Below are 69,686 nucleotides of genomic sequence, written 5' to 3'. Positions count from 1 at the left end.
ACCCCCCAGCTTACCTGCTTCCTGCTTCCCGCGAATCAAATGTTCGCGGGAAGCAGGGGAGGGGGCGGAGTTGGGGCGGGGACTTTGGGGAAGGGGCGGAGTTGAGGCGGGGGGTGTGGGCAGGGCTGGGGGCGGGGGCGGGGCCCCATGGAGTGTCCTCCTTTAGGAGGCTCCAAATATGGTAACCCTACACTTCACCCATCATTCCTCTTTGAACTACTCCATTAGATTTTAAGAGTACCTGTTTTAAACAGAAATATTACGTAACACCTGAGTGAAGGAGTGGTTTTAATGAGATCATCAACTCCTCACTTCAAATCAAATACACATAGAGATTTATGATAGACCGAGCCTGCATTTCCTTTGGGACCTTTCCCTTCTCCAGCAGCGATATGTTGTATTTATCAACATTAGAGAGTTGAAAACTTTGTGTGTTTTAGAAACTGGAGAGCCTTCAATATCTGCCTCTCTATGGCTGGGTGTTGACTGTTTCCTACAAGGCTGTCAGAAAGGGTGTCAGTGCTGGTGTCTAATAGTGTTCCTAGCATACGCTAAGGACTGGTGTGTTATCCCGATCCTTCTTGTGATTAGTAGTAGATTAGCAGATACCGGACCACACAAGATACAAATACGGAGTGCTTTCTTTCTACAGTGCACAAGGGATGGGTTGAGATGTGTCAATCACAGACCATGTGGGAGTAGGCCAGGCAGCTTGTGGGGATTCTCTCTCTCCCCCTCCTCTCCTACAAGGAGGTTCAGCTTGAATATAACTAAAGTCCTGTAAACAGGCTGTTACTTTTAGACGTGCTGCTTGGTAGCAGCTGTTTTGATTATCCGGGTTTATAGCTTACATATGCCTCTGGCAACAACCTCAACTAGGTCACTCCTGGAGCTCATAGTCTAGCCTAATTCGAAAGAAGTAAATAAGAGGGTAGAATTTGTGCATGTGCAATGATGAGATGTGCAATATTGCCTCTAGTCAGAAAGAGAACAGCTCAACAATACTGATAACAGCAATTTGGTTTACAATAGTGTAGTGTGAAACTCTTAGACAGGATAGTTAAAACAGAGCTTCTTGCAAAGAAAGGAATGCAAATAAAATGGGCCCTATTTAGGGGAGGCAAAAGTTTCCTTTCCACCAAAAGGAATATTATTTGTAAGCTGAGCCAGAGCCTTCCCTTTCCCTCCCCCAAGCATGCTTGGCTCCTGTACCCAGAAGCTGGCTTTGTCTCGCTCCCTGCCCTGCGCGGCTGCCAGGTAGAGTGGCCAAACGTGCCGGGGAGTGCAGGGAGCCGGCACACTGCGAGAAGGACAAAGCCACACCCCACACACACAGGTAACGTGTAGGGAGGGGAGAGCGCACTCCTGCTGGAGTGTCTGGGTTTTAAATATTACAAAGTTGGCAACCCTAGTTGAAGATGAAAGTCTCCTCTGGGAAGAGTGCTGAACTTGTAAGCCATTTCCAAAGCAGGGAACAGGGTAGGCCCCAACTGGCAACAAGTAGCTGGAACGCTCATTGTACTAAACATCTCAGGCCTGCTCTTGCACCACTGAAGCTAAGGGGAGTTTTGATATTGTCTTTGATGAGAATGGGATCAACTGAAAACTCACTGCAAGGAAAATTGCTAAATTTCTGGAAACATAGTTCGGAAAACAATCTGAATTCTCACCGTAATGCAGGAATTGCTTTGATAGAAACTAGTCACAGAAAATGTGCACCTTAAACTGAAAATTACAGGAACAGTAGTAGTCTGACCTTGGGCCCCCAGAACCCAAGAAAGGAGCCTATTAGTAACTAATAGACACTGTTAAGATAATTAACATTTGATCTACCTTGAGCTAACTATAATTTAGGCTTCAGTGGCTTCCAGATTCCTAATGTGTGAAGAAAAAATCCTTTTTGATTCCAAGCAATTAACAAAAATAAAACAAACAAATTAAAAGTGAGCCTTGAGGTAGGTTTTTATTTTTTTCTAAATTGGGCCCCATCTTCCCCACCCACATTGCTATCATATACACCCTGAAATAGTCAGGGCCTGTGCCCACGACTCCACAAGAGTTTATTTCACTCTCGTAGCCTCACACGGGCAGCCCAACCTTCCATGTTGCTTCCCTGACTTTGGGTTTGTCTTCACTGCAGAAAGTTGTGTGTGTTCTTAACTCAGGATAGCAGCTCGATTCAACCCCAGGCTCTCCTACAGGCTTTAACTCGAACGCTAACCCAAGTTGCCTTGTCCTCACTGCTATTTTAACCTGAGTTAGCTAATTGGGGTTAATAACCTGAGTTAAGTACATGCTTCCTCCCTCCCCTGGTGAAACACACTCTTTGCCACACAAGCTACTAGCAGCTGTTAGCTGCTCCACAGCACCGGTACCTGTAAAGCCATACTAGAGAGTTTGTTGTGTTATTGCCCAAAGGTCCCAACAATCTGAACTGGGTTGCTGGGTACAGTATAAACACAGATTTTATTCCTATCCCAAAGTTCTTACGATGCTGTAAGGAGCAATATTATCTTCCACACATTACCACGTGCTTGGAAATTTATTAAGTAAGCCTATTAGAGAAAGGAGCTGCTCCCTGGCTCTACCACTCGTCTCCCCACAAACCTGTAAAACCTTAACCATATAGTGTACATACAGGTTTTCATGGTTTCAGAACAAAACTACCACTGAAGGATCCTCAGCATCACACCTACACAGAGCAAAGGGTCAGACAGATTACCTGATCCAGTCATTTGTGCCTTTGTACTCTGGAGCACAATGAGGCAATTGCCATGAGGCTAGTGCATACAAGCAGAAAGTTATTTTAACTGAAAATGGACAGGGAAGGGAAATAGCAAATGGAAGAGGCCATTGCCAAAAAATGTTTTCAAGATGGGTACAACTGTAAAAAAAAACTAGTGTAATTATAAAGAACAGATAAACAGTGCATTCAAGTTAAAAGCTCTCTCACAAGAATAAGCACAGATGTCTTAAAAAATCTGACCTTAAAGAAATATAACAAAATTATATAATTTTCAGAATTAGGTGTAGAACATCCTTTCCCCCCCCCCCCAAAAAAAAAAAATCTAAGAGCATTCTTAGCCTGGCTCTCTTGCTATCTACTTACTGCAATAATTGACACATTAGAAGTATGATCCAATGCTCAATTACTTTAAAAGGAAGCTGGATCATAGCCTAAATAGATACATTTGATATGTTACCTTACTGTGTCTAACTCCCGCCTTTGTCTCTCATTCAGAGGCTCAGCATGCTGGCAACATCATAATCACCACAGAGATCAGATCAGTGAGATCTAAAAATCTCTTCAATATTCTTTAAAAAGAGGCAACTATATTATAGCCTTTAGCAGATACTGTTGGATATTTTTCAATAAAACACACTAGGTGCTTAGAACCCAGAGAGATATCCTCCATAGAATACCTTTAGAGTGCAAATTACACAAGCTGTCAAGCTAAACTACTTGACAATGTGTCTTAACTTTTATCAAGGCAATAAAGGAAGCAAAACAAATTGAACCATAACCAGAAGTGTCAGGCAGTAAGAAAGTAACAAATTTTTTGTATATGCACTAGAAATACATTAGCTCTACATGCACAGAGGTCCAGGATGCGAGCCACTGCAAGAATGTTTTAGTTATACTTCTTGGGCCTGATCCTCCCAGACATGCATCTGGAACTCTGATTTCTCAAATGATCTGGAAATAAAGGGCTTGCAGGACTGGGCCTCTACTGGTTTAAGACATTCACGTAATAGTTTTAAAATGTATTCAAACCCAAAGTCAGTCTAGTTTGGAATTTGGAAGATAGTTTTACTCCAAAACCAGTAGGATGCAGCCAACAAGCTCAACTCAACTGCCAAAAAAAGCATGTGAACAGTTCCACTTATTTTACACAAAAGCTATAGCATATGTATGTACATCAGGAAGCTGATTTTAAAAGAAGCACATATTATGTCCTCATAATGGTGAAGTCAATCAAGTCTGACAAGTAAACTAAAGGAGGATCTCACACCATACATATCTGCTCTGTATATCCTATATAGTCTTAGAAAGCAATATGACAATCTTCACATTATGGACCAAGCAAAATCATGCTGCTAGGTTTCTAAAAAAACTTTTTAAAGAGTCTACATTTAATGAGAAGTGTTCTGAATTTCATGAACTTGAGGCTCCTGGTTGACATACACTTACACACAAGTCAGTGCCCAAATTAGAAACTTTTGTGCAAAGTGTGTATGATAGACATCTAAATGAACTCAACTTCCCCTCCCACCCTCCATAAAGACACAGGCCTTTAAGAGAAGGCTTCAAAACATGTTCAGATGTTTTAACAGAAATCAGATTCAAAACACCTGCATTTTAAGTTAGCATATATTTTACTGTCTCAATCACAGCAACCTCATACAGTAAAATACACAAAAAATAGAGCATGGTATCACTTGCAATTCAACACAGTTTTGTACTACAGTATTCAATGACAGATATAAACACAGGACTTTTCCTTTTTAAAGCAAATATAGTAGTCCCTGCTATGTTCACTGTATAAGTTACGTGGCATCACAGTTTCAGTTAATTACTGTAGTGAAAGTAGCAATATGGAAGTTGAACTAGTAGGTACATTGTATAGCAGCCAAAACAGGCGTGACACTTCAGAAAGATGAACAGAAAAACTACCAAAATGAGAGCCACCCTTACAGACTGTATTTTAGTAGTAAAATTGTTTTAAATTCTGCATTATATACATACTGTATCTACATGTGTTCTTTTTATACATATATATATGTATTTATAAAAAGCCATTAAGATTTTGAAAACCTTAACATCATTCACCTAAGCAATACTGAGCCTAGCCCAATGGTTCCCAAACTGTGGGTCACAATGCACCATCAATACATGGGGTCACAGAGGATAGACACCATTTTGCTCCTGCAGCATGACCTTGCACATACAGTGCAGGCAAGGTCACAATGCATGGATGATGCCATGTTGTTCTACAAAATGGCATCCTCCATGCTATCTGGAGTCCTGGCAGGAAAGAATTCATTAAAATGGGGTCATGCCAACGAAAAGTTTGGGAACCCCTGCCGTAGCCTTCAGTCAGCAAGATAATACCTGCTTATAACCTTTTCAGTTGCAGTCACTTATCTTCTGATAGCTAACCACATGCCATTTACTTTATTTCTTAATGCAAGTCAGAGTAGCCTTTCTCAGCCATCTATAAAATCAAGTTTCGCCTTTTCTTTTGTATATCTGACACTCTTATGGCTAAAATATTTTAGTAAGTTTACAATATTAACCTATTTAATTCCACTCAACCCAAAACAGTAAGAAAAAATTGGTGACCAATCATTCATGCATGTTTTTCCACACAGTCAATGGACATTTGGGAAGGGGAAAAAAACAAAAAAAAAAAAAAACCCCTAGAATCAAAAACTGTTCAAAAATGTATTATTTAGGTGCAAAGTGGATGAATTTACACTTTAGATAATTTCTTTAGATATTTTAAATGTTTGATTCCAATACTCAGATTGAGTTTCCTAATATTTTGTCTGAATGTAAAAGAAAAAAAATAACAGGGGGCTCTTGCAGATTTTCTTTTCCCATAAGACTAAAGTCTGTCCATAGAAGATGTAGTTTAATTTATTACATGGTTTGACGGCCAAACTGTACAGCACCCTGCACAATGGAATCCTGGTCTAGGACTAGGGCTCCTAGGCACGATAGTCATACAAATAAATAATAAGTTTTATTGCCTGATTTACGTCTACAACTGATGGATTTACTCCAATGGGAGTCATACAAGCTCTGTGAATTTTAATCAGATCACTGCCTTGTCAGCTGAGCTACGCTATAGACTTTGGAGTGGATTTAGATGCAGGGTATCATCTATGCATACAAAGTTCCCATAAGCATAAGGGAAGAAAATGTGCTCTTAGGCCCAAAATCCTGCAGTCCTTACTCAGGTAAGACTCCAATTAATTTAGAAGAGGTGTCTCCTGTGTGAGAGCTTTGGGTGCTTTAAAGAAGGAAGCAAAGAAAACAAAAAAAAATTTCTGAGCCAATAATATCAGTCTGCCACAGTGACGGTAGTAAACCATGAAATACAGTACAAGTAAACAAAAAATTTAAAAAAAGGGAAGCCATCTGAACAAATAACCCAGAGAGGCTTCATAGTTACATAATGATTTTACCACTTTTAGAATTCAACATATTGAATCTATTTATTAAAAAATAAACTGTTTCCAAATCACCTATTTACAGTACAAAGAATGGGATTTAATACATGTGCAACAGAAAATGAATAAAATCAGTACTCAACTGGAAAGACAACACTCCAGGCATAATTTAAGTGACATGTATACAGATTCACCTTTTAAAAATACCACACAGTAAAAACCAGTAGGATGGTATTGGCAACACTAGAAAATAAAGCAGGAACTCTCTTCAAATTCAGATTGTATAAGCTTGAGATAAACATCTTGGGGGATGGAAGGGAGAAGGAAGAGACATGAAGAGATGTCCTGGTGTTTACATTTTAGAGCTCAGGAAATGCAGCCAAACTCTTCAAAAATTAGTCCTTTTTGGCAACCAAGCAATTTGCAAATACTTCCTCAAGTATTTTAAAGTTTCCCTATCAAAACAGACAGTGATTTCACAATACACTGAAAATGCTGCTCTTAATTTCTTGATTTTATACTCTGATGTAGTTTTATTTGGGTGAGGCAATAACTGCAATATAACAACAAAGGTGTGGTGTCACTTAAAGTGCAACAGCTGCCAAGTTTGAAAGGAAAATGTGCTCTTCTCCCCCATCTAAATTGAAAAGCAGTTATCAGATAAGAATCACCTAAATGGTAGCAGCATGAACTCTAATGTATACGCAGCATTTGTGAAGCCACTAAAAATGAGACTGGCACCTAATCATTGAAATGTATTTCCAAAAACTGGACATCTTTTTTTTAAATATTTATATATATATATAAAGAGGTCAATATCATATTTGTTACCAGTGAAATCAGAAAATTCCATGTGTTTTTAGCCCTTGTTTCTCCCCTCAAACACAGAATTTCAAGTCTATCTATAAACAAGATGGGGCAGCTGGGTTGATTTATAGTTTAATTGATTGTTAGGTAGGAATCTGTGTAGCTCACTCTTTCTACAGCAGGGATCATAATAGTAAGCATTGAGGCAAGCATCACATGAGACTTTTGAACAGAACGTGCATGTGTTTGCAGCTCCAGATCGGTTACAGAAGCCACAGCGCAGGGTGCCTGAAGGCTTGGATTTTGAACTGAGCTGAGCAGCTCGCTCTTGACTCGGAGTCTGTAATGCATACGGAGATTTCTCTCTTAAAGCAGAGACAGGAGACAAGCCATCATTTGGAATTGTTTTGATTGAATAGCTGCTCTGTTTCACTGCTGGATATTCCTGCCTATAGATGAGCAGATTGTCACACTTTTGGCAAACAGAAGCGCCGCAAGTTATGCCACAATTCTGGCACTTCAGGGAAGTTGTCTCTTTGGCTAGATGCGTACGTTTGTGGTAAATAGGATTGGCGTCATTTCTTATTAGCCATACATCAGGTTTACTAACGTCTTGTCTTTTAAAATTTAACACACTTCTAGAATCAGGATCAGTATATAAGTCTAAGTCTTCTTGAGCAGAAAAATAGGAGTTGTAGGGGACATTTGTTCTCAACATGCCATTGGGATGGGATGAAATTGGCAGAAATTCATTGGAACACCCATGTGGAGAGCTTGACATAGTAAGAAGAGATGGTGATGGACGTATTATTTCATCTTTAATGTCATCTTCTGTATCAACCAAAATTGGTTCTTTTCTGAGACTCAACGAAGTCATCAATGGTGGTTTCTTGTTTTCCCAATAGCTGTCATATGTATCCACGGATTTAGAAGGCTTGCTTACTTTTGGTTTGAAGTAAACTTTAGAGGCTCTTTCACTAGCAGATTTCTGAAGAACCATGCGTGCCATAGAAGTGTTCAAGTTTTCTTTGCATTCTGTGCGCCGTTTCATAGCTTCTGAGCAGCCTCTAACATCTTCATTGCTATTTTTTCGCTCATTTACAACATCAAGCTCCAAATAACCTTTATCCTTCACTTGCAAGTGAATTTCAAGCAGTTGTTCACACTCTATTTTTGCCAAAAAGAGTTCAAATGAAACCATTTTCACTTGGAAGGCATCAACCAGCTCTTTGAGCTTATACATGGTTCCCAGTTCTTGGACATACCCCATGTAGTTCAGAATCTGTCTTACATCCTCCTCAGGTAGTGTGGACTTTACATAATAAACAAAAGGTCCCGTGTAGGTCTGGAAGGGGGAAAATAAAGGAAAGTTAAGTTATAACCTCAGTGGCAGACTAGATGCTCAGACACTACAGTGCTGGGTACAATATAGGTACCTTGTTAGTCCTATCTAATCAACCTCTGATAATCAAAGACTACAAGTGCTCCATGAAAGTTGAACCCAAATTCTGCAGCTCTCCTGTTTGACAGACTAAAAATTCTGCATCAGCTTCAGATAAATCCAAAAAAGGAAGGTTTTGCTTAAATTTGAAGACAATACGATCAGCATGTAATCCTCTTGTTATTATATTGTTTATTTTACGCTTCCCTTAAATATTCCAGTTTTAACGTACCAGAAATTGAATTTACAACACAACTGCACTGTACAAGCTTTGGTGGGGGAAAGATGGAGGTTTCAGAAGTGGGTAGCGGACAGCTAAATATTTAAGAATCTTGTGGCCATATTGGGAACATGGGATCACAAAATTAACTGGATGTTTCTGCTAAAGCAGTCAGTGAAATAGTTAATGTTGACATTAAAATCTTATCCGATTTCAAACTTAAATATACTGAAATGAACAGTTTCAGAGTAGCAGCCGTGTTAGTCTGTATCCGCAAAAAGAACAGGAGTACTTGTGGCACCTTAGAGACTAACAAATTTATTAGAGCATAAGTGGGCTGTAGCCCACGAAAGCTTATGCTCTAATAAATTTGTTAGTCTCTAAGGTGCCACAAGTACTCCTGTTCTTTTTTTGAAACGAACAGTGTTAGTTCAAATCTCAGCAAATACTTCAGGATGTTTGCAGACTGGAGAGGAGAGTGCTGCATTGGTTTATGCTGTTCACATTTCAAAGGTTTTCTTCATACTATAAGTGCTTGAAACATTTTTAAATGACAGTTCATATTTGGAGGAAGGATGGATTTTATAGCAAATTTTGCAGCCATGAAGCATTGACAATAATCTGTGCTTCAGCTGCCCTATCTGTAATGGACGTAACATTGATTACATGCATTTACAAATTGCCTCAGATGAAAGGTACTTCACATGCTAATAATTATTAAGGACAGAAAATCCCTCAAGAAGAGGAGCAAGTCTCCTGGGAAAGAAGTTAAAAATACAAGCCTAAGATGCAACACACATGTACATACAAGTATATTATAGGGCAGTTTTTACAAAGGCCTATTAGGTACACTCTCTCTTTTCTAAAAATCCAAGGCCATGGGAGATTCCCCGCCCTGAGAAACTCAATGAGCACTTGCTCACTGATTCAGACAGAAAAACACAGCAGCCAAATGAATCATTTGCAACTTTGTGAAACACTGTCCCAAACTTATCTTTTATGTTTGGGAAACAATTGACCTTTCTTCTGAACTGCTTAGCTTAATGCAAATATCTGGCCAGGGATAATCATAACATTTTAAAGCAGAGAGTTCACTCAAATCAATTTGTACAACATGCTTACAGTTTTTCTTTCAGATGACTATGTGTCAAAAAGCTAATGAGGACATAAGTGTCTCACTTCAAAACTTATTAGTATTATTTTTTTAAACAAAATCTCAAACGTTGAGCTGAGGTGTAGCAGTGGGTTAAATATTTCAGTCTGAGCAGAGCTAACAGCCATCGATATTGTTGACAAAATTGACTCCAAAGAGGATGATGGTTTACAGTGTTTGATTTGGAAGGTACATTCTACATTTTCTTAAGTCTTAATCATGTTTTACATGTCAAGAGTCTGCAGTAAGGCTTGTGGGGAATGAGGAAACATATGGATCCATAAGAAATATCCCTTATGATGCAACATAGCTGAGATGTTTGCTCTGACTGGAGTTCAAATCCTATATTGGGTCACAAGTGGAAATGATTTGGCTCTGTCAACCTTGTACATGGTGGTAAAAAGAATGACAATACATGACCAACATCTACATTGTTAGCATCCCAAGAGGTGCCCTAGACTGGAATAGTCAAGATCTTACCTGTCAGGACTTCAGTACAATGAGAAAGTAGACCTATGGAGAGTTCTACTAGTCTGGAATAATTCCCCCCCTAAAAGATGTAATAGAAACTACTGATTGCACAGTGCTTTTTTTTTTTTTTTTTTTTAAAAGGACGCTGTCAAATAGTTTAGTGTATAGAAAAATGCTTTGTAAGGCTATATTAGAAGTATTTATATGAAACTTTCAAAAACAATTTTCTGTCTGGATTTAAAATGTCACCTGTAGTGTTCACAACTCAAACACTGCAGCTTTGATCCAGTATAAATGAGAACCCAAAGACAAGACAGACTCAAAACTGGCAGTGGAAGAGAAGCTAACTAGTCTGCTTCCATGATCTAAACTGAGCTATATGCAATTATTAAACAAATAGCACAGATGATGAGAAGTATATTAGGCTTTTAAAATACTATCAATCTCAAACAAAGACCCTGACACAGGTAAAGAATTTGAAAGGACATTAAAAAAAAAAAAATCAAGGTTCCATGTTCTTAAAGCAAACTAAAGAAGTTTGTTTGCCAGTGTGAAATGAGTTGAGGTTTCCAATCCAATTCCTGGTAAACAAGTGTCCATTTCACAAAACACCGCACATTGCAATTAGTGCTAAATTAGCAGTTCTGGCAGAAAGGGCAAATATTGAGTGAACTTAGAAGTCAACTATCCATTCACCCTAGTGGTATTCCCTCGCTGTCAAAGTCAGGATACAACAGTAGGCCAGTGGGAGGGAGCGGAAGGGGGATGCTTGCACTGATTCTGCCTGTTTTATGGATACAGAGAGGATTTCAGACTCCAGGACTGCCTATCTGTCACCTTTCAGCATTGCAAAAAATATTCAGGAATAAAGTTAGATGAAACTACAAATCATTATTCTAATGTATTACCACCACATGTGAAACTTCTTACCTTTATAGTTTTGAATTCCTTCTTCCAAGGGTAAAGAAAGAGATTAATTCCTATCATCTCCAGCATAGCGAATGCAGTATGGAGAGAACGTAAATTTGAGGATTTCAGGGATCTTAGTGAATTTTCAGCCATCTCATAAAATTTAATCAACCGGAATCTATAAAAGGGATCAATCTTGGGAAGGCAGAGTAAGGCTGATGCTGCCACTCGCAGATATTCATCATTAACAGGGCGCTGTTTGTTGTCAGAAGCATTCAATTTGGATTCATGGAACTGTACATACTTCTTAAATAAATCGTCTTTATATTTCGTATCCATTGAAATAGGACTTTGGCTCACTCTTGGGTGGCTACCTCATCTCTTCCATGGTTATTCTGCAACAGACGGATTACTGAGCCTTTTACAAGTTTTCAGTAATCGTGATTCTTCTGGAATAAAAAGAAAAAACAAAGACAAGTCATTACAGCTGTACTACTCCAGCATGCCTGTAATTTCCACATACCCACAGGAGCCTGCGAAAGTGTGCACAGAGCAGTGGATCCCAACCACAAACTCTTCAGGCTTCTGTAACCATGTAATAGGTGTACTGGTCTTTTGGTGCCCCATGGCGAGCCCTTCACAGACATTATACACTCCTCTCCAACTGCATCCTAGAACAAAGCCAAGCCAGAGACTGATATAGACATTTGTGAGTTAAATCCCAGCAATGAGTCCACAACAATTTCCCCAAGTCCCATCTGGTTCTTTGAGCCAAGGCAGCCTTAGCCCCAAAGAAATTAGGTGCACGTGAGCCTAAACAGCGCAGAGATGCTTTTTGGTCCATAAGAATAGAATGGTTTGATGACTAAAAGCAAGGGCATGGTGCGATGAAAACAAAGTGACCTGTTTATACTGTTCTGGGGGCTAATGAGTTAAATTGCATGAAGAGAACTATAATCAGGGACTATTAATCTATTATTTTGCTTTCTCCAGAAAAAATATATAAACAAAATGAACTGCTCCAAAAGGGTTCTTTCTACTTAACTCAGGACTTCTGCTGTGATTCTCTCTAACTGCATGGACTGCACAGCCCAGCACTCTAGTCTTTCTAGCTGTACCTTATCTGTGAGCCTCTGTGTGCTACTGATATCCTATCCAGCTGTGTATATCCTACCCTGCCAAGGAGGTGGGGCTGTTCGATACTCATCTCACAACTGAGGAAGAGTCTGCATGCAACTGAACAGGAGGCAGTGGGCAGCAAGTGGCACAGCCAAGATTTTAGCCTGAAACTTGCAGTTACATCAAAAAGCTGGGATCCCTACTTTTAACAGCTAGTATGGGCCCTGCTTGGACCTGTTATGCTGGTGTAGTACAAAACCTTCGTTACTTAAGGTTTTTACAAGTGTACTAATATGTGTGTTTCTACTTTAGTGACTTGATGTCTCCTGCATAGGCAAGCCCTTTACACTGGCTTCCAAATGCTACCAAAGCAGAGATGTATTTGTGTTGCCCTGAAGTCATCCAGATTCTACAGAATACAACCTCTTATTTTTAAAGAAAGTACATGTCTAGTCCTTATGGCTGGGAAAACCTCCCAACCGTGAGCCAAATGTACGTCAATGGAGTGTTGTCTTTCTGGGTCTGCAGTCAGCCTAAAACAATGACTCAAAAGTGTAAACTCCCCAACCCACATTAAGCTCATGTAAATGCCATCAGTAATTATTCAGTTGCTGATCATTTTAGCAGATGGGAATGAAGCCGGGGGGGGGGGGGGGGGGGTTAGAATTGCTGCTGGACAGAAGATGCATCAGGAAGATGTTAAGGAAGAAGAAGAGGAGGAGAAAAAAGAGGACGAAGGAGAAACAAAGGGCAGAAATTTCAATGGTCCCAAATTCAAGAATATTCTTTCACCAAGTAATGCTGAATACAACAATGAGGAAGTGAACAAACAACAAACTAGAAGTTGTGTAAAAGCGATCTTTGTGCAAGCTTCCCTCTTGAAATCAGTGAGAGTTCTGCTGGGAATTACAGGGAATATGGAGTCCTAAATTCATATCTCAACCCAAGATCCATAAATAAAAATGCAATTGAGTCTTCTCCACAAGATGAGTTTACTGCCCCTTCCCTAAAGTTATTTCTTTATTTGTATAAAACAGAACTGGACAAAAGCAGCAGAATGCCACTACTCAACCACCACCTCCCTCCCAAATTAAATAATTAGGCTATGCAAAAGAGCTCTGATTGTTTCCAATCAACTGGGACTTTCAAACCAGTCTGGATAATAGATTTAAAAAACAGGGAACAATCCTGCACTAGAATGGAGCTGGATTAGATATCCTAGCCTCCATCTCTATTTTCAATAATTGTATGATACAGCAGCTTTGTTTCATGAATGGGGTATTACGATTAGGAAATCCCCTAAAGACAAGTAAGTCCTTTGTAAAGATCTTATGAACTGTGACATTCATAATCATCTCCAGCTCCCATGACTTGCCATTTGTGGGCATGCCAGGGTTCACCAGCTCATGTCTGAAAATCAAAATATGAGACAAACTAAGGCTATGTCTACACTGCACACCTTACAACAGCGTGGCTGTGCCACTGCAGCCGTGCCATTGTAAGGTGCACAGGGTAGCTGCTCTTTGTCACCAGGAGAGAGCTCTCCCGGTGACAAAATAAAACCACCTCCAACAAGGGGCAGTAGCATTGTCACTGGGAGCACGACTCCCACCAACGAAACACTGTCCACATGGGTGCTTTCCGTCGTTAAAACTTGTTGTTGTTCAGGGGGTTGTTTTTTCACACCCTGAGCGACACAAGTAACAATGAAAGTGCCAACGTAGATAAAGCCTTAAACAGAAGCCAACAACTTTCAAGAGAACTCTTGTTTTGCCTCTCAGCATTTACAGTTTAACTCCCTGAAAAATCCTATCTTTAACAGCTCACTAATCAGCAGGTGGGTTCTAACAGGTGTTAGATGGCAACAGTTTACTTTCAACCATACATGGTTACAGTACTGATAAGAAATCCAGTGCACAAATAAACCTGGTTGTATAGCAATGACTTTACCTGGCTCAGAAGATTGTTAAAGAATATTGAGCCCTTTCCCTGCAAGTCACTCACTGAAAGTTGTAACATCTCGTGGCTATTTGATAACCTACATACTATGAGCTGTCATCTTAGTCCAGTTCCTAGTGGACATAAAGAAAGCCACTAATATATCTGTCCCCCTTCATCACTGAAAGTCTCAGCACAGAAATAAAACAATGAATGGGCCATAGAGATTCAGCGTCCCTTTCAATCCAAGGAACATTTACTCTAGCATAGAGGTGAAATACAGTCATAGCAACATGAGGAAAGTTTACAATATGCTGCTACTCATGCTGTCACCTTTATGAGGCTGAAATAGGATTTCAGTCTCTAAGGCTTTCACCAACACTTAAAAAAAAAGAAGAGTATTGTATTGAGCACAAGAAAATGCTTAACACCACAAAAATGTTTTTGAATGTTAAGGCATCCTAGATTATGATTAAGTTTATTAAAAGACAGAAGCCTACAAGGTACATTCATGTATCACCCTCAATCAAAGCCATCACTTTGCTTATAAACTGCAGTATTTCAGTTAAGAAGTGTTGTCCCAGAAGTACTAAAACTCTTCAAATGACAAAGCTAAAGAAAGATAGCTGACATATTAAGCATAATTATAAGACAATAAATGTGCCACCTTCAGAATTGTGATTACATTAGAAAAAGCTGAATTATCATTGCTCTGAAATTGCCAATCTATAGGGAAGTCAAATAATTCTGTCCCACTAAGAATAAATAAAACCCACGCAGTCTTACATTGGTCTTTAAAATGGTTTCTAAAGCATCTGACAAGAAAAATCCCCTGACCCACAGAAGAAAATCCCTCTGCTATTTCTGCCATAATTCTTAACTACTCAAATAGGTACCATTCAAAATATTCATTAGCTCGTTGAATCAGGATTTTATAAGAGGGATTCCTTGACCCAGACAGCGAGAACATAGCTTTCATATTACACTGAGCTACTCAGCATGAAATGTGGCTGAACGATCAAAATAATTTTACCACAAACCCACAGGCATATCCCCTGAATAGCAATTTGAGGTTGGAGGCTCATGCAACAGGGTCTCATCGAGCAGGCAGCTATTTTTTTTTTAAACCGAATTCAACTGAACCTATAAAATAAATTGATCCGGTGTACCCAGCTCAGTTTCTGAACCTATAGCTAATGGATTGAAATCCTGATCTAACCTGGCATCCTTCTCAATCCTGTTTCCATGATATGCTGTTTGGAAAAACCAAGCTCTCTCCCTCTCTCCTCACTTAACATGTTGCCAATTCTACATTTTCAAAGAAAGCATTCTCCTGGACTATTCTTCCACTGCTAATCATCAGCCAACTTTGCTGCTAATTCTGCCTCAGAGCCTTCCTGGACCAGGTACAAAGTCAGGAAACTTTATTAGAAATCATTGCTGGCCTTCAGTTACCTGCATGGGCTCCTGTCCTCTCTGCTTCTTCTGAGTACATTTACACTCAAAAACCAACCACACACCACAGCATCAAGCCTCAGAGCTTGGGTCAACTGACTCAGGCTACAGAGCTAAAAGTAGCAATGCAGATTTCCCCCAATCGGTCTGGAACTCAAGCTCTGAGACCTCTCTCCCTCCCCCTGGATTTCAGAGCTTCAGCACATCTATACAGCTACCATTAACCCGACAGCGTGAGCCCAAGTCTGTTGACTGGGCTTTGAGACTTGCTGCCATTTGGTGCTGGGGGGGGGGGGGGAGGAGGAGAAGAGAGTATTTATTTATTTTTGCAGTGTAGATGTAGCCTTAGGTCCCTTTTCAAAACCTGCTGTGCATGAGACCGTCAATGGAAGAACCTTGTCTGTATACTCTACATCATGGCATTAGTTTTTTTCACAGATCCCAAGGCCAGAAGGGAACATTGGGATCACCTAATCTGACCTCCTGCACAACACAGGACATACAACTTCTCCACAATAATTCCATGGGCAGATCCTTACACCCTTAGAGGCATCTTCTCCCAGCCCCCCCTCCCCCGAGGAGGAAGTCTCCGATTACATTACTGGGGCTGGGGGAGGCCAAGGGGAGCCCGAGATCTCTCGGGCCCTTCTGCACCTGTGCTTGGCGGGGCTCTGCGCGACAGGGCTGTGCCTAGCTATACAAACCTCCCCCGGCTAGTGAAAGCGAAACCCAGAGCCCGCGCCCCGGGGGCCCGCAGCGGGGCAGGCCGGGCACCCCGCACCGGTAGGCGCATGAGAGCCGGGCGAAGCGGGGGTCCGACAAGGACCCGCAGCGCTTATGACCCGGAGCCACCCGCGGGCAGCCGAGAGGGACCGCCCGGGGAGGGGGAGCTGGGACAGGGCCCTGCTCCCCCTCGGGGCTCTCCCCAGCTGGGGCCGCCTCACTCACAGCTTGCAACGAGGGGAAACCGGGTCCGGGTCGCGCGACCAGCCGCCACTGCCACCCGCCTGCAGGAAGCCGCCCGTGCCCCGGATACAGACCCCCGTCCTCCCTCAAGCAGCCGGAAGTGACCCCTGTGGGGAAGCATAAGGACCCGGAAGAGCTTTGGCGCATGCCCACTGCTCTCGGGAAGGAATCGACAGTAGCCTTAGCTCGTAAGGGAGCTCTCCGCTCCTCTCTCTTACCCGTCCCCCCCAGCGAGGCAACCGCACGCCCCTCTGTCCAGCCGAAGCGAAACAGCGGCAGCCACAACCCGGCAGCAAATCAGTTTAGAGCCAAGTGACGTAATACGGTTGCATGTTCTCATTGCGCATGCGCCGCTCATGGACCGTAATCTCGCGTGTGATGTCATAGAGAAGGATTTAAAGGGCTAGAGTAGCCTCTGGCAGGTTTTCTCCTGCCCTGAGGGCTCTCCCTATAGGCCTGCAGGGTACCTGGGGCCTGGCTACCCTGTCCAGCAGGGCCTGGGCTGGAAGTGGCCTGCTGAACAAAACTGGGCTTTTCACAACAGGGCGACTCCGACGGCAGGGCACTGATTGTCCTGGGACGTGCCTGGCCACGGCCAGCCCAGCTAGAACTAGAGTCCAGTTCAGCTGGAGCCTTGTTTGGTGAGGGTGCAGTTGGATCAGGCTTTGAGGCACTGGCTAAGGGCTTGTCTACACTATAACATTTAGTTAACTTAAGTCTACATCCAGCCACAGCAGTCATTAAAGTGGTGTTTTACGTCCACACTATGCTCCTTCTGTCGATGGTGCGCATTCCCCCCAGCAGTGCTTCCACTGACTGAAGTGGGGCATTGTAGGGCACCGACTGCTTGAGCACTCCCCCACTCCGCCCCCCGGCTGACAGCCCGAGCTGCTGGCCTGGTGCGGGGCTCACAGGTGGAGTATGGGGCTGGCAGGTTCCCTGCAACACAGCAGCAGCCCTGGGAGCCTCATCTGCAGGCAGGATTCTTGGTGCTGCTAGGCTACCAGCTCCAGAGCAAGGAGCCTACCAGCAATGAAATTGAGTCCAGCTGTCAGCCTTGAACGGGACTGACAGCCAACAGACGATGTAAACAACACAGTGTCTACAAGGACATTGTATTGCCCTAACTACATCGACCTAACCGGAGCCTCTCACAGAGGTGGAGTTATTAAATCGGTGTAGTGGGCAATTTACATCCGTGGGAGCAACATTGTAGTGTAGAAACTTATAGAGTTAGGTCAACGTTAGCTGCCTTACATTGACCTAACTCTGTAGTGTAGACCAGGCCTCAATGACTGATAAGCTCCTCAGAGGCTTTGCAACCAATGCCTCAGAATAGGACAAAGTTGCCACCCCACAGAATCTACCTTGAAAAGTAAAGGCTGTCTCCGAGCTTGGACCTGGCCACCTGTGGATGATTTAACTGTCAGAAAATGGTCAGGGGTGGAAAAAAATCCGGGGAATACTTTTAAAGTTTTGACCTGGTTTAGTGGTTGCTACATGACCTATATTGCACAGAGAACCAGAGAGGAGGATGAGCTTTGGTCAGTCTACAGCTATAGGTTCCAAAATTGCCAATGCATTACCAATGCTATGTATTCAAAGAGCGTGGTTCAGGACCCCAAACCATGAGACTTGAAAATAAGTGCGGGGGAGGGGGGGTAGTTTGCTTTTGGTTTTTGAGCTTTTAAGGTTCACATTCTCCACCTTTTTCTAAAACCATGAGCTAGAAACATACTTTTAAATGAAAATTGAGATTTTCATGTAATTACAAGAATCCAGCAGCTGAGGCTTTAGGGAAAAAAAACATTAAATATTGTAAGACTTGTGATAAAACGGCAAGAGTTGGCAACACAGCATGGTATATTTCTTGGGACACCCATAGCACTCCAGCAGAACTGCTAAAAAACAACGACTTGTGGGGTGGCAACAGCATGCTGCACTACAGTGGAAGGAAGAAATGTTTAGACAGGGTCACTGGGTTACTAGTCCTGCTTATACTCAGGATGGGATGGGATTCTGAATGACCCCAGAGAGTCAGAACCTTGGTCTTACATCTCATCTGAAAGATATTAAGGCCACTTCCAGCAGCACAATTTCCTCCCTTCCTAGGGAAGGAGAAATTAGTTCCATCATAATCACAGCAAAAAATTAATTGTCCTTTTAAATAATGCAGGATGTGGCTATTCAGTCACAACAAAGAAATCAATTGATGAATCATGATACAATTATTTTATAAAAAGAACAGGAGTACTTGTGGCACCTTAGAGACTAACAAATTTATTAGAGCATAAGCTTTCATGGGCTACAGCCCACTTCTTCGGATGCATGAAAGCTTATGCTCTAATAAATTTGTTAGTCTCTAAGGTGCCACAAGTACTCCTGTTCTTTTTGCGGATACAGACTAACGGCTGCTACTCTGAAACCTGTAATTATTTTATAAATTTCTCTAATATCTGGTTGGTTTGAAAGTCACAAAAAAAGCAGCATTATCCTTTTCTAAGAAGGTCAATATTTCTTACATAGCCAGAGCAGTCTTGAAGGTAAATGAAGGGGAAAATAGCATTACATTTTGTTACTACAAGACACCCAAAACCATATGCAAGTAACAACATAATGAATAAAATGTGGACAACCTACAGCCTTGAGGCTAATGTCAAAAACCAGGCAGATTCTGCCTGCCGACTACAATTACTTACACTCTGTTGCTTTAGCTATTTTTAAAAGTATTTGTTTGTTTTTAGTAACAGGAACATTTACCTCTTGTTTCACATAAGATCAGTCTGAAACTAACAAACTCCATTTCTTGTACATTCTGCTTGAAGGGAGCTGATTTTTGACGTCCAAGCCTGTTCACTTTTTCTGCTATGGTGACAGGTTTCAGGGTGGTAGCCGTGTTAGTCTGTATCAGCAAAAAGAACGAGGAGTACTTGTGGCACCTTAGAGACTAACAAATTTATTTGGGCATAAGCTTTCGTGGGCTAAAACCCACTTCATCGGATGCATGCAGTGGAAAATACAGTAAGAAGATATATATAGACACATGTCACGGCAAACCTGGTGGCTGAACTTTGTGACTTTGTCCTCACCCACAACTATTTCACATTTTGGGACAATGTATACCTTCAAGTCAGCGGCGCTGCTATGGGTATCCACATGGCCCCACAGTATGCCAAGATTTTTATGGGTGCCTTAGAACAACACTTCCTCTCGTCCCCTAATGCCCCTACTCTACTTGCGCTACATTAATTACATCTTCATCATCTGGACCCATGGAAAGGAAGCCCTTGAGGAATTCCACCATGATTTCAACAATTTCCATCCCACCATCAACCTCAGCCTGGACCAGTCCACACAAGAGATCCACTTCCTGGACACTACAGTGCTAATAAGCGATGGTCACATAAACACCACCCTATACCTGAAACCTATTGACCGCTATACTTACCTACATGCCTCCAGCTTTCAGCCAGACCACATCACATGATCCATTATCTACAGCCAAGCTCTAAGATACAACCGCATTTGCTCCAATCCCTCAGACAGAGACAAACACCTACACGATCTCTATCAAGTGTTCTTAAAACTACAATACCCACCTGCTGAAGTGAAGAAACAGATTGACAGAGCCAGAAGAATACCCAGAAGTCACCTACGCCAGGACAGGCCCAACAAAGAAAGTAACAGAACGCCACAAGCCATCACCTTCAGCCCCCAACTAAAACCTCTCCAGCGCATCATCAAGGATCTACAACCTATTCTGAAGGACGATCCCTCACACTCACAGATCTTGGGAGACAGGCCAGTCCTTGCTTACAGACAGCCCCCCAACCTGAAGCAAATACTCATCAGCAACCACACACCACACAACAAAAACATTAATCCAGGAACCTATCCTTGCAACAAAGCCCGTTGCCAACTCTGTCCACATATCTATTCAGGGGACACCATCATAGGACCTAATCGCATCAATCATGCTATCAGAGGCTTGTTCACCTGCACATCTACCAATGTGATATATGCCATCATGGGCCAGTAATGCCTCTCTGCCATGTACATTGGCCAAACCGGACAGTCTCTACGCAAAAGAATAAATGGACAAAAATCAGACGTCAAGAATTATAACATTCAAAAACCAGTCAGAGAACACTTCAACCTCCCTGGTCACTCAATTACAGACCTAAAAGGCGCAATTCTTCAACAAAAAAACTTCAAAAACAGACTCCAACGAGAAACTGCAGAACTGGAATTAATTTACAAACTGGATACCATTAAATTAGGCCTGAATAAAGACTGGGAGTGGATGGGTCATTACACAAAGTAAAAACTATTTCCCCATGCTAATTTTTCCCCTAGTGTTACTCACACCTTCTTGTCAACTGTTTGAAATGGGCCATCCTGATTATCACTACAAAAGTTTTTTTTCTCCTGCTGATAGCCCACCTTAATTGATTAGTCTCCTTAGAGTTGGTATGGCAACACCCATTTTTTCATGTTCTCTGTGTATATATATCTTCCTACTATATTTTCCACTGCATGCATCCAATGAAGTGGGTTTTAGCCCACGAAAGCTTATGCTCAAATAAATTTGTCAGTCTCTAAGGTGCCACAAGTATTCCTCGTTCTTTTTTCTGCTATGTGAACCATAATAGGCTTGTTGTTCTACTAATAATGTTTAGATTCTAAGGCTGCTGCTGGTAAGTGCTAATGTGTGTGTTTTACAGCTGAATAGAAACTGAGTGTTTTGCAAGACCAGCTCTGAATGTTTCTCTGGGTATGGCTACACTATAGTTGTTCTTTCTCTGCATCTTCAGTGCCTTGTGTTCCACATATGGCAGGAGACTCCATCTGATAGAGCACTCAGTGAATTCAATTTTCAGGAGGCCTATAGCACTTTCAGCAGCAGCATCGTGTTAGCAAAGTCTAAACTGTAAGACAGAGAGTCAGGCACCATAAGATAAGGGCTTGAATCTGACACATTAAAATTTTGCAGCTGGTTCAGAAATTGAAACTCAGGATGAAATCTACCCGTGGATATGCATGTGCTGTTAAAATGAGTGTTGTGAGCACAGTTCTGAGAAAAGAACAGAGACCTTCTGTCATTGGCAATGTATCCATGGCTTTGATTTTCTAATTCTGCTAGTTAAGTGACAAGTATCATTTGGCACATGAATGGAAACATTTGGCTTCACCTATACAGTATGTTTTCATCCTGTATTTTTCCCTCTGTCTTCCTGATTTGCATTTCACACCCCTTCTCTCTCTATAACTTCCTCCCAACCAAATGTTAATTCTGAAACATTCAAAGTTTTACTTAAATCTTGCATAGTGGGACAGTGTGTTAGGACAATATCTGCAAAATGCCCCATACATAAATTGCTACCACTTTTGTTAAGAAAATATGCTTATTTTTTTACCCTGCACTGTTGCAATCTTTTATAAAAAAGATTTATCATTATTCTGTTCAGTCACTCATAGACTTTAAAGCGAAAAGGGACCATAATGATCATTTAGTCTGACCTCCTGCACATTGCAGGCTACAGAACCTCGCCCACCCATTCCTGTAATAGACCCCTAATCTCTGACTGAGTTACTGAAGTCCTCAAATCCTGAATTAACGCAGTGGTCTCCAACATTTTACGCACAAGATCACCTTTTGAATTTAAGATCAACCCAGGATCTACCCTGCCCCTTCCCTGAGGCCCCGCCCTGTTCACTCCATTCCTCCCTCCCTCCGTCATTCACTCTCCTCCACCCTCACTCACTTTCACCAGGCGGGGGGGGGGGGAAGTGGGTGCAAGCTCTGGGCTGGGGCCAAAGGGTTCGGAGTGTGGGAGAGGGCTCCGGGCTGAGCCTGGGGCAGGAGGTTGGGGTGCAGGAGTGAGAGGTGCAAGCTCGGGAAAGGAGTTTGGGTGCAGAGGTCATATGGTCACACTGCACCTAATCTCATAGAATCCACTGGACATTTCATGAGTTTTACTTTTTATTAGTGTCATTTGTGGTTTATAGATCCAAAATCCTTCAGGGATTGTCACAAATCAGTGTAACATTCTCAACTGTGGGATGTGCATTGGTTGAGCCTGGGGTAGGGGGTTGGGGTGCAGGAGGGGGCTCCGGGCTGGAGCAGAGTGTTGGGGTGCGGAAGGGGGTGAAGGCTCTGGGAGGAAGTTTGATGCAGGAGGGGGCTCCGGGCTGGGGCAGAGTGTTGGGGTGCAGGAGGAGGTATGAGGTGCAGGCTCCAGCCAGGAGGCGCTTACCACAGGCGGCTCCCCGTCAGTGGTGCAGCGGGGCTCAGGCAAGATGCCTGCCTGCCCAGGCCCCATGCCGCTCCTGGAAGTGGCTGGCTGCTGGCATGTCTCTGCGGCCCTGGGGCGGGGAGGCGGCTCTGTGTGCTGCCCCCGCCCCCAGCACCGTCCCCCAGCTCCCAGCCAATCGGAGCTGCGGGGGCAGTGCTTGTGGGCGCGGCTGTGCACGGAGACCTGCTGCTCCCCCCCGCCCCCCAGGGGTCGCAGAGATGTGCCAGCAGCCAGACACTTCCAGGAGCGGCGTGGGGCCACGGCAGGCAGGCAGCCTGCCTGAGCCCCGCTGCACCGGATCAAGCTCAGCTCCTCAACTGATTCGCCTGGAGCGGCACTTGGGCGAGCTCGGAGGTACTTGAGGCCATTCGGTCAGGACTGGAGGTAACTTTTAGTGGCCCAGCGATTGCAATCGACTGGCAGAGGCTCCAGGATCGACCAGTCGATCGCGATCGACGGGTTGGTGACCACTGATTTTAAGACTTCCAGTTACAGAGAGGCACAAAAGATTCACTGTACTGTATCAGACCATCGGTCTGTTAAAGTCTTGATCCTATATCTCACAGCTGCAGTGTTGCATATGTAAATGTGATGAGCAGGAGCACAGAGGAACCCAGTTCTGCATTAACGGTTTATACCAGTGGTTCTCAAACTAGGGCCGCCACTTGTTCAGGGAAAGCCCCTGGCGGGCCGGGCTGGTTTGTTTACCTGCTGCATCTGCAGGTTCGGCCGATCGCGTCTCCCACTGGCTACGGTTCACCGCTGCAGGCCAATGGGGGCTGCAGGAAGGGTGGCCAGCACATCCCTCCGCCCGCGCCGCTTCCTGCAGCCCCCATTGGCCTGGAGCGGCGAACCCCGGCCAGTGGGAGCCGCTATTGGCCGAACCTGCAGACGCGGCAGGTAAACAAACCGGCCCGGCCCGCCAGGGGCTTTCCCTGAACAAGCGGCGGCCCTAGTTTGAGAACCACTGGTATAAACCACTCACCTCCTGGGTGTGGTGTTCTGTCTCATCTAGTGGCACCAAGGAGAGAGAGAGAGAAACAACCAAACAAACAAACAAACAAAAATAGTTTGCTCTATAGCCTTAGCTAACAGCCAGTTGGCTTTTAGCTCATGCGATAGAGGCTCATGCACTGAAGTCCCCAGTTTGATCCTGCCCGCCACCGATGGTGTTACAATGTCAGTGCTTCTGCATCGCTGACAAGTAATTCCTGACTTATAGCAAAATTAAGGCTCAACAATCCTATAACTAAATATTTAATTGGAGTGATAAAGATGCTACTTAAGACCACCTCTCTTCAGACATGGCCATTCTTCCCCTGGCATTGCTTCTTTTTTACCCTGCACTGTTGCAATGGAGTAGACACGCAAGGGGCTTTATGCTTATTATTTGCTCATTCCACAGGGCTACACTTTGGGCCTGATCCAAAGCCCATTCAAGTCAATAGGAATCCTTTCATTGACTTCACTGGGCTTTCAATGGCCCCCACTGCTTAGTACTTGCACCCACACCCACACATAGCTTCTGCTCACACTTAACCGCAGTACAGCAGCCTTATGTTCCCTGCTGCACAGTGAACAAGGATTTACAAGATCAAATCGTAAATCATAAGGTGCCACAAGTATTCCTCATTCTTTTTGCAGATACAGACTAACACGGCTGCTACTCTGAAACCTGCCACCAAATAGTGGCCAATACCTGCCATTTCAGGGGAAGATGAAACCTGCCAATAACACACTTAGTCAGTTGTTCAATATTGTATATGGCATGACAGAGTGTGCCCTGCGGTAAAGTATTTAAGCCATGAGGCATGAGATTTGGCATTCCTATTTTAGCATTACTATGAATATTTCTGGCCATATTTTCTAGCCTGTTTTAAAGTCAAGATTCGGTTTCAGCCTTTGATCTCCTGATGCAGTGGATTCTCCAGGCTAACTAGTCAGTATGGGGGAGAAAGTATTGTTTTAAATTTACCCCACCCCCGCAGTGTATTGTCGCCTGTTGACCTCCCCATATTATGGGATGGCATGAAGAGCAGGAGCTGAGCTCCTTTCACTTAACCAGTCATAATCTGAAGTACCTCAACCAAAGCCCCTTATTCTTCTGCACTGTGTCCCCCCCCCCATTCTCTCCTTAGATATGTGCAACCCCAGTCTCTAACCATCTTCAGGGTCCATCTCCTATGTATCACTTACACATTTCTAGTCCAGGCTGTTTCAGTAGAGGTGAAAGATGTGTTCTCATGCTAATTATAATAATCTTACATTTATATAGTACCTGAATCCTACTTATTAATTAGTATTAATCATGTTTATTACAATAGTATTTAAAGGTCAACCAAGAATGGGGTCCCATTGTAAAAGGCACTGTACAAACACAGAGTAATGGATGGTCCCTGCCTTGAGGAGTTTACAATTGAAATAGACCAGACAGACACCAGGCGGGGGAAGGGGTAACCACACATGCTGAGTGAACAATGAGGGCAACAAACATGTTAGTGCCACTTTGGGGGGGCAGTGGAGCTACTTAGGAAAGGCTAAGCTAAATGGAAAAGGAAGAGTAGGGGGACCGGGCAGGGGAGAAGACGGTAAGAGGGGCAAGGGTGGAGTAAAGCAGAGGTGAAAGGACTGTGAAGGGGAGGGTTACAGCAAAGAGCCAATCTGCACAGGGCAGAGAACGTCCTCTCAAAACGAGGAAGTTCTCTGAATGTCTAGAGGTCTCTGCTTTGGCTGCCAGCTGGAGTCTATGGCTCCATCCTCTCTGGGGTTACCTTTCCCCCTAAGGCCACATGGGAGGAGGTGTGAGAGAAAAGGCACCAGTTGGGTCCTACTGCCTCCACAGTAAGTACTGCATGAGCTGTACACACAGAGAATCACTGAAATGCAGCCACATCTGCGGTGGAAGGTGGCAGCCCAAGGCCCATGTCACGCCACATACCCATAGAGGGAAGGAGAGAGGAAATTTTAGCTAATCTACCAATGGCTGGTTGCATCTATGCCATGTTGCATCCCTTTTCTCCATTGCCTAGCTGTGCTCCACTGCCCCAGGCACGCCCTTGTATGCCTGTGCCCATGCTAGGGTGACCAGATGTCCCGATTTTATAGGGACAGTCCCGATATTTGGGGCTTTTTCTTATATAGGTGCCAATTCCCCCCACCCCCGTCCCGATTTTTCACACTTGCTACCTGGTCACCCTAGCCCAGTGGTTCCCGAACTTCAACAACCTGTGAACCCCTTTCACTAAAATGTCGAGTCTCGGGAACCCCCTCCTAAAAATGTATATTTCCAGGGATTTTCTTCTTTATCTGAGTATAAATGATAAAAGCAGTGATCTGGGAAATATAACATTTGTTTTTATGACATGCATATTACACACTATTTATTATTTATTATTATTTATCATTACAGTATTTTTATTACATTATGAAAATGGCAACACTCTTCCAAGAGCTCACTTTCGTAGCTTGTATCACTTTGAATAAGCCTGTTATAAGACAAGGCTCCTATGTTTCATCAAGGAATATCAGATGTGAAACATCATGAAGGTATTTAAGAAGCCAACTCAAAGAGTTCCTCCTACACAAGCATTCAGGTCTTGAGCAGTCCAGGCAAACAATGCACGTTACAACAAAGCTTAAACTTGTTCTTCATAATAATTAAAAAAAAAAAAACCAATACTAGCTGCCTATTTAATTTTAAAAACAGCAAAAAATATCCACCTCTCTTTCCATTTCTTATAAGGAGTCTTGAAGTTTAAATCTCCTCAGTGTGATAGATATGCTTGCTTTGATCTGCTTAGCTTGTGGAAGTCCAGTGGCTCCAGGCTGTTGGCCCTGTGCTGCCCAGGGTCCCTAAGGAAAGCTCTGTCCGCCATTAGGGAATTTTTTTCCGACAACCCCCTGTAACATTTCGTGAACCCCCAGGGGTTCACGAACCCCAGTTTGGGAACCACTGCCCTAGCCCATGCCTGGGTATTTCAGAGGTTCCTTTACTGGGGTCACCTCCTGCTCAGCTGTGACCCCTGGCCACACCCCTTGCTCGCAGCCTCCTCACTGGCTGCCCCCGGCCCTGCTAGTCCTTCACCAGACAAACCACGCCCTTCCCTGGTCTCGCCACGCCCAGCTCAGCCCTGGACAGAAAAGCGCGTGACTGGGTGTGGGCGGAGCTGAAGAAAATGGGCCCGCCCCGGGGCGTGGCCTGGCGGCGACGGGGCGTGGCTCGAAAAGGCCGCTGTGTTGCGCGTGCGGGTTAGGCCGCCGCCCGTTGCTTACTCGGGTGGGCGTGGCGGAGCGCCGGCCCCTTTGGGCCGCCGTCGCGGCGCTGGGGCTGCTTTGCGGAAGTGCACTGGGGGGCGCCCGGCCGGTGGAAGATGGCGGGGGTGGAGAGCAGCTCCCGGTACCCGGAGGGATCGGCGCTTCAGGACCCGCTGTCCCGCTTCACCTGCCCCGTCTGCTTGGAGGTGTTTGAGAGCCCGGTGCGGGCCCCCTGCGGCCATGTGTGAGCGGACCCCCGGGGATGGCCTGGCGCGGGACCGGGGGAGGATCTGGCACCCAGCGGGGGGGCTCCGGGATGGCAGGGGCTGGGCAGCGGCGGGGAGATCCATGGGGAACGGGGGCTCAGAGTAAGTGGGGCCTAGGCGCGGGCACTGAGCGGCTTCTGGAGGGGGTTAGGAGGGAGCTGTCCTCAGTGTAGGGCCGCCTGTGCCCCCAACCTCCCCAGCCCTGGGGAGAGGGTCTGAGCCCTTCCGGAGGAATGGGCCTGTTAATGCTGTAAGATCCCCGCGAAGAGCTTCCCCTGGGCTTTAACCCCCCCCCGCCCCCCCGGAGCCTGTTAACTCCTAGGGGCCAGCGGGGCCCAAAGCCACCGGTCATGTAGTTGAGGGGGAGTTTTGCCTGAGTAAGGATGGAGAGATTGGGCCCTCAGTGGGATCGCTTTCGAGCAGCTGGCAGAAAATCCGACGGGCCAAATGGACAGCAATGAGCGCGGGGAATTCCGAAGGCTAGGAAAGGGTGGCGAACCAGCGGGCAGATTCTTGGAAACGATACTTGGGAGGGAATAGAAACCGAAGCCGTTTGGTTGTAGGCAGTGTGCGCTGGCGAAGGGGAAGTGTTGAATGGATTAAGGAAGAAGTTCGGCCTTTTTCTTTTCGGGTATATGGACTAATCTGCTGTGAAGTGGTGTGACTCTTTTATGGAAAGTGTGAAGTGAGCTTTTTTACCCACGAAAGCTTATGCCCAAATAAATCTGTTAGTCTTTAAGGTGCCACCGGACTCCTTGTTGTTTTTGTGGATACAGACTAACATGGCTACCCCCCGATATTAAATAAAATGTGGGTGATATGAGGTAAGGGTAGAAGGACTATGTGTGGGATACTGACAGGATGGGTGGGGTAGGCAGAAGCAAGATATCTGCTTGGCTGTGACTAAAGTGAAACTTAATTACAGTTCTGTCTGTGCTGGGACAAGGTGCCCTCCCTGCCAGTAAAATTCACAGGAGACAGCCTCTAAGAGGAAATATGCCCTCAGGTCAGACCTGCCTAAGATTAACCACAATCTGCTTACATACCTTTAAACACGGTTTTCCTTTTCTGCACTAAGGCCAAAGTTATGGTCACAGTTGTCAGTTAAAATGTTCTAGTTAATGTTTTCTAACATGAGATTTTCTTAGCTGACATGAACTGTAAGCTTTATGGGGAAGGAACAATGTACATCCCCTTGGAGTTCTGGGGTCTGAAGAAAAGGGCTTTGCAGAGGTATCTGAGACCCCTTCTTTCTCTGCATGCAACTAAGGGGAATAGTTAAGCCATTTTTACAAGTTGCATTTCAGATTACTATAACTGAAAGATCAAAGGAATATTTTTTCAATTTGTTTACTTTGTGTTTGACAGCACTTTTAGTCAGCTTCACTATGTAATCGTTGGTTTGTTTGGGTTTTTGTGTTTGAAACAGTGAAGAGAAACTTTGAAAAGAGGAAAATGTGGCATAAACCACAAATTGGCAAGAGCATTCAGGGACAGGGACATGACTTGAAACTGCTTTTAAATTGACTAGATTTATGGTGACTTGACTGTCCCTTAGCATATCAACAGGTTGCTATTTGTCAGTGGATGTTGTCACTTGTGATTTCTATTTCCTGTAGGGTAGGTCTGTGAGTATTTTAATTAGAACAGTGCAAACATGTTCTACAACATGCATTTTTACAAATCATATTTCTCCCATATTAGCTTTTGCACTCCATGCCTGCAGGAATGTCTGAAGCCTATTGAACCAGTTTGTGGAGTCTGCCGCAGTACCCTGTCTCCTGGCAGTAGAGCTCTGGACCTGGAAAAGCAAATTGAAATGACAGAAACCACTTGTGATGGCTGCAATAAAAAAGTATGAAAGCACAAAAAAAGGAAGTACATATGTGGCTGAACTAGGAAACAGCTAGCATGGAAATACAATATTTGCACATCAGTTTTCTAGGGAATAAACCATCAGAACTTTAATTGTGATAAATAATCCATGTGGACTGCGTGTAGGGTAACATTAAGAGGTTTCCCTTTCCCCTGCCTGCTGTTTTTTCATTAGGAGGTGGGTTTCAAGTAGAAATATACAGTTAACATGAAGCTGAAGATGCAATAGGCTACTGAGCTACATGCACTTCTGCAGGGGTAAATTCTGTTCTGTAAATACAGTACAAAGTGAAAACTGTCCTATGGGAGAGACAGACTGGTTTCTTAATGAAAATTTTCTAATAAAGAAAGGTATAGCAGAATTTTATTCACTATGTTTGGGGTAGTCGCTTAAGACAAAACTGTCTAAGGATAGTCTTTTCTATAGATGTGAAATTCACAAGCAGATTCTGTGTATGGAAAAATACTTCAAAACATTTTATTTCTAATGGTAGGGAAGTAGTATTTATTCCTCAGTGGAGTTACTAGTATTCATGTGAACAATGCAGTTAGGAATTATTGAACACCAGGTAGGGTTGCCAGTTTTGTTTGGACATATGCCTGGAAGTTTCATCACATGACCTAGTCTTTATTAAAGATTAATCTTTAAATCCTGGAGACCCCAGGACAATCCTGGAGGATTGGCAACCCTAACACCAGGTGATAGGTGCTATAAATAATAAGAAACACTAATGAACTTCTGTTACTTTGTTATATGGCACAAAGAGTGAAACTTCTACAGTGAATATAGTCCTGCATCTAAATATTAAGTTAATTTCCTCAAGGTGAATCAAAGATTAAGCATTTAAAACTATTTAAGGGACATTGTCATGTTAAATATACTTTTTCTATCTATGGTTACTAAAAGTCCCCTCCTGATTAAATAAAATTTGATTTTATTTTTTTTAGTTTCTCATTTTTATGCTGTTTGCTTTTTTTATTTAATTTAGCTTAAGAAAGTGTAACAGCCCAATGAGTTTCACTTTTGTTTCTGGTTGGTTTCATTTTTGTGTGGTGATGTTAGATTAGCGTCTTACTGAACTACAGTCATTCCCATTCTCTCTCTCTCTGGCCCAGTGACTCTTCTACTGTCTATAAATATTTAAACAATTATTGGACATAGAGAGAGAGAGAATGGGAACTACTCTCTAGTCTGGTGATGAAGGCATCCACCTGTGAGTTGGGAGATCCCAGGTCCAGTCCCCCTGCTCCAATCACTCATTATTTATCAATAGCGGAGCAACTTTGACAGGAGAGATTGAGGGACCCCTACATCAGAATACCACATAGCTCAGTGGTTAGAGTGCCCTCCTAAGGGGTGGGGGGACCGCTGTTCAATCCTTTCTTCTTCTCTGGCAGAGGCAGGGAATTAAACCTGGGTTTCCCTCATGCCAGGCAAGTGCTTTAGCCACTGGGCTAAAAGCTATCAGGCAGGTGGGCAGCAGCAGCAGCATTACTACTGCCGAATGCCTGTCTTCCCCTCATTTGTGGGCCCCTCTGGGGCTTTGATGGGAGATGGATGTCCAGACACCCAGAGGGAGGCAGCAGTGTGCATGCCCACAAGCAGAAACATAGGTGCTGAGGGAACTTTCATTCTGAAAAATGTAGGTGCTTACAGAGATTTGTAGTTTTATGTATTGCAGTAGAGCCAAAACTGGGACTTCGGTGGCTAAACACCTTTGTGGATCCCACTCTTCATAACTAATGTTTAAATATCTTTGATCTTCACTTGATGATGCAGCTCTTGGTATGTCTCACTGGTGTCAAGACCACACTTAAAACCATTTTCTTTTTAGAATTAATAAAGATGCTAGTGGTTTAACCTGGGTAAATATGTTAACCAGAACAACATAGCTAGCTGGACTTCGATTACTAAAGTTCTGTTTAGGAAAGAACCTTTGTCCTCTGCATTTCTTTGGCACTCTTAATGTGTCCCTGTCATCATACTCCATGGGGGTAGATTTTAGAGTATATCATCTGACAGTAGCCTACTTCCACTTGATCCTGTTGTTGCAGGGAATAGTGAAGGGAAGATCTAGAAAACTGACTCAGTACAAAACAGATATAGTACTTTTCTGCATCTAAAGGGAATATAAAATAAGAATTACAATGGTCAGGTAAACAAGGAGTCAGCTGTCCTGGGCAATATAATGCATTGTGTCATTAACAAAAGAGTGTTATAGCTTCACTAACCTAGCTTCTATTTTATAGCTCTCTATTCTGTTCTGTCCCATGTGCCAAAACATTTAGCTTTCGCTACTTCAGTCTCATCTGAACATGAAGCTTCTTCTTATAGCAAATTGTTTATAGATTCCACTGTTTATTTGCAATCCTTTTTTGAATTTTTAATTGAAAATAACCTTGCCTGTTAACTGTCTGTCTCTTTGTTGCTTACCTAGATGTACCTCTCAAAGATGCGTAGTCATGCAGCTTCTTGTTCAAAATACCAGAATTATATAATGGAAGGCGTTAAAGCTGTAACTAAAGACCCACCTCGTAACACCAGGTGACTATGCCTCTTGAAACATTCCTTTTTCAGATTGGTCAGAGGGATGCTGTTGGGTAACTGCTGTCCAAAACTAAGGTTTTGGACAGTACTGGTTTTAATTAACTTGGAAAAGTTTTTTCTTTTCTTTTTTTTGTTTGGTTTTAAACATTCCAGTGCATTGCACCTGTGTGCCAGCAAGTGAGACTGAAAGCAAAACAATATTAGCTCTTCACTTATTTTGCACAATATTTACTTTAATCCTCTGATACTGATGTTAGCTAGGCCCTAATCCTGCAGTTGAGTGCACAGGCATGCTGCTCCATTGACTTAAATTGCCCAAGCAGACTATTGCAGGATCAGGTCCTAGGTAAGGGAGGTAAGGAAATGACTGCGCTCCATCTGCACTGTAGCATATCTAGCACTTAATTGTGTGCTTTATTAAAGTGCTGCAAAATTATAATGAAGAAAGCAACTTGATGAATAGTGTATATATACTTAGATATATCTAATATTTGTAGATGCTGAAGAATAAGTGCTGTATAAATGCTAATTGTATTAAGAATTGTGCTGTTTAAGATGTCATCTGGTAACTAATAAAGAAAGCAGTTTCTTAAATTCAGATTGCTTGCATACCGTACACTAAGGGTTTAACTTCCGAGTAGTCTGTATTTGAAGTATCCTCTGTCCAGTGACTTTGAATAGCCAGACTCTCTCGATTTTAATTCACCTTTCTATGATGTTATTTATTTATTTATTTTATTTTATTTTATTTTTTACAGGAATGTTCCAAATCGTTTTACCTTTCCTTGTCCTTACTGCAGTGAGAAAAACTTTGATCAGGAAGGACTAGTTGAACATTGCAAAAAATACCACAGCATGGATGCAAAACAAGTGGTAATATTTACAGTATCAAATTCAGTACAACAGTTTTGATGAGGAAATCTGGTAATCTCTGGGAAACTACAGAATCAGGGCCCTCACACACACAAGCATGTCCTTAACTTTAAGCATTTGGGTACTCCTGTTGACTCCAGTGGGACTACTCATGCAAATAAAATTAAGTACGTGCATATTTGTTTGCAGGATTGGGGCCTAACTGTTAAAAATCTGAACTTGGGTTTAGATCCTCTCTAAACCATTCTGTACATGCTCAGTAAAAGAGTAGATCACTAATCTGATCATAAAAATGTCTCATAATTGATAAAAATTCTATCTGCAGGTATGGCAGGAAGTAGAACAGAAGCTGCAAAACTTACAGAAATTCAGCTCTAAGAATTAATAGCTCTTTCCTTTGTCCCAAAGGTGGCTCTGGTATCTTCAGGAAATGCCTCAAGTTTCTTGGTTTAGAAAGGAATAGTCTCTTTTTCCATGCAGACATGTATCTTCTGCAAGGGCATGATGGGGGAGAAAATATTTTTTTATTCTTGAAAAACAGGGAGGATGAAATACTTCTACAAAACAAGGAACTTTAGTCAATATTCTAACTATCAGTACACAGAGTAGCTCAAAATTAGCAGTTAAATTCAGAAACCTAGAATCTGAATCGAAAGAATTCAGTGAGGAACCAAATATTCTAGTGTTAAATGATTTGGCAAAATGTTCTAAATTTGTTTCCTGTGACATGTGAGTGTCTTATGAGGTCGTGGTTGTGTTTGTAATCGCCATAAGCCTATAAAATCATTTTTTTTCCTTTCATTTCTTTTACAGCTCTCTTTGTTTTTTATATCAGATATTTTGCCGGGGAGGGAACTGGCTTTCAAGAGGCAAACCTAGATTCCAAGGACTGTTGTAATGAGAATGGTCTCCAAAGAAGTCTTTGGTTCTGAGGATATTCCCCAGGAACTCAAATATAAACATAATTCAGTATTTGGGTAAAATTTGTTTTCATGGCTTTTTCTCTAAGGTTTGCCCAATTTGTGCCTCGATGCCATGGGGAGATCCAAATTACAGGAGTGCTAACTTCATGGAACATCTTCAACGGCGACATCAGTTTTCCTATGATACTTTTGTGGTATGTAATGAGTGCATACTGTTAAAAATCTATTGCTCCTGTAATATCTGTTGTGGCTTGGATTAGGTTTTTGAAGGTAGAAATGCCACTACTAGCTGTTTTAGGATATTTCTTAATCTTGGGCTATAGCAAAATGGCAACTGTTACAATATTTTTTTAATTGTATTAAAACTTAGTTTTTTCAACTGTTTCTGTGGAAATCTGTTCCATCTTGATGCAATCCTGACAGGGGCAACTCACCTTATTGTTTTATGAGGTAGACAAATCATGTTAGGTAGCTTGTGTGTGGGCATTTATGGATTTTTAAGTACCTACGCCTTCTGAATGTTTGTTCTCATTAGTATCCTTATTCAATTATGAAGTCATGTTTCTAATGCACGCTGCCTCTTTTGTCTTTAGGATTATGATGCTGATGAAGATGACATGATGGCACAGGTTTTACTACGTTCCTTGAGGGATCAGTGAACTAAGTGGGAGATGAACTGTATGATACCAACCTTCCATTAGGGGAAAATACACAGCATCCCTGACACCTGTCCCCTCTCATCCCAAGATGATCCCACACATCTGAAAATAAATATGGAAGATTTTTGAAGAATTGCAGTTTCTTGGCTCCAGTACCTGATCTCTCCATACATTACTATGGGTCTTGTCTGTTAGTGGTCTCTTTGCTGCTGCTCATCCACTTCAGGGTAGTTCTCTTGCTTCCTTCACTCCAAAGGCTTGACTACACTTGAAACACTACAGCGGCATAGCTGCGCTGCTGTAGCACTTCAGTGAAGATGCTGCCAACACCAACAGGAGGGGTTCTTCTGTCTGTGTAGGTAATCCACCTCTCTGAGAGGCAGTTGCTAGGTCCACAGAAGAGTTCTATCAACCTAGCGTTGTCTATACTGAGGGTTAGGTCAGCTTAACTAAATCACTCGGAGGTGTGGATTTTTTCACATCCCTGAGCGACGTAGCTGGATTGACCTAACTTTTTAATGTAGATGTGCTTAAAACTTGTACTGGTGTAGCTATGTTGGTTAGAGGTGTGGAGAAACCCACACCCCTGACAGACACAGTTATGTCAACAAAACTCCCAGTGTAGATGCTGCCATGTTGACGTAAGAGTGCTTCTCTTGGCATAGAGGTGTTGGTGGTGTTCCTATACTGGCAGCAAAACTTTGTTGATGTACACTGCATCTCCACTAGTGGGCTATGCTGGTAAAGGCTCTGTAGTGTAGACACATAGCTTAAGTTTAGCCAGTTGTCTCCACATTACTGCTGCCTGCTCTCATTTTCCTTCCCCTGTCCCTGTATCCTTCTGCTCTCTATGTTCCTCTCTGATTTCCTCAGATCCCATAAACACTATAAAGCTTCAAGAAGGACTGGCCTAAATTGACTGTTGAAGACTATTAAAAACAAAAACAAAAAACACTTGAAAATATATACTTCCTAAATGTTGATTGAGCGTTGGAAGCCATTTTTGGTGAATGGAAACTCTGGTTTTGGATGCAACTGTCAGAAATTGGTTTGAATTTTAAGATTACCTAATACAACTATGGACTATACTTTCTTTAACGGGGTTTCTAATGCTGGTAGTCAGCCTAAAGGCTATACGTAATACATTGTAATAAGTAATAAACTATTACTAATACACAATACATTGCCTAAATAATGAGTCTTTAAATTATACACTAACAATTCTGTGCACCTGCATAAGAAACTGATTCACCATATTTATTTAGTTCAGCAGCTGCATGTTACATACTAGCATAAATTATAAATAACTGTATTCTGGTGACAAATTTCTAGCCTAGAAAGTAAGTCTGTATTAAAAAGATAGTTCTTACTATTTTAAAAAAAAAAAATCCACAGGATGTATTTTTCTTTGTAAGTGTTACGTCTAATATTAATCTTTTTTTTGTTCTGTCTTTACATTTTTTTTTTTTTTTTTATGTCTTCGGCATTGATTTTCTACAGTTTGAACCATTAAGCATTAAATGCAGCCTTTCACTGACAGAGGAATTCAAAAGCAAAACACTTCACTTTTACCTCTGCTTTGTTTTTAAACTATAAAATGTTCCTATACATTTTCAGTTGTCCTGTTCCTCAGGACAACCTGAGAGTAACAAATTGGATTGATAATATGCAGCGCTTATACCCACTCTCTGTATGCTTTACAAATTCTAACAATGGCTTGAACACCTGAGCTTCATTTAAATTAGATTTTCAGGTGTCTTCTGAAAGATGTGATTTTAAACAGGTGAAGCTGTACTTAGAATATGGTCTTCATGTAATGTGTATATACAGGTATAGTTTTGTGGCAGACAGGTGGAAAGCCACACAACTCAAATATGTGGCACACAAAGGTACGGTGCATTCCATTTAAAATGTGTGACTGTAACATGCAAATCATAGTGTCTGTAATTACTATTTCATATGCAGTGACTCACTTGATTTATGATGTCCCTTCTGTTGATAGGTCAAGTGTAACACTCCAGCACTTCCCCATACACATGGAGCCAAAAGCTTCATTACTTCATGTCTGTTGGGGGTGAGCTTCCATCTGATATGAAAGAAGACTAAAGCTGATTTTGTTATGTCTAATGGTAACTATTGCACTAAAAACTTCATTGTCTGAAATTGAAGTAAAACTGCACCAGGGTCTGTGCTTTCAGAATTGATTGGATTTGCATACCTAACTTCAGCACACAGTTATAATTATTTGCACAAAATAAGCACCTAAATGCTTGTGCAATTCAGAACATGCAATTCTGAAAACTAGGGCCCAGAGTATGTTTTATTGATGCATACCCCAGGGAATTATTTTTCTATAATTATGTATAGTTTAATCATCTTTAGAGTCTTTGTCAACTGGCTGTAACTTTGAGACCATGTATTGGTGACAATAGAATTCAGACTTGTCATCTAATGACCTCTACTAGTGTAGTGGTTTATGTCCAAGTGGCTTACTATTAATTCCATTAATGGCCAGCAGTTGATATTACCTTTCTAGAAAATGCTTTTTGTTTTGGTTTAATTTTTTTTTTAATTGATAAGTTAGCACTTAGAAGCTTCAAATTACTTGGGTCCCATCAGCTAAGCCTCCCATCTCTACTGGGTCTTTAACTCACTTTTTTGAACTGTTCTAAGTAGTGGTTTAAAGAGTTCCAGCTAAAATGGTTTGTTTGACATTTGGCCTCATCCACACAGGCTGGGCAAGCTAAGTTTAAACCATTTTTAAATTGAACTTTGTTTTTAATATGACTTTTTTGCTAATTTGGAACAGATCAGTAATCTGCTTGACTTGTGTGTTGAATTTTGAAAAGAGTTTCATACAGTGCTATGAAAATATAAACTACTATGTATTTTTGATACTCTGTTCGGCAGAGATGTTAACATCTTTCAACACTTTTGGTGGAAGCTCCAAATATGGAATTATAGAATTTCTAGGTTCTGGCTAGAACCCAAGGTCTTGTAATACACTGACTGATTCCAGATTTCTGCTAGTATTTAAGTGCACTTCCATGTAATTCCGATAAGATGTTTCAGAAAGCATCTAAGCAATTAAATTGTCTTGTTCTGGCTTTTGAAGACAAGGTATAAATAAATTTCATATAATTTATAAAATGTTATCTTTATGTAAACTTTTGTAACTTCCCCCCATGGTTCCATATTGTTCTCACAGCTCCTCCCTGAAGGAAAGCTGTAGCTGGCTCCATAACACATCACCTGGGTCCAATAGAAATGGATACAGACACAAGAGACTACAGCTCAGTCTATGCAGAGATATTTTGTATAGATTTTTAACATTGGCAGCCGCTATGCTGGTTCTAAATGTTTTAAATGCAAATGTAGACCAGACAACTTTTTAAAACCAGTTCAGATAAGTATGATTCAGACTGAGCTGGCAGTAACTCTTATCTGATTGGGTTTTGTTTGGTGTACATTAGCTCTTAACACTTGTACTTGAGGCTTTGCATGAAAATGGCCACTTCATGCTACACTTGCATGCTGTTGTATTTGTTGGTGCCGAAGTCACTGCTACCAATGATGCACCACATAAAGTAGTAGTACAGGTCAAAACAAAACAAACACTGGTGCAGCTGCACTTGATACTAAAGGTGTGTACTAAGTTTTCTAGGGTAGACCAGGCCTATTTGGTGTAGGAGGACCATCCCATGGATCTTTATCATATTCTGTAGCATTTGAGCATAGTTTGTAGTTCTTCTGGTTGTAAAGGATAATGTGAATGCCTTTGTGTTGTCTTGAGTTTAGAGCTAGACAGGCTAAAGTGTGAACTTTGTGTCCTCTCCCCTCTTTCAGTGAGATGGACTCTGAAGTCTAATTCACTTTAATTGCTCACATTAACAGTGTAGCAACTTTTAGTTGAAAGGATATTCTACATCAAATCAGACTGTCCATTTATTGTTAGAGGGGTTGGATGTGACCTTCAAATTCAGGACAGGTGAGAAGTTGAGAGCAAGAAATGATTTGGCTGTGCTCATGGGAAAATAGATGACCAACACTCTTCTAGTTTGGCATTTCAGCAGATAAATAGGAAATTGAACAATGCCTTGGCACCTGTTAACCTTATAATAGCAGGATTTACAGGCATATATGATATGGTAACTCGAACTGTAATCAATACTTAATGTCACAAGTTGAGTTGTAATGTGAAATATGGTGTGCACAACTCAAACTTCAGTTCTTTACAAGTATTTAAGAACTATAGCAAAGTGTCTTTCAAATACCCATGCCTGCTCCTTTAGCAGATAAACAGAGAGAAAATACAGATTGTGTTTTATCAGTACTTAATTACTCAAAGTACCCAATCCCTATATGTTCAGTTTACAGTGAGGTTGGGTTGGTGCTTTGGATAAACTTTGTTCATCCAGAGTGGTAGCCGTGTTAGTCTATCAGCAAAAACAACGAGGCGTCCTTGTGGCACTTAGAGACTAACACATTTATTTGCCCAAATAAATGTGTTAGTCTCTAAGGCACCACAAGGACACCTCCTTGTGTTTGTTCATCCAGTGTTCAGAAACTCTGTATTAAATATAGGCTTAGCCAACAAATGGTAGTTTGATTTCTTAACCAGGTGCAGTAACTTCTGAATGCGCATGAAGTACTCTGCCAGAGCATCTTTCAACTCACTGTCAGCAGCCACCCTTGAGGCCATAGCATATCCAACATGCTCCTTGTTGGTGTTAATCTAATCTGTCCTATTTTGGAACTATAAAATCCCAGTTTCTAGGAGTGAGATGGCATTAAAGAGGAGACTTAGCAAGAAGGAGGGATGCCATACAGTTAAGCAAGAGTGGAGGGTGTTTTTGTTTTGAACTAAAGTTTATCCTCAAGTCAGATGAATAGGTCTGATAGATTTGCTCAACCTCCACCTTATCCATTAGTGATGAAGGGTGAACCCAACAATCCATGTCTAAACACAATCAGCCTTGCTTCATTACAATGAATCCCACTGATATGTTAAAAATCTCAAATAACTTTCCATGTGAAGGATGCCTGTGATCTACAATACTAATGAAATGTATCCTGGATTCTAATTTCTCCTCAGTTACAAGAGCACTAGCCCTCTGACTATCCGAGGTACTCAGTTGGCCCCTATCATTGCAGTATTTGAGTGCCTCACAATCTTCAATATATTTATCCACAACTGGGAAGCTGAGGTTCAATGGGTGTGTCTCCACTGCACTAAAAGACTGGTGGCTGCTCCAGGTCAGCAGACTTGGGCTCATGGGGTGCAGGGCCTGTGGGGCGATAAAATTGCAGTGTAGACATTTGGGTGTGGGATGGAGCCTGGGTTCTGAGACCCCCTCATGAGGGGGAGGGTCCCAGAGCCCAGGCTGCATCCCAAATGTCTACATTGCAATTTTCTAGCCCTGCAAGTCTGAGTCAGCTGAATGGTCTGGCTACAGCTGTGCCAATTGTCTTTTATCACAGTGTAGACAGACCCAGACAGGCTAAGTGACTTGCTCACGGTCACATAAGAAATCTTATGGTGGTGGAGTAGGGAATTGAAGTCTCAAGTTCTAGGCTAATGTCTAGCCACTGGACCATCCTTCCTCTACAAAGGGTGAGCTTGGTTGTGCTGCTGGGCTATTCTCTACCATTCACCCAGCGAGTAAAAAAGCAGAAGGTCCTCTCTGAAAACCATGCAGCTGCTGTTGAGTTTGTGTTGCCATCCAACTCTTCTTGGATAGTGTCTCTCACAGCATCTCCTCCCCTACTTCACAGCTGAACTGAGATAAATAACTTGTTTTCTCTTCCCTCCTTGAGGGTTAGAAAAGAGAAGAGAGTTGGGGGATGTGAAGAGCGGGAGAGATACAGCCTGCGTTCTGGCTGGTAGTACCTGCTGAGAAGGGTATTGTTTCCACTACAACAACTGAACTCTTATTACCAATGGGGGGATTTCTTAAACTATTGCACTGGTGTAGAAAAGGCCTTTGGAAAGCTGCTCACTGCTACCATCCATTGTCTTCAGCAATGGTTTGACTATCTACCGTCAGTTATGCCACCTTCTGCCAAGCAGCTGCATCCATGGCTGCTAACTCTCCCTTAAACATTTATATCCCCTAAAGTCAACTTCACTGCAAGGCCAGTTGTCAGAAGCCAGAAATGTTGCCCTGCCCCATCCCATAGCCAAACTTAAGTCTGGAACTAGCCTTCCAGGCCTTGTCTGACATAGGGGGAAAAAGGTGCTTTATAGGGGGAGGAGGAGGTCATTCAAGAGGGCTCCAGTTTACCTCAGCTGAAAATCCCACTTGCACCAATGTGGACAGTTTTAACCGTTGCCTGGATTTTGGCAGGTCAATTATAGCTTCCTCAACCATGGGTCTGTTGGGGCAACGTTGCTTTATGACTAGATAGCTAGAGTTCACCTCAACCAGCTACACTGAAGTAAAACTACACTTGGCCTTGTCTATAGTAGGGTTTTACAACTGTTAGTAATCTCATCATAAAAGCTTCTTTCCTAGTATAATGACAGGTTTCAGAGTAGCAGCCGTGTTAGTCTGTATCCGCAAAAAGAACAGGAGTACTTGTGGCACCTTAGAGACTAATAAATTTGTTAGTCTCTAAGGTGCCACAAGTACTCCTGTTCTTTTTCCTAGTATAGGCATGGACCTAGTTAAGTGGTGTTGAGTTAATTTGAATAGGAAAGAATCCCCCTTTTTACTCCTTGTCCAGACAAGGCCTGAGGCTGCATATGGAGAAAGTATCTTCTGAGTGCCCTACTGCAGTGCTGGAAACTACAAAGGAAGTGACTGCGAGGAAGGGAAGTTGGGTAGCAGCACTTAAACAAAGGAGCCATTTGTCCATCTGCAGTGGTAGATGGAGCCAAATTGCTACTTTTTAAAACAAAAACACCTTTCATCTGAAAGAGCTTTAGGTTACCTGCTGTCCCAATCTATGCTCAGGACAGCATGGGAGAGGAGCAAGAAGGGATAAAAGAAGTGACAATGGATGAGATCCACTAAGGTGCTTAAGTCTCATTTTCAGCCATTGCTGTGATCCACAAATCTGCTCAGCTGCCTAAAGTCTGTAGGGGCCTAAATTCACTCAGTGCCTGAGTTTCTGCATTAAAAGTTCCCTTGGTGCTTGTTTCTGCCTCGGAACATGTGCACTGCTGCCTCACAGTAGGGGCCTGGGCTTGGGCCCTTAAGTCATCTGGTTATTCAGAAACTGGGGAAGATAGGCATTTAGGTGCCTAATGTGTGGGCAGTGCCAATCCACAGTGCATGTTCAGAGACTGCCTACACAATTGATGCAAATTCACAGGCAGAGCTCAAACAGCCTGGGGGCAGGAGGGAAGGCAGAGGAGGATATCCCTTTAATTATTAGCTTAGTGTGTAGGGTACTCACCCAGGATGTGGGAGACCCTGATTCAAACACACACACACCCAATGAGAAGGGGTTTGAACAGGAATCTGCCCCATCTCAGGTGAGGCTAGGGAATATTCTGAGGTGGGGCTTCTTCAATCTCACTTTAGTTGTTCCACTTTAATTAAGTAATTGCATATTATTTGAGCCAGAGAAAGTTAGAATGACTCTATAAAGGGTAGGGCATTCACTTGAGAGGTGGCAAAGCCCTGTTCAAGCCCCTTCTCATCAGGCAGGGCAGGGACTTGAACAGGAGTGGGAGAAGTCTCCCACATCCTGGATGAGTACCCTAACTCAGGAGTTAAAGGTTCTAAAGGTTACAAGAGAGGTGTCTAATAGGTGGTTGGGTGCCTGCATGTTAGGGCCAATCTTTCTGCAGTTCATGACTCACTAACAGAGATGGGGTGCCTCCCTCCATCTGGGATTTAGGTGCTGAACTCAGAAAGGGTTAAGTACACAACCCTCTCCTCAGCACCTCTTGTTGGCTCTCTGCTTGGCATGCGGCTCATGATCAATCACAGATCACACAATGTACTCAGATGTTCAATACTTTGCAGCTGATTATACCCAACACCCACCTCTTTTTCATACTAATTTTAAGACAGTTATGGGGATTTTTTTGTAAGGAAAAAAAAAGAACTTTTTGCTGTGTTGAGGTGGTCACAGCTGGAGATTTAGCCCCATGACTCCAATTAACATTAATTGTAATTTCATGGTTAAATCCCCATGTTTTGGAGTGCTGGTCCCTAAATTACTTTTTCATAATGCCCTTTTCTATTACATGGAGAATCACATCACAAAGAAGCCATAATGGCCTCTAAACAGCAGAGGGAGTCCTTGCATTTTAGAGAAACTAGGTGCAGTATCTGCTTTGACCAATGTGAACTGAAGCCATATACACATTGCAGGCAGCCTGTCTTGCGGGCCTCTTCTCTGTCAGCTATCATCAAACCCCTTTCTTTAGAGTATTCCTTAGAATCGTGCTCCAACGTTCGTTATAACGGTACCATGTCCTACAGAGTTGCAAAGCTGGGTCAAATCATGCGTCTAAATAAAAAGTCGATCAGTCTTTCGTGATGCCTCGGTGAAGTATTAGAACTTGCTTTTTGTTACGGGAAAGTTCCACTTACAGCTCCGGCCCCTCAGCACATGGCAGTAACTGTAAGAGTTTTGCTTTACCCCAGGAATTTTTAAATGGCCTCCTATTGAGCAGAGAACTTAAAAATGAGAAAATCCTAAATAGATAATCTAGCTCATCCTCTGGCTAATGCTGGATTTCTCCCTGTGCTTTATTAACAGGACTAGTATTTCAGAGCTGATGGAGAAGAGGCCGTTCACTTCTTAAAAGGAAACCTCTTAAGTGAGGACTGGTAACAAAGTCCCCCCAAAAGGGCAGTCTATCAGCACTACCCACTCAATAGGTGCAACGAGCAAGTGATGGGCAAACCCCGAGCCTTAGAGGCTATTAGGAAAACAATGGAGCAACTATAGACAGCCTGAAGGTGGACCTAGCAACAGAAAATCAACACAAATGATGCACCCAAGGATGTTCTTTGCACCTCTTCGATTTCCACACACCATCAGGCAAGGTAGTGGATCTTGCCTGGGTGACTTGCATTCATTCTGCAGACTCCTAGCAGACCTCCAATGATAATTCTATCCAAAAGCTATTTGACTTCAGGACAGTGAGTCCAGGGATGAATTTAGCCCAACATTTTTCACCGCCTTTTCCTTTTGTTTGTGGAGGGCCCAAACCATTACCCATGTGCCCAATGGCAAACCACTCCTCAGCTGAAGTCAACAAACCTGAATGAAAGGAGTGACCACTGCTGATACTCTGGTCGTTTGCTTTCACCTGCATCCTAGCCGAAAGCAAGGTCTGTAGAACAGCAAAAGGCTAGTGCTGGATGCAGAGGAGAGAGTATCTACTGTGCCATTAAGGGATTCCCATCCTGTTCTTGCCCCTTCCTTCCTCAGCCATTACAAGACTAAAGCCAACAGCTCTGTTAGAACCAACAGGAACTCAAGACTTTTATAGCAGATGACTGGGCCGGTGCTGTCAAGTTTTACAGCAAAGGGGAAAGGTAACTAATTTGAGAGGGGAGAGGGTCAGTGTGAGGTAGGAGCAAAAACTTTGGCTAAGCCTTTTAAAGTGAAAAATAATTCTTCTCTATAGTGCCAGGAAACCTGGGCTATTCTCACTCTCTTTTGACAAGCTGGCTATGTTTGCCGCCCTCCCAATAACCCATGCCTAGTGGCGAGCTGAAACATCTGCGGTATGGCCATAACCCCTCACCCCAAACTGTAAGTCAGTATCCACTTGCATTAAAGCTCCAGTGGCGACTATTCAAATAATCATCGCATGGGGGGGGGGGGGGTAATTGACCACTTTTGTATAGGGGGGCGGGGAAAGAGGGACCCCAATGAATTCGGAGAGAGTAGGAAACAGCTCACATTAAAGATCTGTGTATTCTGAACGGCCCCAGTGTTTTGTCGCTGATTCTAATTATCCGCCAGGAACGAAAGAAACCCAGGCCAAACCGATCAGAGCAGGTGCGCCTCATCGCCACCTCGGGGCGCCTGGGTAAGGACTGTCTGCTGCTACAGCTCACCCAGGTCCATGTTTCTACTTGCCGACCGCAGCCAAGGTGAGCACGTTTGGAAGCCAGGAACGCTCTAGGGCTTTGTTCATTACGGATGGGAAATACCAGGAGTCTGAACTTTTCCTGTAAGAAAACAGAATATTCCTCACTCTGCGGGTTGCAAAGCTCCCTTTCCAAACGCGCCCCGAAGCGATGCCGGGTTGGAGTCTACAGCCAGAGTGAGACAATAGCCCTGCCAGAGGTGTGAACTGCCCCAGTTCTACTCCATGGGGCGTGGGAGGGACACCATCAAATTTAACACCTTCCTGTCTGGAAAGCTTTTGCCTACTGCTGTGACAAGTAACACTCACCCTTCCTGTAAAGGAACAACCTCAGGGAGCGGGAGAAATAGCTTCCTCTGGTTTTGTGGGTAGCGCATTTGACAGCGTTTTCCGTCGGTCAGTTTCACAGGTTTCCCTGTTGGAGTAGTTTCTTCCGTTGCTTGTGGGAATCTTTTCACAGGTACACGAAAAAGGGGAGAAACTTAAACCAACAACAACAACAGGGACATTTCAATCGTAAAATTAAAACCGACAAAAAATGGCAGGAGGACATCCTAGGCAGGGCTACTACCTAAAACTGGCTTTCAAACGGCCGAGGTTGGCTGGTGCCTGAGGGTAACCTGTCTACACTGCTAACTGTTGCGTTGCTGGTTGTTTTAGCTGCACCATCAGTCGGTTCTGGGCTCATTAGGACAGCATGGGCCGGGTTTGGGTCGGATCTCCTCATTTCATTTTCTAATCGGCCCCCCTGCGCCCCGCGTACAATCCAGAGCAAGGGAATCTTGTGCGTCTATGCCAGCAGTTGCATGGCTCTGCGCTACTAGTCAGGTTTTCCTTTTGTCCGTTAGAGGATTCCTCATTAGGGAGAAATAGTGAAACACAGTGAATGTTGGCCCAGCACGTGTTCCAGTCACCATTGCTGTCAATGAGAACCTCTCTGCTGACTTCAATGGGAGCTGAATCTGGCGGCTAGAGACACTGATTGAATCAATCGTTACAGTCCATGGATAGACGCCAATTGACTTCAACAGATTTTTGTTTTGGTTAGTTTTTATCAGGGCCCTAATACCTTGGCTAGACAGACAGCTAGAAATAATGTATTCATTAGGAGCAATCAGCAGGATTTACTACTGTTTTCTGGTTTAAACTCTTTTCAAGTTTTTCTTCAACTAAAATACTTCAGGACTCTGAGGACACATCTGTGCCTACTACACTTATCCCTGTTAATAACTGCCTCTTCCTTATAGTCAGTGCTGCCTGCCTCAAGCAGGATTCCTGTTTCATGAAATGAAGATGCCTTTGAAATTCATTAGAGGTGCACCTGAGCAGGGGTCAGACTTTTCCTACCTTCATGGGTGTTTGCATCTGGGATTTCAGTGTGGGGGAGAGCCAGGAGGATAGGATCTGAACTCAGGGGAAGTGGGTCGGTATTTAAATGGAGGGGGGAGAGAAAAGTGTGCGTTGGTGGGGGTGTTGAGTCAGTCACATGCCTAGAGCCATTAAAGAGCCTCTTTATTTCCAAGAAAGGGTGAATTTTAGTAAAACTACATGGTAGAGCATTTGGGGGGTGTCTTCCCCGCCCCCCAAGTGGCACATTTGAGCTGCAATTCCATTTCCCAATTCCTCTGCTGGCTAGAGGAGCATGGGGTTGACAAGATTACACATGGCTGATATAATTAAAGGCATACAATTACACTGTGCTTAACTTGATTTCTGAAATGATTTTCTTTACAATGGAGTTTTCCTTAGATTTTAAGTAGATGACTTGTATCTCTGGCTTCAGGCAATGCTGGTCTGTGTGTCTGACACCCTCTAGCATATCATCACACTTGTGTGCTTAGCTTTAATCCAGTCACATCACCTTGGTACCAGCCAACTGTCTGTAGTATTTTGATTTTTAGATTTCCTTGGACAAAAAGCTTGATACGTTTTATACAAACTACATTTCCCCCCGGGAAACAACGTGCAGTCACTTTTCTAAATCACTCACCTATTATAAATTCCTCTTTGGATCATTTTAACAGTTTTATAACTAACTTGAGCTCTTCAAACCTCCCCTTCAGTCAATAGCACCTCACTTTATGACCCTGTGGAACTGTCTCCACCTCCTTTAACTTCTCCTAATTGTGTCAATTTTGACTCACTCCAGCACAATAGGAGTTACCAACTTGAAAGGGCAGTGATCTGGGCCCGATCCAAATCTCATTGAAATCAATGGGAAACTTCAGTGGGAGTCTTGTCCCTGCTTTTAAAGAGGAGGAGGGCTCAATAGGTATTAACTTTTATGGGAGTTTGTTCTGAGTTAGAACTGCAGTTTAGCGCGCTTTTGTTGTGCCTGCGGAAACACACGTACTTTTAAAAGCAATGGAACACACGAGTGGTCAGTTTGGTTGAGGAGGGACCCTGCTGCTCCTGTCCATATTTTAAGGAGTTCCCAGCTACAGCCATAAGATTAGTGAATCATTACTGTAATAATAGCAAAGTGATTTTTGCATCCTCTAATTTTATTCTAGATTTTGTAAAGTTTTCATTCTATCTCCCTGTATTCAAAACCACGCAAGAAATTATTAAATGCATCAGTCCAATAAATGAAGAGTAGAGGGTGGCTAGGGGCGTTATCGTGTCCAGCAGAGGAGTCCCAGAGTTGTCTATCTCCCCCCCCATTTGGGTGAAGTTATTAGTCAAGCCATGCGTACACTAGAAAAATTGCATCGGTTTAGCCATATAGATTTAAAATCAGTCTAGTTAAACCAGTGCAAACGCCAAATGTAGATGAATTTAAAGCCAATGTAGACACACTTAAATGGGTCTAACACTTGCTTAAAACGGTTTGGTTTAATGGGAAACTGTTTAATTAGAGGAGGGGATCTCTTAAATTCAGGGCTGTCCTGTTGATATATGGGTTTGGGGCATTAAAAAAAATTATTACTCTGTTACAACTCTTCCCTTTTACTGGTTATTCCTCTCCCCTCCCCACGCCCCGATTTTTAAACCCTTTGAATTTGAACCCTTTCAAAATAGCAGCTCATCATGAAACTTGTCTCCCCTAGTAGCAAGGAGAATAAATCCTGATTTATTCGGATCTGAAAACAGTTTTCCTTAGATGCCTGCAGAGGGCGATGCTGACCCAATTTGGAAAGAGCCGGGGAGCCTCTGTTCCACGTGGTGGTGCATTTGTTTGAAAAAAAGAAATATTTTGTTCAGCAAACAGCGTTATGAATTAGGTAACAACTAAAATCGAATCAATTCAAGGCGTCTGCTCTTGTCCTAAACTGGGCCTGGCGCACAGAACCTTGTCTGGAGCAATGAAATAGACAGAAGATATGTGAGTAGGTTCTTTGGTGATGGCTTTTCACTTTAATTTCTATCACCCTGTAAACTCCCATTTTAGTCCCTTTTAGTCTAGCTGGTTTTTTAGTGTCTTGCCTGTCCCACTCCCCCGCACCGCTTGATGATGTGCAGATACCAATCTAGCAGCTCCCTAGCTTGCTTCCAGGCCTCCTCACAGACATCTGTACCAACAGCCCAAATTATCCTCCTGGAGCTGGGGATCTAGCCTCGGGCTGAGCCCTCTTCAATCCCCACTTGCCCAGGGCTTCCCCGGCCCGCACCTGCTGTCCCTGGAATGCAGAGGGCGCAGGTGGCATCTGGTTGACACGTGTGAGCTTGCAGCCTGGGAGAGGAAGCAAAGTTCACCAAAGAGACAGGAGTTGTCTTGAAATCTGTGCTAATGCCTCCCTCTGTAGCAGCTCTTTAAAAGACATGTGCTGCTTTGGGGACCTAAACACCCAGCTGGGCCTGAGCACAAGCATATTAGCTTGCGCAAGTCTCTCGAGAGAAACCCCTTCTTTCGGAGCAATCTGCGAAAGCTGGACCCAAACTGGACCTCACTGGGTGCGTTCTGTGAGAGAGGTCCCAGCTATAGGGGCTGGGCCTGGGATTTGGTTCTGCTTCTGGTGGAGGGAAGAGCCACCTGTGATGTTCAAATGCGGTCTGGATTGAAACTTCCCCAAAGTCTGTCCATGGCAGCGCTTGGACTGTGTCCCTAGCCAGGACAGGGATCAGAGGCGGAGAGCATGTCTGTGTATTGCTTGAAGCCTGAGAATAACTGTGCTAAAGGGTGGAATTGACAGCAATAGAAAGGAGCCTCCTTGGGCACCGTCAGCCTGACTCTGTGCGTCTCCCACCCTAGTGCTTTGCAAAGGCGCCTCTGACCGGTACCTCGGGGGGCCCTAGTTGCTCTTCTCTGTGCCCCACACGTGTGTGAGGGCTCTTGCCAGCCCCGGACAATGGGACTCGGTGCAGCCGGTCAGCGGGATGGGTTTGCCCGCGCAGGCTGCAGTGCGTGCAGAGAGGGGCTGGCCAGGTCTCTGTGCGGAAGCCTCACCTCGTCCTGGCCCAGCGCCCTGGGGCTCCGGGAGCTCTGGCCGTGCTGGGACGCCGGGGCTGGGCGAGAACACGCTGCACCTACTGGACCACAGAACTGCAGAGACCCTCCCCGTCGCCGACCATTGGCTGCCAAGTGACAAGGGGCGTGTCCGTCTCGCCCCCTCCCGGGCCCATATTAGCAGCCGCGAGCTGGTGGGCTGCTGAGGTTGGTTGCGGCAGCCGGGGGACTGGCCGGCGGGGACGGAGGATTTTAGGGCCAGTGTCCCTTGAAGGCCCGGGTAGCTGGGGAGAGTGAGTGAGCGGAGACGCGCCTGGCCGCAAGATGCCGCGCTCCTTTCTGGTGAAGAAGCATTTCTCGGCCAGCAAGAAACCCAACTACAGCGAGTTGGAGAGTCAGACCGGTAAGTGTCCCCGCCACGGGGGCTGCAGGGGGGCGCTGGGATCTACAGGATGGCGCTGCGGGCTGGGCACGGGGATGGAGGGGGGCGCTGGAAGCTGGGCACGGGGACAGGAGTTGGAGGGGGAGCTGGCCACGGGGGCTGGAGTTGGAATGGGAGCCGGGCACGGGGGCAGGAGCTGCAGGGAGGCGCTGGGGACGGGGTGTGGGGCTGAAAAAGGGCACCGTCCGCACTGTGACTTCGCCAGGCTGGTGCGCCCCGGGCACGGGAAGCTGCGCGTGTTGCGTCTAGGGCGCCACCCACGTGCGAACACCGCGGGCGTGAGCGGAGCCAGGGGCGCGGCCTGACGGGTACCTGCCCGGGGCTGCGTTGTCCGCGCCGGGGTCTCCCGGAGGGAGCCCGGCATGTGGCTGCTGCCCCTGTGCTGGCGCCGGGAGGGCCGGCTGGGCGCGGTGCATGGGCAGCGCACCTGCCTCGCAGCCTGCGCCCCGGGTACCCATCGCCCAGCCTGCGCCCCGGGTTAGAGACGCCGCCCCCGCTGATCCGATCGCAGGGTCGCGCTGCAGGGTAATGCCCCGCTCTGCGTACAGCACCTGCGATCAGAGCGTGGCCCGGCCAGGAGCTCCGGGCCCCCACGGCAGCCCCGGGAGCGGAGGGACCCCGCTCTTTGCGCGGGTCGCGCTGCTGGGGCCCGATTCTGCCCCCACCCCCATTGAGTTCAGTCAGCGGTCCCGGGATCAGGCCCCTCCCCAGCCTTGCGCTCTGAATGTGGCTGCGCATCCTGGGACTGGCTAACCCGCTCTGCTTCTTTCCAGTGATCGTGTCGCCCTTTCTGTACGAGAAGTGCCCCCTGTCCCTCATCCCCCAGCCGGAGGTCCTGAGCCCGGGGGCCTACTACCCCCCGCTTGTGTGGGACACGGGGCTGCTCTCCAACTTCTTCACCTCGGAGACGGAATACAAGACATGCGCCGCTTCCCCCAGCCCAGAGTCCAAGCCCCTAGACCTGACCTCCCTGTCCAGCGAGGAGGATGAAGGCAAGACCTCTGACCCGCCCAGCCCGGCCTCTTCTGCCACCGAGGCGGAGAAATTCCAGTGTAGTCAATGCAACAAGTCCTACTCCACCTTTGCCGGCCTTTCCAAGCACAAACAATTGCACTGTGATTCCCAGACCAGGAAATCTTTTAGCTGCAAGTACTGTGAGAAGGAGTACGTGAGCCTGGGGGCTCTCAAGATGCACATCCGAAGCCATACCCTGCCCTGCGTGTGTAAAATCTGCGGCAAGGCTTTCTCCAGGCCCTGGCTCCTGCAGGGCCACATCAGAACCCACACAGGTAACAGCTGACTCTGGAGTTTCTCCCTTATCTCCTCCTGCTCTTGCCTCAACCCCCAGGCCTGCAGCCTGAGAAGCATCTTATCTGGGGGAGATAAGGGCTTCCCAAACCCTGGGACCTCTCTCTGTAAAATGTCCTTTAAATAGCTTTCTGCTAAAATCACAGGGCAGATTCGTCCTGGGTGTAAAATCAGGGTAACTCCATTCAGTTCAGTTTGCACCCCTTGAGGATCTGGCCCCAGGTGTTCTAAAGAGCACACAGAGAATTAATGTTGAAAGCTTGAGCAGAGATGCACTTTCAGTGACAGTTCTGTGATTTGGGTGTGTTCTCCCCTTCTGTTAACAGCTAACCTTCTTACCTATGCAAGACCGCTCCTGCTCCTCTTCTTCCCCCCCCCTTCCCCCACTCTTTTTTAGCTCCTGGAGTAAAGTTCACATTATAATCTGCAGTCTTTCCTTCTGTCTAGTGTCAGGGTTGTGGACACTGGGGGGAACTTGACCACCTTGATATGAACACTGGCCTGTTACCCAGCATCCCTTTAATTCTCCAGGCATATGAATCCCTCATGAATCAAGGAGGATAAGCTTAGTTCCAACACAAAAGCATCATTTCAAACCTCATTGATTTTCATTGTTTGGCTAATGGTACTATTGAGCAGGGAGTAGGGGACACTGAAGGCTCATGGTCTGTGTAGGCAGGTGCTTTAATGTAGCAATGCTGTTAGCATCGTGCACCTGTTACTGTAATGCCCCAGGCAAAGCAACAGACTTGCAGCTGCCAGCCTGTTGAAGCTTTTAGCTTTTAATCCAAGAAGTATCACATTTACAATGCATCTCCCTCAGCATCCTTTGTGCTTGTCACAGGGATAGTTTAATTGTTACTTGGCACTGATTTCACACCCTCTTAAAGTACTAAAGATGATGTTTGAAGGAAACTAGAAAGACTTAATTGTGCTTTCTAAATTGAGCAGGCACATTTCTTTCTCCAGCCTTTCTGCCAGGAATTCACCCTGCTTTTCAACACTGGGAGGTGGATGAACAGAAAAGGAAATAGCTATACTCCAGTTTTAGAGCCCTCTGCTTTCAAACACTGCCTGCTGTGACACAATTAATAATAATACTTACTGTGCAAACAGCCAGGTTCAACAACACCACACCTTCCCATGAAATATTTGTGTCCTTAATTACTTTGTGAAATCGTGGGGTTTTTACCTTTTCCTGGCTTTACTTTTCAGACAATTTCATGTAACTGTTTGGGAATGCTCTTTTTACTACTGAATTCCTAAGTGTAGCATTTTGTCTTAAGTGGATCACACACATACCAATGTATGTGCATTTATACAGAGAGATTTATAAATGTCCTTTAAAATCTCAATAATACTCAGCACTTCTTTTCAAAGAGCTTTTAACAAACTTTGCCCATTGAATGGCTCACTCTTTGATATTCTCCATGTGTTGATGCACTATTTAATTGTGAATGCTTCTCTTTGTTTTATAGGTGAAAAGCCTTTTTCCTGTACACACTGCAATAGGGCCTTTGCTGACCGCTCTAATCTCCGAGCCCACCTGCAGACTCATTCAGATGTAAAGAAGTATCAATGCAAAACCTGCTCCCGGACTTTCTCCCGAATGTCACTACTTCACAAACATGAAGAAACGGGCTGCTCTGGAACTCGCTAAAGGTTCTAAACCCCAAGGACTCTTACATGCAAATACATGTATTGTTACTAGTTTCTATAGGAGGTAGTTTCCTTCATATTGCCATTACAGTGTCTATGAAACCCTGTATATCCAGCTGCTTTGGGCCTTAAATGATATTTTTACCATGCTCTTCATCTTTATACCTCTGGCGCAATTTAAAGGTCTGATCCTTCTTCCATTGAAGTCAATGGTGAAACTCTAATTGACTTCTGTCACCACAGGATCAGACCCTCCACTATGATTGACTGCCTTATAAAATGAAGGCATGAAGAGTTTCCCTCAACTCCAGCTAAATTCAGTGGATGCAGGATCAGGCTTATTGATATCAATCTGAGTGTTGCTATAGACTTAACAGGTGCCTGTTGGTTGCTGAAGTCACTCAGCACCTTGCAGGATTGCGCCCTGAACCTTGACATACAGCTGGTCTGAAATATATATCACAGTTGTGTGTGTAGTTTTGTTTTATTTTTTTTAATGAAGGACAAAAGCGAAGTGTTAAACATAAACCCCTTCTTCTCCTTGATTGTGTATATGCCGCCTGCAGAAGGTGTAACTATGCAATAATACAGTATCACATTAGTTCTCAAGCAGCTGCTTCTCCCCCAGCACAATGACAATTTGCAATGCCTACAAGATTAACAATGTCCATAAAAGGCATTGGTAGCCATTTCAAACAAGAATCCTGTTTACAGAGCAGCTATGCACTCAAGCACCTGTTAATATGACTCTTAACAACTGCTTTTCAAGAGAACTGTGACTAATAGCAGGCACTTGTCAGATGATACAATGGTGGCTTGTGCAAAGCACTGGCCATTGACAGGTGTGTGCCAAAAGAGCTATTTATGGTTATTGACAGGTGCCTAGTGAATGCATCTTTCTTTGTACATTGTTTTCACACAATCATAACAGAGTATGTTTACATTTCAAAGGTACACTGGTATTTATATTTTTGTGCCACAATTTTGTACTGATGAAACTTTTATATAATTATATACAGTTTATTGATATTCAATAAAATGGTTAATTTATAATATGGTCTTGTGGCTACTTTTTTTTTTAAACAGTGAATGCACACTTGAAATTGCAAAAAAAAATATACAAGGGACCAGACTGTGACTCCCACTCATGTGCGTAGACTCCTTGTCAGAGTCTGTGTTAATAATGGCTCACTAATGTGAACAAGGGGTACTCACAGTCTGGCTCAAAAACTGATGACAACACTTTAAATTCCTGAAAGCTCTTATGAGCCTATGTAGCTGAAGGTAAATGACAATGGTAATCTGACCATAGCACCAGTAGTAGTAATATGTCCTGAATGCCCAGGAAAAGGGATAGTACGTGGCTGTAATCATGGAGATGTTTTTTAGATAAAATTTGTGGTGCACATGCAAAGAGCCTTTGTTAGAGTAAAATTAAAAAGTGGTGCATTTTGGGAAGTACATGATCTGTCTTAATCACAAACACAACTTACCCTTTTCTCTTTTCAATTGAGTCAGAGACAGCGGACATGGAAAAAACCTATTAGGTCATCCACCAAACAATGCAAGAATGTTCTCACAGGTTATTTGCTAGTGCTCTTTTCCCAGAAATATCCCAATCACTTCCCTTGGGACACTATTCAAGGATCTTAGCCGATGTCACAATCAGAAAGTTTCTCCTGACATCAGCCTAAATCTGTACCCTTTGTAGCACTGAAAAGGGGTGGATGACCCTGTGACAAGCACAGTGCAGGGGTGCAGGTGATCTGGCTGCCACTGCAGTTTTAAACTTCACGATTTATGGCTTGTTTACACTTGAAAGTTGATTTGGATTGAGGTTGAATGTGAATTTAAAGTATGACAGTTATTTCTGATTAGCTCCACGTGTAGACAAGCCATATTCTGGAGAAGTCTTAGACAACCTAGTGCTGGAAATGCCTAAGTCTTGTCAACACTAGTGCTCCCACCATCATGTTCACTGGTGTGGCTGCACCACACTGAGAGATCCCACGCATTGCTAGTGGAGAGAAAGCATGTCTAACTTCCTCCATCTACAAAATGGATAATAATGCCCCTTACCCCTGAGGTGGAACTTGGTTCATGTAATGTTTGCAAAATGGTTTTTTTGAGACCCTTGGTTGGAAGGCGAAACATGATTTACAATTATTCCTTTCCCTTTTCCTTTGCTGAGCTTGAAATACTGTCGCGTGGCAGAGTGGGGTTAATGGGTGACTCTGATACTATAAATAATTCTGTATTTGCCTGGGTGCTATTTCCATTAATGGAGCCATTTTAGGGGCCCAATCCTTGCACACCCAAAACACTCATTGCAGACTATGGGAATTTTGGATGCTTAAGGAGTGCCAGATTGGTCAGTTAATTGGCTGGAGGAAGTAAATCTATATTTTACAGATTGGCTTTCCTACAGGCTAAATTTTTCATCGCTGTCCCATTTCCCCCACCCACCCAGTTTTCATGATCTCTGAGATATGGTTTTTAAATCAGAAGCAAAAGAGAGATGTTCCACTCCCGGCATTACATGTCTCCATTTCATCTCTTTAAATCATTGGAAGTGGATAAAATCAATTCAGCAGCTTCCAGTCAAACACTTACTGCATAATTTCCTTTGGGTTTCAAAAGGCATTTTTATAAAACAGGAAGATGTGTGGTTGTAAAATGGAACAGATCTGCTGTGCAGTCATTCTTTAATTAAGTGCTCACCCAGCATAAACCAACTTTCCCATCTGAGCCTGGCTCGTTACAATCTTTATTACTGAGCAAGGGAGGAAGTTGGGGTTTTGTTGGATTATTTCCCCCCTTTTCCCAACAGGAAACAAATGAAATTTTAAAAAAACCCCAAACCCTGTGAAATTAAAAAGAGAGACAGAGAGAGCGTTCCACTAATTACTTCCCGCTTTTCATCTATAAAATCCTGGATTTGCAGTAGTAACTAAACTGTTAAAAGGGGGAAAATTTCTAGAAGGGACCACCTTCAGGACTAGGAAAGGAGACAGGTTAGGTCTGGGCATTCAGGGAACAAATATCTATAGAGACACTTTGTATGTAGAAGGAGTGTGTGTTATATGTGCTTTGAGAGCCTTGATTGGAAGGTACAAGGTAACGGCTGAGTGTTTTATTTTTCAGTTCTTTGGTACAAGACTATTCAGTTATAATTTTGTTTAGTGTTCTGACTTTGTGTGGGTCTTTAACTAAATATTAAGGGCCATACCTGTCTTTGGTCCATGCTTGCCATAGCTCAGGGTGTAGGGCAGGGGTAGGCAACCTATGGCACACATGCCAAAGGCGGCACGCGAGCTGATTTTCAATGGCATTCACACTGCCCGGGTCCTGGCCACCGGTCCAGGGGGGCTCTGCATTTTAATTTAATTTTAAATGAAGCTTCTTAAACATTTTAAAAACCGTATTTACTTTACATACAACAATAGTTTAGTTATATATTCTAGACTTATAGAAAGAGATCTTCTAAAAACATTAAAATGTATTACTGGCACGCGAAACCTTAAATCAGAGTTAATAAATGAAGATGCGGCACAGCACTTCTGAAAGGTTGCCGACCCCTGGTGTAGGGCAAGGATGGCATAGGGTCCAAACCAAACATTTTTGCGTAGTTACGTGAACAAAGAATTCCCCCATTGGTTCACATTGCACGTACTGTCAAACAGAGTTAAATATGCTGGCCGAGCACCTAGCAATCCTGTTCCATTTTGTTAAGAACATAAGAATGTCCATACAGGGTCAGACCAAAGGTCCATCTAGCCCAGTATCCTGTCTTCCGACAGTGGCCAATGCCAGGTGCCACAGAGGGAATGAACAGAATAGGTAATCAACTGAGCCATCCCCTGTCGCCCATTCTCAGCTTCTGGCAAACAAAGGCTAGGGACACCATCCCTGCCCATCCTGGCTAATAGCCATAGATGGACCTGTCCTCCATGAATTTATCTAGTTCTTTGTTTGGGACTGATGGTTTTTCCTTGCATTTACATCCATTGATGCTAAATCCTGCCTGTGCCATTGGCTTCAAAGGGATTATATTAAATAATATGAGTGAAACAGACCAAAAAGGGTTTGTTCCATATGGTGTGATAAACCTTATCTTCTGCAATTCTTGGGCTAAATTGTGGCCTACTCAGCTACATTCCAGTCTTTGGATGGATGATGCTGGGGATGCAGGGCTTTTAGAATTAAGGGATTGGGGGAGGATAAATACCATTTGAAAACAGCAGAAACAAGGAACCCAAACTATTTGGAAACACAACAGGCCAGATCATTGGCCCTGCCCCTGTTATAACTATATCCTGGTGTAGAGGATGGGGCAGGGTGTGGCCAAAGCACCTTGCACTTCATGGCCAGTTACTGTTGGTGTAATTTAGAGCAGCCTCTAAGGCTATGTTTACACTATGGACCTTACAGCGGCATAGCTGTACTGCTGGAGCTGCACCGCTGTAAGGTCTCCTGTGTAGCTGCTCTATGCCAGCAGGAGAGAGCTCTCCCACCGGCATAATTAAACCACCCCTAAAGAGCGGTGGTAGCTATGTCGGCGGGAGACGCGCTCCCGCCAACATAGTGCTGTCCACACCGGTGCTTTTGTGGGTGAAACTTATGTCGATCAGGGGTGTGTTTTTTTCACACCCCCTACTGACAAAAGTTTTGCTGACCAAAGTGCTAGTGTAGACATAGCCTAAGGCTATTTTAAATTATGCCTGGGTCTGAAATGGCCCTTGGTCTATCTAGGGTCAGGGAAGTGGCTTAGAACCACCTCCCCTCATTCCCTTGGAATCTATGCTGATCACAGCTCAGCCAGAGCCCTGGATCTGCCTCGCTATTTTAAAAACATGTTTTGAACCGCAAATAAGACTTTGGAGATGTTATAACGTCCTGTCAGTTTTTATATACATTATTTCGATTGTGTCACAAACTGGTGAGAACCTAGATTGAGCCAGCGATGTTAAGAAATCACTCTTAAGTGGGAGGCAGGGTTATATAGTGGGTAAAGCATTGGACTGACTCTCAGGAAACATGGGCTCTATTCCCATGGCTACCACTGGCCCATGGGGTGACCTCAGGCAAGTCATTTCACTTCTTTCTGCCTCAGTGTCCTCATCTGTAAAATGGGGGTAATGATACTTAAGGCTTGTCTACACATACACTCAGGAAAATTAATCCAAATGATTTTTTAAAGTGGATTAGTTAAACTGCATTAAATCTCTGGGTGGACACTCTTGTTTAATTCTGAAGTTAATTAAGGAAGTGAATTAAACTAAACTGAATTAAGGCCACCTTAATTCTGAATAAGAGCTCCCACTGTGTCTTAATGCAGTTTAACTAATCCACTTTAAATTCACACCTTTAATTAATTTGGATTCACTTTCCTGAGTGTTCTGGTGTAGACAAGCCCTTTACCTCTTTTGCAAAGTCTTTGAGATCTACTGATGAAAACTGGTAGGCATTATTTTAATTACTCAGGTTTTCTTGTTTGTTTTTTTACAAAACAATACCGTCATGTTAGCTCTAATGTCATAACACACCTTCAGAAAGTGATGCCCATTCTGAAAAGATTCTGCAGTCACAGAGCACATCGGAAGCCAGGGAGTCAACCATGACTCACTAACTGGCTCTGTAAAGTGCAGACTTGATGACTAAGGCAGAGGTTCATGCTGAAGTATGGGCTTTTTTTTTTTTTAATTTCCAGAAATAAACACACTGTAAAGCTGCTCTCTTGAGCCCATGTGTTTTACCCAGGTAGGAAGGGCTGTAGTTTTTGAGGAGGGCGGGGGACCTGTGATTAACAGGAGGAGCCATTTGGTGACCACCTTGTGTGACCATCTGCAAAAGATTATATTGTCAGTGCTAATAAAAGCTGTGATTCAATCAACTTAACTCCAGGTATCCCAAGGGGCCCCTGCACACAAGGGGCTGCAATTGTTGAAGATCGTGAACCCCAGTGAGCAGGGTTTGTTGGTTCTGCATTGACATTCTCTTTGGGCTGGAAGTGTTTTGTTTTGTGTTACACTGACAGAGTAAATGTTTGAACTCCCAGTTTTAATTTCCACTCACTCTGAAGGACCTTTCAAACAAGCCCATACGTCCTCCCTGCTCTTAGGAAAACCAAGAAGTGCATTTTCTTTCCGTAGGTCTTCACCCCCCGCAGGGTGAATTAAGGTTGATTTGAAAGCAGGGCCAGCTAATGTATCTGTGTCTTTACCAGCAGCCCAAGAGAAGGATGTGCTAAACCGCCACAACCAGGAACAGCTTTGGAGCTTCTGGTGCCCCAAGCTACTCTAAATTACACTGCCCCATACAGGGTCAGAGATGGGAGAGTTTTAAGCAAAACAAAAGCTTTAGGATTTAACTGTACTTCAAAAGAAAGTTGCCTATAGAAGTACCCTTCCCCTCAAACTCCCCCGCCCGCTTCTTGCAGTACTGACTGGTTGGCAGAGTCCTCGCGATCCTCACTCCATTTTTATTCAAGCAAAACTCCCAGTGAATATACCCTCTTCCCACTCCTTCCCCTGGCTGCTCTGGTCATTCAGGGCATGTGGGTGCAATGCTCAAGTTTCCTTGGCAGACTTGAGAGCAGAATTTGGGATCTCCACACAATAACGGGCCAGATCCTGAGTCCCTGACTCAGTTTTTACTCAGGCAGAATTCCCATTATCTTCACTGGGAGCTTTGCTGAAATAAAGACCAAGTAAAAACTGAGCTAGGGCCTCAGCATTTGACCTGCCATCAACCTAAAGTCCTTTATGTGTCTAATGGGGCTGATTAGGATGTGGTATTTTTAAAAGCACTGTGTTGTGTCTAATACACATGCCTAGTCTATTAAATATGTGTATATTGAGATCTCTCTCACTGAACTTAATAAAATCACTAGAAATGACATGTTATAGGTGTAATGATGCTCACTTTGCAATACGGTAACAACCTGTTAAATAGAAAGATCTGATCACGCTTATAATGTATAATGGCTCTTTAAACAAAAGCTAACTGTTGTAATGATTGTTTCTGATATTTACATGGTGAGGATTTCTAAACTTGTTAAAAGTTCCTAAATAAATAAATAGTTTAAAAAACCCACCATGTTATTATCACTAATATTATTTGTATGTCACCAACCCAATATGGGCTAAGCACTTTACAAAGGCATGTGAGGAAAAGATCCCTGCCTCGAAGATCTTACAATCAAAAGGCTCTATTCTGCTCCCTGTTTCTCAATCAGTTTCATTAAATTGGGGGCACTTTTTGTGCATAGACCAGCTGAACAGGATATTGCCTTGTCTACATGTGGGGAGGGGGTTACTACACACTGAGTTGTAGTGCATTGGCAGGCATGCAGTAAATAAGCCACAGCAAAAGTGTACATATGGACAGCCATTTAAATAGTTTCAATCCTTGTCATTGTGTCCGCAGGACAGCGACATTTTGCAAAGTAAGCACATGGCATTCTGGGGGGGTATCAATCCCATGTTCCTTTGCTCCACTGCTGGTCCGTGTGCATGCTGGATTTCTCTTGTATATTGTGGGATATATAATGGAAGCTAGGCGGAAGCTGGGAATTGGCGTCAAACTCTAGAGTACTTTGAATATTCTCCATATACTCAAACTACTTCCCATAAGGTACGTGAGAAAGGGCAGAACTGGGCCCTAAATTCAACTTTGCCCAGGGCTGACAGGAAAGAATGGGACAAGAGGTGTGAAAGGAAGGATGAGAGTTACAACAAGGACTGACTATTTAAACTATAGGACAAAGTTGGCACAAGAACAAATGGGAGTCAATTGGCTGTGAATAAATTTAGGCTGGAAATGAGAAGGTTTCTAAGCATCACAGCAGTGAGGCTTTGGAGGAGTAGGGGCAAACAACATAACTCGTTTTAAAATGGAGCTTGATGAAGGGGTTTATGTAATGGAAATGTTTCACCAAGTTCAACTTTATTTGCATGGTTCAGAATCTGAGGCTCATAATGGAAATTGCTCCATGGCCATTTTGCGAATGCAATTCCTCCCCTCCCCGCTTCCATTTATTTCATTAAATCCCTGTGTTCTGACTTAGAGGAGGCTCAAAAAGCAGATTGCCGAGTAGTACAGTGAGGGCATTTTGGTGCATCGTTGTGCTATGCAAAAGCTAAGGACTCGGTCCATGCTGTGTGTCTAACACACAGTGAAGAGAATTTCTTCTTCTTAATGGGAGGTTTAGAGACCAAAAAAAAAAAAATCCCCCAGGAGAAGAACTGGACTGTATTTGAACCCAAGGAGACAGGAAATGTAGCAAGCCCCTTTCATGCTCAGCTGAGCTTCAGGGTTCCTTGTGGAGTTCGCCCCATGGACTAGCAGCCAGGGCTGCATTTGAATTACAGCCCATTAGAAAAGTTTATGCATGTCATTATGCCGCAGTTTTGAAGCCCGGTGCATTTTCTCTCCTCATGCACAGACACTAACGGGACTTAGTGGGCAGAGGGGCCCAGATTAGCTGTAACACTTTCGCCTGTCAAGGTCTGAGAGGTAAGAAGAAAAGAGAGCTTGAAAAATACCCAGGCCCAGTTTACCACACCACAGCACAGCACCCATAAGCATTCACCACACCAGTTTCATCAGGAACAATGATTGCCCCCCACCCCCTTCTGGCAATCTGACCATCCGCCAAAGATTGAACACCCTCTAGGGATTGAACTCAGCTCTCAACAGGGCCCCAACAACCTTCAAAGGAATGGACGCCAAGCACAAATTTTCTGTGGATCCTCCTCCCGCACCCCACCCCTGCACATTGTCCGCCCTGACCCATGCCACCGTCACAAAATGTGTGGCTCTGCCCACCTCCCCACCAATCCCGGTGTCTCTGACCCTTATTGTATATATCTGGTGTCTCTGGCTACTTACCGCAACTGGTTGGGAAAAGTAGCTGTTGCTGCTGTCTGCGCCTCCCTGGGACATGAGGCTGCCTCCCAATGTATGTTTGTTTACTCCCGAGGACCCTGCAGGATCTCCCGTGCCAGATCCCAAGGGGAATGCAGGATGCAATGCAGCAGCAGGCCAAGAGATGGGAGGGCAATTTTGAAGAAGCTTCCAGCTCCTTGTTCCCAGCAGCAGCGGGAATTTCCGGCAGTGAGGGTGGGTGCCTGGCAATTTCTCCCACCCACTGCTAATCCTCTGCTCCTGCCCCATCCTGTCTGCACTTCCTTGCTGCTTCTGTCCCACTCACACCAGGCAGTCAGACGAGGAATGGCCCTGGAGCCTGAGTCTTCCCCCTGCACCAGTGGGAGATCCCTACAGGACTTCATGGAGTTATGGGTCCTTGGCAGGATTGTCATCCGGGTCTCTCACCCTTCAGGTGATGCTTCTATTTGTCAAGCTTGAGATGCACTGGCAGGGCAGTATGGGGGAAGTTTGCTCTGCTGCTGGCTGTGTTGTGCTCGCTCTGCGTATAGAGAGAGGATTTCAGGCCCCGGCTTTTTTTCACCCCGCTCCTTTCCCCAGCAATACATTCCCAAGGAATATTAAAACAAAGAAGAAAAACAGGCAACCACAATGGGCCAGATCCTCAGCTGGTATAACTCAGTGTAACTCCATTGACGTCAGTGGAACCATGATGATTTACACCATCTGAGGATCTGGCCCATGGCTTCCAAACCTGCTGTGTAAAGAAGGCAGCATGAACTTTAACTTAACTCAAAATCCAAAGTGTATTTGCCTAATTCTCCCAGTGGCTCTTACCTTACTGAGAAAAAGCTGAAAAAAACTAAACAGAACCAGGGCAAGAGCCCATCAAAGACCCATCAATAAAATGGATCTCTAGGCCAATGTTTATGATTTGGAGCATGGAACAACATGGGTTTTGCAAAACAAGCCAAATGGTCTTAAACAGTGTGCAACAGAGAAATCAGCCTGAAGATTTCCCCTCTCGTACACCTGGTGATTACTGGAGGGTTTGAAAGATTTGTGCATCTATTCCCTGCTCTTTGAGAAGGGCAGCAGGTGCAGGGACTAGTTTAGCTTTAAACGTAGCTTACATGTCAACATACGTCTATGGCAAGAGACTTCATCCATTAACGGTTGGCCATAAGGAGTCAAGTTCACAAACAAGCTGCAGGTGTAGCTGTTGTTTATCTGGCTCTGTGCTATTGAAAAGAACAATAATCCTAAATTAATCTTTAATCAGATGATAAAGAGGTAATATTGGATTGCTCTCGGGTTGTGGGGTGCAATTCTTTGCACTGAAACAAAGAACTTCACAAATATATAGAAAGAGAGTACAGGCGAAACAAGAGAACGTGAGAGAAAAGGGGATGAAAGATTAAATAAAAGAGAATGGGATGGATTCATTAAACAGATGCATTCATTTTTTATTTCAATGTTTGAAATTATTCTTTGGTTTTGGAGCAGGCTTTGCCCCTCTTTAGTAGAAAATTTCATCCTGCTCCACTCACTCACCCTCCATCCCGCTAAACAAATCCCACACCTATATGATTGTACTCTTGGTCTCATTTAAAGTCAGCCTTGGCAGTTCCTGATCTCTGCTGTGCCTTGTGCTCCACCCAGGATGGGCGGTGTGTGATTGGGTATGGAAAGAGCCTGCCTGATCTGCACGCACAGTTATCATGATTGCATGTGCAAATCAGGTAACTGCATGCACAAATGACCATGATGAATCCATATGAATGTGGAGCCATGACATCCGCATGTGCGTATTAGGTGCACAATTACACCCCTTGCTTGTATAAAAATCAGGCATTAAATCTTCATTACTGGAGTAAATAACAAAGAAAAGTCATCCCTATCCCGTTGTCCCTAGGCTGTGCTTGGTCCTCTGCTGCCTGTTTAAGTAGCTGAGCATAGTTGGAGCAACATCCCTCTAGGACAGTCTAATCTTCAAACTATTTATTTAATCTCTTTACAAGTGTTGTTTTAAAGGACAGTTACTAGCATGAGGAGTGGGGGGAGTCCTTGAGTTTGCAGCGCTTGCAGATTTTAAACGACTGCAGAGAAAAGAACAAGCACAATATTGTTAGGTATTAACTGGCCATTTCTTATGTTTCATTCTCAATTGGTCCGAGTGATTCTCAGGGCAGTCACTGCTGCATCTGTCCATTGTTCAGGCTGTTCCTCTGGATGCCTTTAGTTTGCACATAATATGTTAGGAAGTCTTTGTGTTTTGCTAACCTGTGAACCTTTGCGGATGATGCACTGGACAACAAACAGATGTGTAAATCTAAAGGAATGGCCACCAAAGTCAGCTGCAGAAATAGCCCTACAAGAGTCCTGGAAACTTTATTCTGTGCCCTGTTAATGACAGTCCATTTAAAACAAAACCATTGGGATATGATAGCTGCTTCTTCTGAGAAATAATGATATGGCCTTAAAAAGTTTTTACCCTCCATACAATAATAAGTACAAGTTTCACTGGGGTCAGACTATGGTTTTACAATAGCAATGTTGTGCTGTAACTTATTGGAGATCTGCCTAGAAAATCATCAGAAAGTATTTTAAATCCAGCATAACATACATATTTATGGATCACCTTCTGTTTTACTGGGCTCACTGAAAGCAATGTGAGTCCTGTTTTACTTTTCTCAATAAAAAGGCTCACATTTCACATGTGAGGAGATTGGCGTCTCCCGAGCTAATTAATATGGGTTCCCTTCCACCTCTGGATTTTCCACGCAGGGTTATGCTGGCGACACTTTGTCTGTTGCTTCAATAAAGACCATGGTGTTGAACATTAGTCTCACTTGTTGACAATATGCTGGAGGCACAATGGGGCATGGCAAGGAAGCAGTGGTGTGTAGCAGGATAGTGGTAGCCTGTTATAAAGAGCTTCAAGGGCCTGCATTATGTCATTACTCAATTAGCCTGTTGGTAATAGCACTTCATTAAAGAGATAGTTTCTATTCAGTGGCAATAATCCACTTTCTAAAGAGGGGCTATAGACATTGATCACCTTTCCCTGCTTTATTGGAGAGGCAGAAGCTATTTATTTATCTACTGAAACTGCCTAATTAGAAAATATGTAATGTATTTGTAGCCATGTCAGTCCCAAGGTATTAGAGGAGCGATAAGGTCTTCCAGCCCCAAAGAAGAACTCCATGTGGCTTGATAGCTTGTTTCTCTCACCAACAGAAGTTGGTCCAGTAAAAGATATTACCTCACCCACCTTGTCTCTCTAACCAGATAATAAGCTAGTTCCAGAATCCATCCCAGGTCAAACCTTGAGAAGGCCCTAGATTTCAATGAAAATATACCTCATCTCACTAATACTATAAACATGGGCAGCCATATTCAAACTCAGGTGCATAAAGTCAGGCAAGCAACTGGTCTCATTTTCAGAGGCATTGAACACCTGCAGCTCCCAATGGCCTAAAATGTCAGGCCACTTATTTAGCCATATTCTGTGGCACACTTTGTAAGAAAAAGGGTGTTGACCATGATCTCTTGAACAATTCCAGAATAGACCTTGGATTTAGGAGTCTCACTTTAGGCAACCACAGTTTTGGCCACACCACCTAATAGATTTGTCTAAGGGTGGGGGTGGTGGGAAGCAACGGTAAAAGTACATGATCCAAGGCATGAACTTTCTAGGAATGCCCATCACTGCAATGATGTGATGAGGGTAATTTCTATTGCTAGTCAAATTTTCAACAAGAATGGACTATAAGTTCTCTTCTGCTTCTTTTTCTTTGTATCTGTGCCTATAAGAGGCAAGACAGATGAGCCCATTATTGTTCCATTGAGCTAAAACATGCATTTGACTCCAGAGATATCTCTGCGCTTTGCAAAATTTCCTGTCCAGCACACTCATCCTCTGAGTGCTACTCTATGGCAGGAAGTTTGTGTTTCACACACAAAACTTCTCTCAAGAAACAGGACTTAATACACAAAAAACTGCTTGGATTAATTGTACGTTCACACAGCATGATTTGTAAGCTTCCAAACAGTGCCACGGAGCTTTTCAGTGTTCAAAGGTGACGCAGAGGTCGTAAAGCTAAGCACACATCTTTCTGTGAAAGCAAATGTATGTGGAAATTAAAACATAGATAGGAAGCAGCATTAGCACTGCGTGCAGGAAACCAGTGTTTGTCAAGAAGTAATGTCATAGTTATAGGCGGCAGGGCTCAAATGGTGAATATTTAACAAGGGGAATTTGTTGACTAGTAGATTAGATCAGACAGACAGGAAATGAATTGAGATGATTATGTATCTACAAATAAAAGCTAGTTGCTTTGATTCAGAGATAGTTACAGTGCAACCCATGAGACACATGCAGCCCAGCCCATGGAGATCTTCAATACCGCTGCGCCCAGTGAAGACTGAAGGTTGTATGCAATGTAACCAGCAGCACAGATCAAGATGGAGCATTGCATGCCAGTCCCTGTAATCTCCATGCAGGCCATGCCTTCATATTAAAGCAGGCTGATTGGAATCTGCTCCATACTGTATCTTGTGGATAGTTGGCACTGTGGCCTTTGACCAGGCAAAGTTTGGGTCCATCTTCTTTATCTTAATGAAGGTTGGAGCATTCCAGTTTGAGCCCTCATGATAGATGTAGAATGGAAATCTTTGGGTGCTAATGATGCGCCCAGTGTGGCGATTCTCCGAGTTAGAAAGTAAAAGAAAATCATTCCACATTAGGAGTTGTACCCTGCTTTTCTATTTTTTCCATCTGCAAAGAATCAATATTACTATGTGCCACTTTCCCCACCTACTCTTTCGCCAGGACATGGGTTACACACAAAGGACCTGATTCTCCACTCCCTTGCTCCTGGCGTTTTTGCCCTTGTGTCATCATTTACATCTGTGCAAAGTGATTATAAAATGCTAGTAAATTGGAATGTATCCATGCGACCACTTCCACCATTGGCTACCCCTAGTGGAGCTGCACAGAGGTAATGTGATGATGGGAGATTTCCAAAAAGTCTAGTGTAAATAAGGCCATACTGGAATTGTCTAGGATACCATGGTCAACATCCTTATTTTTACAAAGTGTGCCACAGAATATTTAATAACCTAAGTGGTTAGGAGTTTGGTTTTATATTGCACCTGAATTGCACCATTAGCACAGAGCCCCCTATGGGCACTGCTTCAGTACTGACACGTGAAAAGCCTGATTCCTACTGACTGGCCTCTAGCAACCCATTGCTGCCTAGCATCATGTGGGGGCATTGGTTCAGCAGTGACTCAGAGAAAAGCTGAAATGACTACGCTACTCACAGCACCTGGGTTTCCCCTAGAGGCCTTTTTGCCACATACTGATTCAGCTTGACCCTACTTGGTGTGTGAGTGCTGATGAGATTATGGTTTGAGATGATACATTTTCCTGGGAAGTTCTCCAGATATTTGAAAGCATCCAGCATTCTCTATTCCAACAAGCAACTTCACTGTGCATGGGATGGTTAAGTTGGTCCAGTGAAGCTGGAGGGAGGGAATAATTCATTTCCTTCCCCTCCCCACCGCCCTTAGAAGAACAAATGCTAAAATACAATGGAGTTTCTTAGAAACCTGATGAGAAAACCACTCCCTTTCCAGAATCCAGAAAAACATGAGTCACAGGCTGGGAAGGATGGTGGGAAATTTCACACAGATGGGCATTTCATTTGATTGACAATACTGGTCAGCTAAAATATCACCTTAAATACAATGCAGTAACATTTTTTTTAAAAGAGGAAAACTGTTGGTTTTGCACCCTCATGCCAAGAATAGTAAAAGAGCCACTGCTCAAACTTAACTCAGATGAAGAACAAAATGTTTCAGGCCAAAAGGTGAAGGTTTCAGAAAGTTTGCAATGTCTGAAAAGAATGAAGGAGTTATGATGGGAACAATTATGCAGCTTTGTCTATAGCGGCTACTGCTGCTATCAGTGTCACCCAAATGCTCAATAAAAAAGTGACTTTACAGGAATAAACTTATGCCTCTGCTTCCTAGAAGCCAGGGCTTGGTTGTAATTCTAGGCCAGTATTTGCTTGAAAAATCAACAATATTAATATGGGTGGCTCTGGTTAAGATCAAATGAGCAGGTACCGAGGGCCAGATTTGTAAAGGTATTAAGGAGCTTAGAGATGCTGATAGGCACCTGCCTGGTGTAATTTTCAAAAGCACCGAGCTCTCAGCTCCTCAAAAGGGCAATAGGCACCTAAATCCCTTTGAGGATCTGGATGCAGAGGATACGTCTACACTGCAAGAAAACACACGTGGCTGACCCACATCAGCTGACTCCTGCGAGGAGGAGGGTCCCAGAGCCTGGGCTCCAGTCCAATCATCTACACTGAAATGTTATAGCCCTGCAGCCAGAGCCCTGTGTCAGCTGACACAGGCCAGCCACAGGTGTTTTATTGCAGTGTAGACATAGCCTTAGTGATTTTGAAAATACCATACGGCATCTCTCTGCATCTTTAGGCACCTAAATGCCTTTGAAATTCTGGCCCCAAGAGACTTGAATCAGCAACAGACCTAGGCCTTGATCCTGCTAACACATGAGTGACTTTACACGCAAGTGGCCCCAGTGAGTTTGCAGGATCGGTCCGCAGCTGGCAGAGCCCAGTATCCATTCACGTCCCTGGATGTGGATAAGTAAAAGAAGAGCCAGCCAATGAGTCCTGACCATTAACATCTGCTTCCTGATGAAAGAGGGCAAAGCTTGGGTGTTTGTTGTTCCCCTCACCTGGCCTCTGTGGCTGCTTGGGAGTGATGGGCTTGGGAGGGGGGCAGAAAGCTGCATCAATGTAACTGATGAAATGTCTGCGTGTGAGTCAAATTTAACCCTGTGATCACTGGCATTTTCTAAGTTGCCAAGAAAATGAATGCTTAGCAAAGATGAAGGGGGTGTATGTGTGTTAGATGTTAGATAGCTATATCTGCAACTGGTTAAAAGGACAATGTCAGGTGTCAGGTTAAGAATCAAATATTTTCTCCAAATTTCTCTCCATGTAACACCTTTGATTACTCACAATGAAGTGATTGTTTTAAAAAGAAAAGCAAATGTAGATTTTGTTACACGCAACGTTTGTTCACCTTTGGTCTTTCATTCATAACTGGGAGAGTGAATCTAACTTAGTCAGTTTCCTGTTTGTTTCCAGTTTTTGTTTCCTTTTTCTGGCTCCAATGCACTAGCTCTATGCCATAGCACTTGAGTTGCAAATGTGCACAGCGAGGCCAGAGGCTTAAATCCAAACAAGTCATTTATGAAACGATTTGTAAAATTGTTTATTTGTTCGTTCATGGTATTGTTAATGAAGTTTAGCTTTGGAGCCATATCTGCCTGTAGATGTCCCTTTAAGATGCTGTAATTTACTGGAATCACCTTGAAGCTCCAATTCTGTAGGCACGTGAGGGATTCAATGCATTTGCACTCTGAGATTTCCATTCCATCGTTTAACTGCCATGAAAACCCATGTGAAAGCAGCAGGAATCTGTTCTCTTATGTGCTTTAAAAAAAAAAAAAACCCACAATACCCTGTTTTTATTCAAGTAATAGTGGAGTTGCACAATACTGGCTACCTCTCCACAAAAGGAAATAGCTGTCCCATAAATAATGGAAGGTGGAGAGCATGTGGGAGGGTACAAAAGCAGGGAAGCAAATGGAGAACGTTTTTCCCTGAGTGCTCCAAAAGCAACAGCATGCCGTCCAAAGAGTAAGGGCTTGTGCTACAGCAGCACAACTGCACATGTGGCACTTCAGTGTAGACACGACCTACGCTGATGGGAGGGGTTCTCCCATTGGCATAATTAACCTTGCCAAGAGGTGGAGCTAGGCCGACGGAAGAATTCTGTTGACCTAGCGTTGTCTACACTGGTGGTTAGGTCAGCTTACTTATACCATTCAGGGGTGAGGATTTTCACATCTCTGAGTGACGTAGATAAGCCACCTTAATTTTCTAGTGTAGACCAGGCCTAACAGAGATTTGGAGAGGGGCTGATAGGAGCTGAGATGCACACACACACACATATGCACATGCCCACACACATGGACATACACATATTCACACACCCTCATGCACACATAGAGCAAGTTAAGGAGAGGATCACATGCCTTATGCCATACACTATAACTTAGCTATAATTATTCATGGCTGTGCTACATGTCTGTGGAAACATGTGTAAAGCTTGTCAGGGGGCGGGTATGGGAAGGTGTGTACAGCTTGTCAGGGGGTGGGGGTGGGAAGGTGGGTGCAGCATGTCAGGGGATGGGAGTGGGAACGTGGGTACAGCATGTCAGGGCATGGGGGTGGAAAGGTGTGTACAGCATGTCAGGGCGTGGGAACATGGGTATAGCATGTCAGGGCGTGGGGGAAGAACGTGGGTATAGCATGTCAGGGGGCGGGGGTGGGAACATGGGTGCAGCTTGTCAGGGGGTGGGAACGTGGGTACAGCATGTCAGGGTGTGGGGGAGGAACGTGGTACAGCATGTCAGGGGGTGGGGTAGGTACAGCATGTCAGGGGGCAGGGGTGGGAACATGGGTACAGCATGTCAGGGG

The 69,686-nt window shown here is 43.8% G+C and overlaps 3 protein-coding genes across 3 annotated transcripts; 2 read left to right on the top strand and 1 right to left on the bottom strand.

Annotated features, from left to right (window-relative positions):
- Nucleotides 1–4,386: 4,386 nt before the first annotated feature.
- SPATA2 (spermatogenesis associated 2) lies at nucleotides 4,387–16,700 on the bottom strand. The gene is made up of 3 exons (XM_024207286.2): nucleotides 16,639–16,700; nucleotides 11,200–11,627; nucleotides 4,387–8,329 (listed from the first exon to the last, which is right to left on the bottom strand). Exons 2-3 carry the CDS (start codon nucleotides 11,515–11,517, stop codon nucleotides 7,076–7,078), a joined length of 1,572 nt encoding a protein of 523 aa, XP_024063054.1. The 5' UTR covers nucleotides 11,518–11,627; nucleotides 16,639–16,700; the 3' UTR covers nucleotides 4,387–7,075.
- A 10,548-nt stretch (nucleotides 16,701–27,248) lies between these two features.
- On the top strand, nucleotides 27,249–34,850 carry RNF114 (ring finger protein 114). The gene is made up of 6 exons (XM_024207274.1): nucleotides 27,249–27,450; nucleotides 29,177–29,327; nucleotides 31,786–31,892; nucleotides 32,654–32,768; nucleotides 33,778–33,885; nucleotides 34,285–34,850. The coding sequence occupies exons 1-6, from the start codon at nucleotides 27,323–27,325 to the stop codon at nucleotides 34,348–34,350; spliced, it is 675 nt and encodes a 224-aa protein (XP_024063042.1). The 5' UTR covers nucleotides 27,249–27,322; the 3' UTR covers nucleotides 34,351–34,850.
- A 14,171-nt stretch (nucleotides 34,851–49,021) lies between these two features.
- Nucleotides 49,022–53,243, top strand: SNAI1 (snail family transcriptional repressor 1). The gene is made up of 3 exons (XM_024207261.2): nucleotides 49,022–49,203; nucleotides 50,016–50,531; nucleotides 52,029–53,243. Exons 1-3 carry the CDS (start codon nucleotides 49,125–49,127, stop codon nucleotides 52,208–52,210), a joined length of 777 nt encoding a protein of 258 aa, XP_024063029.1. The 5' UTR covers nucleotides 49,022–49,124; the 3' UTR covers nucleotides 52,211–53,243.
- The last annotated feature ends 16,443 nt before the right edge of the window (nucleotides 53,244–69,686 follow it).

Source organism: Terrapene carolina, unplaced genomic scaffold (assembly GCF_002925995.2).
Source record: "Terrapene carolina triunguis isolate 2854851 unplaced genomic scaffold, T_m_triunguis-2.0 Scaffold130, whole genome shotgun sequence".
In the NCBI taxonomy this organism is placed as follows: domain Eukaryota; kingdom Metazoa; phylum Chordata; order Testudines; family Emydidae; genus Terrapene; species Terrapene triunguis.
This window is presented reverse-complemented; position numbering and strand designations above follow the sequence as displayed.

Excerpts from the sequence above, each read along its gene's own strand:
- SPATA2 (XM_024207286.2), bottom strand. The coding sequence starts at position 11,517 with ATGGATACGAAATATAAAGACGATTTATTTAAGAAGTATGTACAGTTC. Across the intron at positions 8,330-11,199 it reads AGGAATTCAAAACTATAAAG|ACCTACACGGGACCTTTTGT; the intron begins GTAAGAAGTTTC and ends TCCCCCTTCCAG.
- RNF114 (XM_024207274.1), top strand. The coding sequence starts at position 27,323 with ATGGCGGGGGTGGAGAGCAGCTCCCGGTACCCGGAGGGATCGGCGCTT. Across the intron at positions 27,451-29,176 it reads CGGGCCCCCTGCGGCCATGT|CTTTTGCACTCCATGCCTGC; the intron begins GTGAGCGGACCC and ends CTCCCATATTAG. Across the intron at positions 33,886-34,284 it reads TTTCCTATGATACTTTTGTG|GATTATGATGCTGATGAAGA; the intron begins GTATGTAATGAG and ends TTTTGTCTTTAG.
- SNAI1 (XM_024207261.2), top strand. The coding sequence starts at position 49,125 with ATGCCGCGCTCCTTTCTGGTGAAGAAGCATTTCTCGGCCAGCAAGAAA. Across the intron at positions 49,204-50,015 it reads CGAGTTGGAGAGTCAGACCG|TGATCGTGTCGCCCTTTCTG; the intron begins GTAAGTGTCCCC and ends GCTTCTTTCCAG. Across the intron at positions 50,532-52,028 it reads CCACATCAGAACCCACACAG|GTGAAAAGCCTTTTTCCTGT; the intron begins GTAACAGCTGAC and ends TTTGTTTTATAG.